Source organism: Schistocerca nitens, chromosome 8, assembly GCF_023898315.1.
Source record: "Schistocerca nitens isolate TAMUIC-IGC-003100 chromosome 8, iqSchNite1.1, whole genome shotgun sequence".
Taxonomy (NCBI): Eukaryota; Metazoa; Arthropoda; class Insecta; order Orthoptera; family Acrididae; genus Schistocerca; species Schistocerca nitens.
Window position 1 is genome coordinate 42,223,031 of NC_064621.1, and position 72,089 is coordinate 42,295,119.

Sequence of the window (72,089 nt, forward strand, 5' to 3'; positions counted from 1 at the left end):
CAGCTGGTTCATTCTCTAAATAGCCACACATAAATTCTAATCTGTGCTCTAATGACCAGTTGGGAGGAAAACAATGAGAGAATTGATGGAGCCACGCTTGTGGATGAATGTCGTTGCCAGAATTCTTAAATTTTTTAAATTTACGTGTAGTAATGAACAGCTTATAGTCAAAATCATCATGTCGGCGAGTCGCATATCGGTCATTGTTACGTCGTTTCGGCGGTTCCATTTCAAAATTCGGTGCACCTTGCCAATTTCTTTCATAATTTCCGAAATGCGCTGTGTTATTATTTTGTGGCTGTTCCGTATTTCTATGTCCCTCTTCCCGTATTGGGGCGCGAGTGTTCTCTGAAATACGTAATTCTTGTACTTCCTGTGTCAGCTGATCTTGTACTGCCCGGATTTCTCTTTGGTGTTGCGTATTATTTTGATTCTGATTTTGTTTGAATTTCTTAATTTGTTCATACTCTTCTGTGTCAGTGATGGCTACAGGTCTTGTGTCATTCAGATCATCATCTACCTTTGTAGATAAGTTAGTGAACTGATCTGAAAGTTCGGCTACTTTATCCGTTAGTGAAATTATTTCCTCTGTGTGTTTTTCTGAACCAAGTTTCAGAGTGTCCATTTGTGTTGAAATCGTATCTACTGTGTCCTTTAAGTTTTCCTGAGTTTTTGCAAGTTGCATAACCGAATCGGTAGATGCAACTGAGTCAATTTTAGCTTGCAGGGTGTCGTGATTTTCATGAACAATAGTTTGCAGTTCTTTTATGGCTGCTTCATGATTCTGTAATGCATTTTCATGACGCGAAAAAATAGGCTGGAAATGCTCACAAATTTGTGTTTTTACGTCATTACAGACTTTTTGACATTTCGATTCGATTTTATGTAACTCAGTAGTTAAATCTTCACGTGTTTGTTCAAGTGTGGTGTCTAACTTTTGAAGATTTTGTTCCATTGTGTCTAACTTTTGAAGCTTTTGCTGTGTTTGTCTCTGATTTTGTTCCATTGTGTCTAACTTTTGAAGATTTTGTTCCATTGTGTCTAACTTTTGAAGATTTTGTCCCATTTGTTTCTGATTTTGTTCAAGCGTTGTGTCTAACTTATGTAGCCTTTGTCCCATTTGTTGCATTAACTGTAATATCAGTGCACTGGTGTCTGAAACATGTTCCTCATTGCTTTTCGGCAGTGAAGTTGCACCGGCAACATTCACATTTTGACAAGCGGAAAATGTGTCTTGACTCATTTGAGAAAACGGTGAGGACCCAAAACCTGAATCTACAGTATTTGCGAGATTGTTTCCTGTCATTTCGGATTCCTGAGGCGAGCTGTTGCCGACCGATCGATCGATGATGCTTCCCTGTTCACTAATTGCTTCACTGTGTACACCATTATTTGCAACCCGCTCCATTTCACTATGCGCAGTTACCAAATTACTACTTTGAACATTAGTTAATTCATTACTCTGCGGCGCTAACACACTGCTTTCGTCTTCACTGTCATTTCTCAGTTTACTTTGGAGCCTAGTATTACGTTTTTCACACGCCATTATTGTCATAATATTGAACACGACAACACAGAAAAGCACAATTTGAAGAGCAAAAATAAGAGAACACATTAACATAGCACTGAAAATAATATCTAGTTAATTGCAGCTGCGAAGTACTTGGTGCAAATCTACATGCGTGCCACACCTGTTTTACTGTACAACAATGAAAGACTGCAACCACAAAGGAAATTCTCTCTATAATTACGCGCTAGCAATAAACAATAGCTACACTAATTACACAAACTACAAGAAAAAAATCAGAAGATTCCAGTGAGGTATCCCTGGCAGGGTCGCCATATGAAACGTCTCCTTTGAACAATTATACAAGACTGAGCTTAAACTGACACACAATATTTTTAGCGCAACGCAATCTGACTTTCAATAATCTCTACAAAAGAATGTCCATGACTGACATTAAGCTATGCGTTTCATAAATCGCTTACCTCACAAAAATCTTGGTTACTCGAACTACTGCAATACAACAAGCGCCACTGCTGCCAGCTAAATAAAAGATTCAAACTATGGAAGGCACTAACTACTGATAGGGATAGTTAGCAAATGAAAGATATTAATAGAGAACAAACAATGTATTTACCTCAATAGTCATAATATATATATAGCAGTTCATGACAAATTTCAAAACTCCGCCATCTCTCTCCCCACATCCACCACTGCTGGCGGCTCACCTCCAACTGCGCAACGCTACGCGCTGTTCACATCCAGCTGCCGCTGCCCAACACTACAATGGCAGACAACAATGCAAACTAGCCACAGACTGCACACAGCACAGCCAGTGATTTTCATACAGAGAGCGCTACGTGGCGGCGGCGTTACCAATATAAGAACCTAAACAGCCTACGTATAAGAACCTAAACAGCCTACTTACAGAAATACTGAGTCCTGAATTATATCATTAAGTAGTTGAACCTTACAGAAAGTGTGCTTTAGGTATGTGCAAATAGATATACTGCCTAAGATCACGTTCAAATGGCTCTGAGCACTATGGGACTCAACATCTGAGGTCATCAGTCCCCTAGACGTTGAAGTACTTAAACCTAAGGACATCACTCACATTCATGCCCGACGCAAGATTCGAACATGCTACCGTAGCAGGAGCGCGGTTGCGGACTGGAGCGCCTAGAACCGCTCGGCCACCGCGGCCGACTAAGATGAAGTTGCGTATGTCACTGAGAATAATGAAAATTCATTCCAATATTACACAGCAAAAAATATACAAAAATCATGTCCTTCGACGATGACAGCTTTCTTGTAATCGGAGTTCATTTCGTAATAGCTAACCGGTTATTTCCAGAAGAAACAATTACTGCATTCGGTGGAAGACTTATCAGATAGATGTTCTGACCAGATTTCCAATGAAAGGAGCGATAAGTGGTTATCGGACTTCTTTTCTGTAAACAGTGCCGTGGATTTTTATCTGACGCTAGCGCCGCGCTGTGTCACGCCAGTTGTCTGAGACTGGTGGAACACTAGTGCGTTCTAGTGTTATGGAATGGTCGAAACGTGCAGACTTTCACGGTTACCAAATATAATGTTATCCACTCGGCTACGTCGCATGTTTTGAAGCTGTCTTGTGTTCTAGCGTTTCATTCATACAGGAAGCTAGTACTGTTAAAGGCCATCGAGGAACCGCAGCTGTTAGTTCTCCTGGGGTGGCTACTATTTCTACCCGGATCGGTGGACCAATGTTTTGACGCTTCTGGAAACCAGAAGCCAGAGAGAGTGCCGAGCGCTTCTTGCAGCGGAATGTCAGGCGAGTCGGAAGAACTCAAGTCGGCCTAGCAGCATAAAAATTATCCTGTCGATGAAACAACGAAGTGCGTAAGTTACTGTATCTGTGTGGTTATATGATATACTGCTAGAAAGTACTGGAATGAGTTTCACCTTCCCAGAAAATGTACTAACATAGTCGCGCAGTTCTGGATCTCACCTCCTCCTTTGAGTCAAACAGCTATCAGCAATGAGTTACATAATGATAGGTACGACTCTTCTGGCTGAAATTGCTCTACGTGATGTGCAGGTTCACATCCACATCTAGATCATACTCCGCAAGCCACCTAATGGCGTGTGTCGGAGGGTACATTTGGTATCATTATCTGATCCCTCCAACCCTGTTCCAATCACGAATAGTGCGTGGAAGCAATGATTTTCGGTAAGCCTCTGTATTGGCTCTTATTTCTTGCATTTTCTCCTCGTCGTCAGTACACTAGATGTATGTGGGGGGAAGTAATATGTTGTCCGACTCTTCCTGAAAAGTGCTGTAATTTCAGTAGCAAATATCTCCCTGAAGCCCAACGCTTCTCTTGTAACGTCTGCCAGTGGAGTTTGTTTAGCACCTCCGTAACGCTCTCTCGCCAGCTAAACGATCCTGTGAGGAAACGCGCCGCTCTTCGTTGGATCTCCTCTATCTCCTCTCAGTCCTACCCGATAGGGAACCCAGACAGATGAATAAAACTCTGTTTTTTATGGTCATACCACTTAAGGTCACGCTGGATAGTTACGCCTAGATATTTGACGGCAGATGCTGTCCCCAGCAGTTTGTCATCAGTAGTGTAGCTGTAGAGTAGTGGATTTCTTTTCCTACGTATGCGCAGTATGTGACATTTATTTGCGTTCAGGATCATATCCCAGAGTCTGCACCATTGATCGATTCTCTGCAGGTCGTTCTGCAAATTCTTCTGGCGTTGGTACTTTGGTACACACAACTGCATCATTTGCGAATAGCCTTAAAGAGAATCCGACGCTTTCTACTAGATCATTTATATAAATTGTAAACAGCAACGGTCCTATCACACTTCCCTGTGCAACATCGGATATTATCTTTACATCTGTCGATTTAGTTCCGTTAAGAGCGACGTGCTGAGTTCTGTCTGTAAGAAAGTATGGAATCCAATAGCAGGTCTGCTCCGATACTCCGTAAGCGCGTATTTTTTTTTTCATTAAACGGCAATGCGGGACGGTGTCAAATGCCTTACTGTTGTGTACATAGTTCCGCTTAGTCAGCGCGTACACAACTTTCCCACTAGAGCGCGCCCCGCAAAGCACAACAACGCAGGCGCAGCGCTCGTCCGTCTCCGCACTACGAGATGGCGCTGCCTTAGAGACGGACCAAATTCTGCTTCCGCCGATCCGCGTATTAATATGTAACGCAGCCAATGAGATTGCTGCTAACGTAGAACCTTTTCTCCTCGCGGATCACACTCGCGCAGTGATACCTGAACGCGCGAGGTATTATAACGAGTGTACAGACCTCCGATTAGTCAGTCTGCATTAGTCTGCATTAGTCTGTACCTGTCGATAGTCAAGTTTCAGTCTGCGCCTAATAAGATTATCATATTCCTGTACATAGCCATGAAGATAAATGTATAGACACTTTGTCAAGTATCAGAGATATGTGAGAATATGATTAACGTACCAAAGACCAAAGGAACTTCAGATTGTCAATTGTAAATAGCATCCAGAATCAAGCTAAATAAGGTTTATGATTATTATTATTTTAATAAATGTGTGTGAAAATTAATCAAGTTCTGTTTAAAGTTGGTCACCGTCAACCTGCTACTCTAAGCGTGTAAGTGGCATTTCTATCGTCTGACCTAACGGCAGAAGATAAACACGCCACAATAAGACCACGAGACATATTGCTGACATTCGCCTACTTCGCTAGAGCGACAAGTCAGATAATCTGATGGTGTGTGTACCGAAGGTCTTACAGTACGCACACCACACTTACTGAAACCAAGGAACACGGCATCAACCTGAGCGCTTGATATTGACTTTGTAGCTGATAGTGACTAGTTTTGGCTGATAGTGACTTTGTAGCTTTGTGACAAATGTAAACAACGTGCCAGTATCTTGTTGGACATTTAAAAATTTGCGCGCTCATCCACAAGAATTAAAATACTAATTCAGTTATTAACATGATACATGTCCAGTACTACACACTGGTGCGCAAATCTCAAGGATGAAGGTAGCTTTCGTATGATGCGTCACTTTCAAATAACATACCTTGGTGCAACTTGGATCATACGTAGAAAGAAGTGCTACAGTATAATACACAAGGTAACTCAAAGAAATAATCACTGAGACGAATAGAAGTAGCATTCATCAGGTTACCCTCCATTCAGAAGCTGTTGCACGGAGCGACTGATATTGACTTGTAAATAATAGATTTCAGCTATCAGTCGTCCTTTTGAAATTTTATTGGCAGTAGCTGAAACCTAGATCTGCCAACTAAATTTCAAAAAGACGACTGATAGCTGAAATCTACGAAGGTCACTCCAAAAGAAATGCACACTATTTTTTGTAAAAATACAGTTTTCTTTCTGCATGTGTGAAAGTTTTACAGTGTGTAGATACACCCTTCCCGCTTGTTTTCAAACTTAGTTCAACCTGTTCCCGTCAGTGGCGCCGTCACAGCATGTCTTCAAGATGGCTACTACACTTGACGTTCGTCAGAAGCAACGTGCTGTCATAGAATTTCTGTGCTGTGAAAACGAGACAGTGAGAAACATACACAAGAGGTTGAAAAAGGTGGACGGAGATGCTGCTGTCGATCGCAGTATAGTTAGTCGGTGGGCAGCCTGGTTACGTGATGAAAGCGGGCACGGCAATATTGAGGATTGTCCTCGCAGCGGCAGGCCTCGTACTGCACACACTCCCGACAATGTGCAGAGAGTTAACGGATTGGTGACTGTTGACAGACGCATCACAGTGAACGAATTGTCACGCTACGTTGGGATAGGGGAAGGAACTGTTAGCAGAATACTGAAATTGTTGGCTTTAAAAAAAGTTTGAGCCAGGTGGGTTCCCAGGATGTTGACAGTGGCTCTCAAAGAAACAAGAAAAACGGTATGCAGCGAACTTTGGGAACAGTACGAGAATGGTGGAGATGAATTTCTTGGAAGAATTGTCACAGATGATGAAACATGGCTCCACCATTTTTCACCAGAGACGAAGAGGCAATCAATGGAGTGGCGTCATACAAATTCACCCAAGAAAAAAAATTTCAAAACCACACCTTCTGCTGGAAAAGTTACGGCTACGGTGTTTTTCCATTCCGAAGGACTCCTACTTGTGGAACCACCATAAATTCTGATGCATATGTGACGACACTGAAGAAACTTCAAGCTCGACTGAGTCGTGTTCGACCACATGGGCAAAAGCACGATGTTTTGGTATTGCACGACAATGCACGGCCACATGTCAGTCAAAAAACCATGTATGCGATGACAGAACTCGGGTGGACAACACTGAAACACCCACCTTACAGTCCTGACCTGGCTCCATGTGACTATCGTCTCTCTGAGAAACTGAAAGACTCTTCGTGGAACAAGATTTGAAGATGATGACTCCTTTGTGCACGTTGCCAAACAGTAGCTCCAACAGGTTTGTCCAGAATTTTACCGTGCAGGTATACAGGCGCTGGTTCTAAGATGGCGTAAGGCAGTTGAGCGGGATGGAAATTATGTGGAGAAATGAAAATATTGTTCGTAAAGGATGTATCTACACACTGTAAAACTTTCAAACATGTAGAATAAAAGTTGGATTTTAAAAAAAAATGGTGTGCATTTCTTTGGAGTGACCCTTGTATTATTTACAAGAAGTAGCACTTCCATTCAAAGACAATAATTACACTGAAGTGACCGCGTTTTATGATGGCCCCTCGGGCATTACAAAAGGCGGGACACGCCGCTCAGTAATGTGTGTGATCACCACGGACCCCCACGCATGCTCTGCAACGCGTTCCCCTGCTAACCAGAAAGTTGGTTACGAGTTCTTGTGGTGGAGCGTTCCATTCCTGCACCAATGTGGTTACCAGCTGCTGGGTGGTCTTTGGTGCACGTGGCCGTGCTGCAACACGCCTCCCCAATGTATCCTACACGTGCTCGGTGGGACTTACATCTTGAGAATGGGCAGGCCAGTCCATTCGCCGAATGTCTCGCTCCGAGAGTTCCTCCACATACGCTGTTCGATGTGGTCACGCATTATCATCCATAAGAATTAGGTCAAGGCGGAATGCACTACTGAAAAGATGCACATACGAAAGGAGTGTGGTCCCACAATGACGTTGACCGGCGACCGTCCCGCGTTCAGAGACGTGGGGCTCAGTACGCGCATGAAAATTTATGATTTTTCGTTCAATAAACCTGGACCGTCTAAACGATTATGTTCGAAAATGTTCCTGGGTGCACTAGGTGTTCCCATCTCTCGCTATGTGAGGGTCCATCCAGCATTTCCGAACCTGATAGTTTTGGTGGTCCAAGTTTTATGGTGTAGGGAGGCAAATGACCACCAAATTTTCGAACTCGCTACAGTCGCCGCTCACCAATAATGTGACACTTTACTCCTTCTCCACGTGCATCTTTTCAGGAGCATATTCGACCATGGTTTCATTTTTATGGATCTGGTATAACAGATTCTTAATGAATAAGAAGTTACGTCAGAGACTGTGTAACTGAACTATTCAGTAACAGGACTATTCTCATCAGAATGGACGTCAACAACAATAATCCAGATATACATCTAATGGGAGAGATGAAATCTAACAACAATGGGTGATTGGAACACTCTGATCTACATCTACATCCATACTCCGCAAGCTACCTGACGGTGTGTGGTGGAGGGTACTTTGAGTACCTCTATAGGTTCTCCCTTCTATTCGAGTCTCGTATTGTTCGTGGAAAGAATGATTGTCGGTATGCCTCTGTATCGGCTCTAATCTCTCTGATTTTATTCTCATGGTGTCTTCGCGAGATATATGTAGGAGGGAGCAATATACTGCTTGACTCCTCGGTGAGGGTATGTTCTCGAAACGTCAACAAAAGCCCGTACCGAGCTGATGGGGCACTGAATTCAAAACAGGGGTTTTGCAGAGTACGGACTTGGGGTTAAGAGACGACACAGTCTCCTTGAGGCCAGGTATAATTTTCAGCCAATAATAGGCAATCCACTGTTCAAGACTCTCAAGAGAAGGAGATGTTCTTGAAAAAGGTTTGCAGACACGCAATGATATCGAATCGAATTCTGTACCAGATACTGGATTGTAAGGCGTAGCCAGGAGCGGATACGAACTCAAATCACAGTTTCTCTTTGATGAAGAGTAGGTTAAAGTTTAAGAGAATCTATAGAATGACTTTCGAAAGAAGTGGGACACTGAATTACCACGGAATGATGATGTGCATTTGAAATTTTCCGTGGCTGTAGATATTAGGACAGTGAACAACACAGTAGTCAATTTAGTTGAAGAGAGATCGACATCTCTAAAGAGAGCTATCATAGAAGATGGATCGACAAATATGGAGAGAAAAAAGATAAATCGACGAAAGAAGGAAATAAAAACATATCAGGATAATTCATGTGTACTGCAGTCACTCGATGCACGCTGTGCAGTCTTCTCTTACGTATTTCTTTCAACGGATGAAATACAGAACAAACTGACCAGTCGCTACAAACTGCAAGACACTGGCGTGAAAGGAATGGGAAGGAATTTGGGTGAGAAATAGATAGGAATGAAATACTGACTTCCAACCTGGCGGGGCACTGCGGCTATGCAACGGAGGGAGTTGAAAATTCGTACCGGACAGCGACTCGACGCCGGACGCCCTGCTGCTCTGGAGCAGTTGCCTCAACTGCCTCGGCTATCCCGACACGCATTCCGTCACATCCAAATTCCTAGCTTCCTACTTCTTGTGCAGCAACAACCCCTGCCCATTAAACCCGTACTCGCAGATTTATAATTTCCGTACGAGTTCTGACGTTAGTTCTGCATGCGCAATGAAACATTTTCATAAAACAACTGCCGGGCCCATAAACGTCGGACACAAGTGGGGTCTGTTTTGTTCGACGGACCAGACACCAGTCATATAAAAACTTCCAAGAGTTTTGTGAATGCTTGGATATTTATGCGTTCATACGGTTACGTTATTTCACTCGACTGAGGAATATTCGCTACAAATTTCTTGCACAATGCTGCACAACAACTATACGTATACTGAAGCGCCACAGAAACTAGTATACGGATGCGTATTCAAATCCAGAGATATGTAAACAGACAGAATACGGCGCTGCGCTCGGAAACGCCTATATAAGACAAAAGGTGTCTGGCACAATTGTTAGATCGGTTACTTCTGCTACAATGGCAGGTTATCAAGATTTAAGTGAGTCTGAACGTGGTGCTATAGTCGGCGCAAGAGCGATGGAACACACCATTCCGAGGTAGTGATGAAGTGGGGATTTTCTCATATGACCATTTCAAGAGTGTACTATGATTATCAGGAATCCGGTAAAACATCAAATCTCCAACATCGCTGAGGCCAGAAAAAGATCCTGCAAGAACGGAACCAATGACGACTCAAGAGAATCGTTCCACGGGACAGAAGTGCAACAATTCCCCAAATTGCTGCAGATTTCAATGCTGGGCCATCGACAGGTGTTAACGTCAAAACATTCATCGAAACATCACCGATATGGGCTTCCGGAGGCGAAGGTCCACTTGTGACCCATGATGACTGCACGACACGGAGCTTTACGCGTCGCCTGGGCTCGTCAACAGCGACATCATACTGTTGATGACTGGAAACATGTAGCCTGGTGGGACGTCTCGTTTCAAATTGTATCGAGTGGATGGATGTGTACAGGTATGGAAACAACCTCATGAATCCATGGACCTTGCATGTCAGCAGGGGACTGTTCAAGCTGCAAGAGGCTATGTAATGGTGTGGGGCGTGTACAGTCGGAGTGATATGGGACCCCTGATACGACTAGATACGACTCTGATCGGAGACATGTACGTAATCATTCTGTCTGCCCAGTTGCATCCATTCATGTCCATTGTGCATTCCGACGGACTTGGGCAATTCCAACAGGACAATGCGACACCCCACTCGTCCAAAATTGCTACAGAGTGGCTCCAGGAACATTCTTCTGAGTTTAAACATTTCCTCTGGCCACCAAACTCCTCACACGTGAACATTATTGAGCATGTCTGGGATGCCTTGCGACGTGCTGTTAAGAAGAGATCTCCACACCCGCGTACTCTTACGGATTTATGGACAGCCTTGCGGGATTCATGGTTTCAGTTCCCTCCAGCACTACTTCAGATATTTGTCGAGTCCATGCCACTTCGTGTTGCGGCACTTCTGCGTGCTCGCGAGGGCCCTACACGATAGTAAGCAGTGTACCAGTTTCTATGGCTCTTCATTGTACATCTCGAGATCATCCATATCTTTCATTAATCACGAGATTTATACGTCATTTTCCAACGGACGCGACTGACGAGCAAGTTATTGTTTTAGGAAAGACTAGTTTACCGCCCGTTGCTTCGCTCGCGTAGGCTGCACCGCGTGCACAGACTTCTTTTGTTTTCCTTTCATCGAATTTTTACGTTGTTCATAAATTGCAACACCTTCTAAGTTTTTCACACTAATTAAGGCAGCAGAATTATGGTCTTTTCCGAATGTAGTTCTGAGCAAAAGCGATTCTAGTAACTGGAGTCTGCAGTTTTATTTAATCACTTGCCCGCGAAAGGCAAAGGTCCCGAGTTCGAGTCTCGGTCCGGCACACAGTTTTAATCTGCCTGGAGGTTTCATATCAGCGCACATTCCGCTGCAGAGTGAAAATTTCATTCTGAGTAAATCATGTTTTATGATAAGATTAGTAACAAATGTAGGAAACGCCAGCATCCTTACATCTTTCATTCGATACTCAGTTGGGGAGAGTGCACAATAAGCGAAGTTATTTCAAGTCCAAAAGAAAGCAGTCAGAACAGAGCGTTCCAAAAAGCAACGTGTTAACCATTTTTAATGAGACTGAGCGTATTACTCCTCCTACGCCAATACATGCGTATTACCCCTCCTATGCCAATACATACAGCTACTACGTTTTACAAAGAAAAGCGTCAATAAAGTGGACGGGAACTCAAATTGGCACCATCATGACACAAGATCAAAAATCTCCCTGAAGTTAGTTCCCCACCCACCAAAACTGCACAGGAAAGGTGTTAAACATATGGGAATGAAACTGTACAGTCGTCTCCCAACATTAATACAGAACGTCGCACTGAGCGAGGTGGCGCAGTGGTTAGACACTGGACTCGCATTCGGGAGGACGACGGTTCAATCCCGCTTCCGGCCATCCTGATTTAGGTTTTCCGTGATTTCCCTAAATCGCTCCAGGCGAATGCCGGGATGGTTCCTTTCAAAGGGCACGGCCGACTTCCTTCCCCGTCCTTCCCTAATCCGATGAGACCGATGACCTCGCTGTCTGGTCTCCTTCCCCGAAACAACCAACCAACCAACAGAACGTCGCAGTGCACAGCGGAATTCGTAGAAACTCAGCTGCCGGCCGATGTGGCTGAGCGGTTCTAGGCGCTTCAGTCTGGAACCGCGCGACCGCTACTGTCGCAGGTTCGAATCCTCCCTTGGGCATGGATGTGTGTGATGTCCTTAGGTTAGTTAGGTTTAAGTAGTTCTAGGGAACTGATGTTTAGTTCCATAGTGCTCCATTTTTTAGAGACTCAGCTGATAAACAATAAGGAGCCGCATATCTGAACGACATGGGACATACGTCTGAGTCAATTAATCCACTTATGTTATATATCTGCGTGCATGTGAATTGAAAAATGAGTATAAATTTTATGTTTGTAAATCTTAGAGTCCATAACCTACCTGAGTGACACTGTCTGCACAGTTAACCTTTTCCTTAGCTATTTCTGTGTGTGTATGTTCATTTTTAAGTAGCTATTACTTATTTCCCGAATTCTTTAGTATGAATTCCCCCTCAGATTAATGCCAATTAAGTGTTGCAATGTGCATTACCCCTCAAGGTAATCATGACAGCACTCCCCAGCATCTACCATCGAATCACCCACTCTGACTTGTCAGATATCGTGACGAGTATTGACAACTGTCGCATCTTCCAGAGATCGCGGTGCCACACCAGAGTCGACAACGTGTAACGACACGACAGACTATAGCGAGGTGTCTCTGGAATCCACATGGACATATGGGAAGCGCCGCTGAATACCACGTCTCCGCTCTCAGTACGGCACCCACGAAACTGAGATCAGCGTAGAGCTGACAAGGGAACCTCCCCATCGCACCCCCCTCAGATTTAGTTATAAATTGACACAGTGGATAGGCCTTGAAAAACTGAACACAGATCAATCGAGAAAACAGGAAGAAGTTGTGTGGAACTATGAAAAAATAAGCAAAATATAGAAACTGAGTAGTCCAAGTGTAAGATATGCAACATCAAGGACTATGTAAGCTGAGGAGCACCGTGGTCCCGTGGTTAGAGTGAGTAACTGTAGAACGAGAGGTCCCTGGTTCAAGTTCTCCCTCGAGTAAAAATTTTACTTACTTTATTTTCGCAAAGTTACGATCTGACCGTTCATTCATTGACGTCTCTGTTCACTGTAATAAGTTTAGTGTCTGTGTTTTGCGACCGCACCGCAAAACCGTGCGATTAGTAGACGAAAGGACGTGCCTCTCCAATAGTAACCGAAAACATTTGATCGCAAATTCATAGGTCAACCGATTCCTCCACAGAAAAACACGTCTGAAATATTCTATACGACACTGGTGACGGCATGTGCGTCACATTACAGGAATATGTTGTCGACCCACCTAACTTGCACACTTGGCGAATGGGTAAAAAGATTCTTCTACCTTTCCCGATTTAGGTTTTCTTGTGGATGTGATAATCACTCCCAAAAAAGTGATGCAAACATAAGAGTTTGTCACATAAACGGCAACAAATGAATGCAACAGTTTCACAGTCTTCCCTGTGCTCTGTCAAAACGTATGTTTTTAACGTTTTCAAGTTTTTCCGTGTGTAGACCGTCAAATCCTGCATGTGTCCAAGCAAATCTGAACATGTCCTGGAATTTTGCAGAGCGAAGTTGATCATGTCTGAGTGCATGAACTTTGATAATTGTCTGAAAATAAAAAATTAAAACTTTTCACTCGAGGTAGAATTGAACCAGGGACCTTCCGTTCCGTAGCAGCTCACGGTAACCACCGGACCACGGTGCTCCTCAGTGTACACGTACCTTGATGTGGCTTATCTAGCACACGGACTACTCAGTTTGTATATTTTGCTTATTTTCTTCATAGTTCCATACAACTTCTTCCTGTTTTCTCGATTGATCTGTGTTTAGTTTTTCATGGCCTATCCCTGTGCCAACTTACAACTAAATCTGAGGGGGGTGCGATGGGGAGGTTCCCTTGTGAGCATGAAAGCGCTCTACCTCAGTTCGAGACCTCGGCTGCAGCAGTAAACATCAAAGTGTAGGAGAGTGACGGATATTCTGATGAAATATACTTTCGTGTTTTGTACTGCAAGAGAACAGTTTGTTAATCTGTGCATCAAGTGATCCTTTCATAGTCAATGACAGTTGTAAATTATCCAACAATACGTTGCAAAGAAGTGTGTTAAAGTAAGTCAGTCTTTTATTTGTTTATGTAATAAAATGAACTACTGTTTCATGTTTTGTAGTTTGATGAGCCTTGTCTCAGAGCAATCAAAAAACCTACAGGTATGGCCAGACGAAAGTAGTTTCGTCTAGTCACAACAGGAGCATTGTTTCTGGTGATACAGCGTGGAGGATGTAGAAAAGTTCGTCCATCGTGGCTAGAGATAAAATATCACATTGCTTGGCAAACACAGTCTCGAGGGCGGCAATGGTCCACGGTTGCAGTCTGAGTTGTTAAAAAAAATGGTTCAAATGGCTCTGAGCACTATGGGACTCAACGTCTGAAGTCATCAGTCCCCTAGAACTTAGAACTACTTAAACATAACTAACCTAAGGACATCACACACATCCATGCCCGAGGCAGCATCCGAACCTGCGACCGTAGCGGTCGCGCGGTTCTTTGTTTGGACCCCAGGCCATGTTGGGATCCCCGGGAATGAGAAAGTTGACCGCCTGGCGAAAGAGGCCACCAGTCAACCACCTCTGGAGATTGGCCTCCCGGCGACTGATTTGCGGGCACTATTACGCCGCAAAATTTTCGCTTTATGGGACGCTGAATGGCGCAACCTGCCCGTACCGAACAAACTCCATTGTATCAAGGCGTCGACGATTGTGTGGCGGTCGTCCATTCGGGTCTCCCGCCAGGAGTCTGTTGTCCTCTGCCGGCTGCGCATTGGGCACACTCGGCTGACACACGGCCACTTATTGCGCCGTGAGGACCCACCTCTGTGTCGCTGCGGCTCCGTTTTATCTGTGGTGCACATTTTATTGGAGTGTCCGCTTTTAGCTGTGCTGAGGCAGACGTTCGCACTGCCTGACACGCTCCCTGCCCTTTTACTAGATGACTCTGCCATGGTGGACTTAGTTTTGCGTTTTATTCGGGCAGGGGGTTTTTATAGTTTAATCTGAGTGTTTTTTTTTTTTTTTTTAAGCGTTGATTCTGGCTTTTAGCCTCTGATTTTAAACTGAGTTTTTAATGTGTTCTTGGTGGTTGGCCTTTCCTCTTTTTTTTCTCTATGGTCGGCCAACCACCGTTACACGCTGTGTGTTTTACTTTGTTTTGTCTGATCTCTGTCGGAGTCTTTCTCGTCCTGTGTCGTCTGACGTCTTTCCTGCTGCTTTTTTTTTATTCTCTTTGTCGGTTTTAATTTTTTTTTGGAAAAAGGGACCGATGACCATCGCAGTCTGGTCCCTTTAATCCCACAAACCAACCAACCTAGAACCACTCGGCCACAGCGGCCGGCGTAGTCAGAGTTGTAATCTGTGGGAGAGTCTCATAAAAATTCTGCAATTTTTAAGTGCGGCTGAAGGGCTCGTCACTGTTGATGGATAATGTCTTCAACTGGTAGGTAATCGAACACCAAGACCTGTGTAGTCAGACACAATCAAGTGTAGCCCTGTAGATTTACAACGAAAGAAACGCTCGCGCTTAGCTGTAGCCCTATAGACTGCAACAAGTCTAACTCTTCAGACTCTTGCCTGCAGTGTCGAGAAAATTAGCGGCCCCTCATAGGTCCCTTTCCACAATACTGGGAGAGATGTATCGGGTTTCAAGGGCACCGGGAAACAGACGATGAGAATTACTCTTCAGTCTAAAACACGATTCATCCCTGAAATGGGTACCAGCCCAGTGGTTCGCAGTCCAGTCGCTATCGACAGCTCGTTACATTTGCAGAGCCTCATGGAACGCCTCTCTGACGGTATTGTGTATTCAGAGCCGCGGAGGAAAAGGGTAACCTATTGAGGTCAGCAGTACATGGTTTGACGAAAGAGTCGGGAGACGTGTGACCCAGCGCTGTCGTGAACCACCGCATTGTAACGAGCCTGTAAATGGGCCACAGTACGTGACTCAAGTTGCGCGCACGGAACAACCAGGGCTATTTTTGCTGTTATCGTACTTACTAGGTGTGGAAACGCGTACATTGAAAAATTCAACGTAATTTTGTATAATTCTGTTCGCTAACGCTGTGTAAGATGGTGTTTTAGGAAACTCTTCACATACACGAGTATCATTTTGTACAAGAAAGAACAGGTATGAGTGCCATTTGGCACATACATCTTCTATACTCGTATGCAAGTAACTGGAAGTATAACCATAGCCTCAGTTAGAGCATATTTCTTCTTTCGTAAAATAACATGTAAGCAACTCATCCGAGTTTGAGAACTGTAGTAATATTCACAAATATCTAAATAATTCAGCTTCAATTCCATTCAAAAGAGGCAAATATGAAAAAGCGGAGGTAGCGGGCCTGTAACCAACGCGCCTTTTAACCCCGGGAACGAACCTCAGCACTCATTCTGTAACAGGCTGAACGGGACTGAGGCAGACCTGGAGGGAGAGGAACGAATGGTACCCGCCCCTCCTGGCATCGAACCCAGCTCGTCCAGGCCCGCAGTCCAGTGCTCTGCCAGCTAGGCTCCCACGGTGGGGTATACACCGTACCTATGTAAGTATTACGTCTGCGATCAGCTGTAATCAGCTGAATAAAAAATTAAATTTGTGTCATCCTGATAATTTATTGCATAATGTATCTCTCGAATAAGAATAAGTAAATTGCGCGCTCTTACATGGCCTACAAACTGTGTGTGTGTGTGTGTGTGTCTAGTGAGTGTTTTGTACGAGTGACAAGTCACATTCCACAGTGTTTATAGTCAATATGGTTTGGAACGTGTACCTAAATACACTCCTGGAAATTGAAATAAGAACACCGTGAATTCATTGTCCCAGAAAGGGGAAACTTTATTGACACATTCCTGGGGTCAGATACATCACATGATCACACTGACAGAACCACAGGCACATAGACACAGGCAACAGAGCATGCACAATGTCGGCACTAGTACAGTGTATATCCACCTTTCGCAGCAATGCAGGCTGCTATTCTCCCATGGAGACGATCGTAGAGATGCTGGATGTAGTCCTGTGGAACGGCTTGCCATGCCATTTCCACCTGGCGCCTCAGTTGGACCAGCGTTCGTGCTGGACGTGCAGACCGCGTGAGACGACGCTTCATCCAGTCCCAAACATGCACAATCGGGGACAGATCCGGAGATCTTGCTGGCCAGGGTAGTTGACTTATACCTTCTAGAGCACGTTGGGTGGCACGGGATACATGCGGACTTGCATTGTCCTGTTGGAACAGCAAGTTCCCTTGCCGGTCTAGGAATGGTAGAACGATGGGTTCGATGACGGTTTGGATGTACCGTGCACTATTCAGTGTCCCCTCGACGATCACCAGTGGTGTACGGCCAGTGTAGGAGATCGCTCCCCACACCATGATGCCGGGTGTTGGCCCTGTGTGCCTCGGTCGTATGCAGTCCTGATTGTGGCGCTCACCTGCACGGCGCCAAACACGCATACGACCATCATTGGCACCAAGGCAGAAGCGACTCTCATCGCTGAAGACGACACGTCTCCATTCGTCCCTCCATTCACGCCTGTCGCGACACCACTGGAGGCGGGCTGCACGATGTTGGGGCGTGAGCGGAAGACGGCCTAACGGTGTGCGTGACCGTAGCCCAGCTTCATGGAGACGGTTGCGAATGGTCCTCGCCGATACCCCAGGAGCAACAGTGTCCCTAATTTGCTGGGAAGTGGCGGTGCGGTCCCCTACGGCACTGCGTAGGATCCTACGGTCTTGGCGTGCATCCGTGCGTCGCTGCGGTCCGGTCCCAGGTCGACGGGCACGTGCACCTTCCGCCGACCACTGGCGACAACATCGATGTACTGTGGAGACCTCACGCCCCACGTGTTGAGCAATTCGGCGGTACGTCCACCCGTCCTCCCGCATGCCCACTATACGCCCTCGCTCAAAGTCCGTCAACTGCACATACGGTTCACGTCCACGCTGTCGCGGCATGCTACCAGTGTTAAAGACTGCGATGGAGCTCCGTATGCCACGGCAAACTGGCTGACACTGACGGCGGCGGTGCACAAATGCTGCGCAGCTAGCGCCATTCGACGGCCAACACCGCGGTTCCTGGTGTGTCCGCTGTGCCGTGCGTGTGATCATTGCTTGTACAGCCCTCTCGCAGTGTCCGGAGCAAGTATGGTGGGTCTGACACACCGGTGTCAATGTGTTCTTTTTGCCATTTCCAGGAGTGTATATTCTTTGTTCAGTGTTATTTTATGTAAATAGCAGTCCATCAGTGTGACAAAATTTTACGAAACGTTTAGTAGACACACCGTTCATTGTGCCTGACGGAAGAGGGAAATACCCGCCAGTGTAGTAATACCATTTTGCGAACCTAACCACACTAAATTTGCGAGTATTGTGCTACTAATCGAGGCAGATATGCATTCATCTAGGGATGACTCAGATTTTAGTTTACTTATCGCCTTTTAAAACTATTTTCAGGTATTCGATAAGGCCCTTCAGATTTTATATCACTCTGTTAAACGCCAGTACTTACTCAGACTCACATAATAATAATGCTGATTTTTCTTTTAAGCAATCCTCAGGATCATGCGTGATTACGGTGCTAGTCATCCTACAAATTATAAGACAACCATTTGTGCCTCCATAACTGCAGTTTATTTCCATCCATGCAACAACTACGTGATCTGGATCAGTTTGCTAACGCAGCTTAGTATTGTTTTTGAACTTTCACAGTTGCAGCTTGACGAGGCCGGGAGTGAAAACAACAAAATTCACTCTTGCGAATGCTGCACAGTGTTATGTGTAAAACAAGCGTGCTGAATGGTTATTTTGCGACCGCCCGCTTAAATCACACATACTGGTTCCCCTCGCTGGTTGTCCTCTTGCTGTTCTGACTGCCAGCTACAGCTGAAACCCTGTAATGTTAATTAGATGATACCAGATTGGGGAAAACTCACACAATGATAGTAACGAGCAATTGGTAGATAATGTAGTATATCCTACCCGTAAATTCTGTTAATTGGGCTGCACTGTTCACAACAGGTTTTATTACATGATTTGCTTAATCATTAGCTGGAACTTAAGCCACGTAATCAGTTTGGAATACTTTGAAGGCTAAAGTCAAATTGTTAATAACTCAGTTCGATTTGAGTGGAACTACCACGTAAGAGTTACTCTTCGGCTAGGCTGTTATAAGTTTTGACCGGTGACTCAGTTCTCATATAGCAACATTAATCCGTGTTACAGGTGTTAACAGTAATTTTCAGCTGTGTGCATGTGACGGTTCGAGGCTAATGGACGAATTCGCGGCACGATATACGAAGAAAACGTTTCTCTGCTAGTGAAATTTAGTCTCACCGATTATATATCCCTCTTTCACGTAGAATACTGTCTCAGATTTTATCAAGCTCATGCGGTTGCTGTCTCTCAGCACTGCACACGAGTACGGAATCTTACTTCGCAAATAACTCTGTGATACTAGAGTAAAATACGTAACTTTCGTGTAATCGTTGAACAGACTTTTAAATATTATGCAAAACTTAAGAATTCATGTTCAAATGTATGTGAATTCCTCCTTGTAGACAGGTAGGGCTTATCAGAAGCTGCTCTCTGTAAGAAACTGCTGCAGTAATCGGTCCGTAGACTTACACATTGCTTAAACTAACTTAAACTAAATTATGCTAAGAACAACACACTCACCCATGCCCGAGGGATGACTCGAACCTCCGGCGAGAGGGGTTGCTCAAACTGTGACATGGCACCTTTAACCGCGCGGTCACTCGGCGCGGCTGCATTCGTGTCAGTTAAGAAAAATATGAGGCAAAGTAGACGCTTAATCCTGACGTTCACGCATCATCACGCTCATAAGATTAATTTTAATTTTAATAACCAACAGCCTAGAATTTACCTAGGTTTCAGTCGGATAACGCAACCTTCTTCAGAATAAAGTAACTACCGTTTGTCCATAGTGGACATCGTCAAGCTAAAACTACAAATCCATAAATTATCGTCAGACTGTGAGAACTTATCTGAAACTGCCTCGGCCCCACTTCGATTGTAGGCCTAGGGACCGATTACCTCAGCAGTTTTGACCCATAGGAACTCAGCACAAACCACAAAATACAAAACGCGTGTTTACTCATCTGACTGCTTTTTGTACGATATAGTGCAATGCGTGTATTTATGTGAGCAGTAGAGCCTGCGCTTCTTTATTCTCGATTTGTCTCCGTCATGCTTCAGCAAGGCCGGCTGATAAGTAAACGTTTGTCATTACAGAGATACTCCTTGTAGACAGGTAGGGCTTATCAGAAGCTGCTCTCTGTAAGAAAAGGACCAGTCATTCCTAGCGGCTAATATCTTTAGCTTATCTTCTAATAACAGCATACCCACTTGTAAGCTATAAAGCTATCCAAGATGATGTACAGAAGATTATAATTATACAGGATGTCCCACCTAACTCCGCCACCTCATATGTTTCCAAACTGAAACAAAATGAGAAAAATGCAATTTTCCAGGGATGCACCTATGTCAGGGGCTAACACAGTGGGCAGGAATGCAAAATCCATAAAAGCAAACAAACATCACTTTCAACACAAATTTAAGTTTATTTAAATGGTAGATGTACCTTTTCCACACAGAAGTGAAAACTAGATGAACCGTGTATCGACTCGTGCTACACCGTGTGTTTGGATTGCATTGGTTTTCCTTTTCTTCCCCTGACATGTTTGTTTGATATGTCGTCTGTCATTAAGTGACTGCTTGGTTGTCTTTTCCCTCTGCTATCGATATCTGCGTTTTTGCCTGCGGGAAACTGCTATGGAGGAAGTGAGATTTTTGACCGGTTGTAACCTCGTGTAGTGGCGCGGAAGTAGGGGGTTGCGCGCAGAGAGTGTGATGGACACAGGAGGGCGGTGTGGTTCTCCAGCGCGAAGCAGGCGTGGTCGGTTGTACCGAGTCGCCACGTGATGTGTGTCGGTTGTGTGTAATGAGCGGGTAGAGTTGACGGAAGAGGTCCCCGCGTGTTGGTTGTATACAGAATCGCCCGACGAGTAGCTGCTGTTCATTTCGCCTTGGTGGGACGTTAACAAGCTTCTTAAAATCCACCAACACTGGAGTTTAAAAAGGAGATACCACATGAAGGAGCGGTCACTAACCGTCAACGTTGCAGAGAAGACGTGAACTCCGGTGACAGAGCGTGTTGTCGCGTGACCGTGGCGTGTTGGGTATGCTGGTGACGCGTGCGCGGTCGGATGAGTGGATCCTTGCCATCGGAGGTCGTGTACTGCCTTTTCGAGCATAATTGCAAGTTAAGTTCGTGGAAGATTTAATCATTCAGTAATAATTTTGTGTAACCAACGTCTCTTGTGCCTTTTGGCCTCCGGCAACCGGGTTTCCTGTCCCTGGCACCGGTGTAATTGAAGACAGTTGTAACGCTCTACGCTCGGGCGTACGTTAACTCTTTAAAGCCTGTACTATGGTAAGTTGACGGGCTTCACCTTATAAGAAAGGATTTTAGTAAATATGTTGACCGCGTGTACCTGAATGGAGGCACAATCAGACTTACACCCACTCAGTAACAACAATGATACGTCAAGCAAGTCTAAAGTGCAACTACACGTTAGGACGGGCAAGAAACATACACAGCAGATGCTACCAATTGTTAATAATACGGTCGCCAGCCTAATTAGGCATTAAGTGAGTTTTTTCCTTGTACAAGTGGATGTACGTACAAGCATAACAACACGTAGTAATACTGCATTATATGGAAAATTTTAGAACCAGAAAAATCTACTGAACTAAGATTTTCCTTTTCTGTACTAATTTGGACAAGCTATAAATACACAACATTACACTATAATGATTACTACAAACTGCGTTTTGTCTGTTGATCCGACTGAAATCGGGCATAGGTTACCCTAGAAATAGCACTTTTGAAACACACATACAATGTCAATTTTAATAAGGGTAAAACACTGATAAATTTAGGTTTTATATTGACTTTAACTTTGCTGGTCAAATCAGTTCAGTACACTTCAGAATTTAAATGAATAGAAAAGAAAAGAGTGGCGGGGGGACCCTGAAACTGTTATGATCACTGTGTTGAAACTATTAACTATTGGAAACATTAAGCACTCAAGATTTACAATATATGAGTTACTACTCTTTTTGTCTTATTACTTCCTCATTTAACTACCATTATTTTTGTCTCAAATTAATTAAGCTTCATTACTAAACCAATTCCAAAATTATCTTCCAACTTTGTCAGACCTTTGTTCTTTGCTTATATTTTCAACAATAAAGCTCCTTAAACATCTTTCTAGCATAGATAGGTCTGCAGGTAATTCTTATTAACATAAACTTTAAATCTTCATTTCGGGACACTCGGATTGCACAACATGTGGAAAGGACCCTGTCTAGGTTAGTGATGAGGATAATTAATTGATAGGACAAATCTGGTAAAAGTTAAGTTGTTATTGAACAGTCAGGAACAAAATTAACACTGGTCCACACGAGTACAATTCTAAAGATTCAACCTGTTCGTGTCGATGCGGCGGTTGGCGGGCGGCGAGATGGCGAGGCGCACAGCACACATACAATCACAGCCATGGCTCTTGGTGTATCGGCACTTTCCGTTTAGTGCCTATAGAATATAGCCATGCTGTGTAGTCGTCGGAAACGGCACATCCGAGGCTCAATGAAATCACGTTTTCCAGGAGAGCCTCCTCGATCCAGAGCGTGTTTCTCTGACCGATGCCCAACTCCGACTGTTACTGCTGAGCCCGTTATGCCGTGCCGCGCCCGTGTGCATTTTCCCGCGCTCGCCTGCCATCCACCTTTTACCGCTCCCCTACAGACAGGGTATTCACCAAAGGTTTTACATTCCACATATCCTAATACATTGCCTACGTATGGACCAGGCGCACAATTACAATTTTAAACATGTTACAATAGATTCAACATGGTTTACACTTCAATTCTGTTATAGTATTGCTTGAAATTTGACATAAATATTAATATTCACATCGAAAGTTGCTTACAGCTTCTTTAACATAATGACACGAAAAGAAAAAGAAATGAAATCAAAACATTGCTTACACTAATTTATCGAAAATCAGAAGGAAAAAAATATTATATGTACAGTTGTTGTTACACATGCCCCTGTTTCCATTAAATTTTACTAAGTACAAATTTTATGGGAACACTAAATTTTACATTTATACAGTGGTTCTGAATCTTTATGTGAACGTCCAAAAAATTTTCATACCACATACTTCCGTTCACTCACATTATATGAGTCTATACCTTTTAACATATCAAGAACATTTACTTGTCATTTACTTAAGTGCCTTTTGCACAGTCCAACCTCCCATCACAACATTATTAAAATAGCAAATTACTCAGTTTCACTAAATTTCTCAAAGAAATAATTTCAAAATCTGGAACACAAACATTTAACTACAAAAGCAAATGCAAATATCTGTATACACTATAAGCCAATTTATTGCTGCTTGCCTTGAACGGCAGTCCATTTCCTTACTTACTAAAAAAAACACACACAATAATATTTAGAAAATTACTACACACATTTGCTGCCTATTATTCAGATTTGGGCAGTCCTTTTCACCTCATATTGTCACATCTCCTGTATCACACTTACAATTCTCCATTGACTATTTATCTGCCCTCATTGGTGTTTGGCAGTCCTTCATATTATGACTCATATACTGTCCACTTTGGTTTTCGGCATTTACCCTTTCCTTTTCAGTCCTTTTCTCCATACATTCTTACATTTATAGTGCATTTGGTAATCTGAAACTCACATAACTACATTAGCACACTGTCAGTGGTATACATACATTTACAAAGATTTGTTATATTTGGAATAAAATAGTTTCAGCATAGGATACAGCACATTTACTGCAAATTGCTTTCTGAGTGTACTTATGTCACTCACTCCTAGGAACATACAGTTTCAGGTCCACAACATTTCTTACACCTAAAGGTTTTTTGGATTTTGGGTAGATCAGGTAGTAAGCATTATCGTGTGGAATGTTCTGTATTATATACGGCCCATTATAAATATATTTAAATTTGGAAATTTCACGGTTCAGTTCACTAGACTTTTCGTGGGTTTTTAAAAGAACATAATCCCCAATTTTAAATTTTGAAACTTTCAGATTTTTATCGTGTCTTTTAGATCTAGATTCAGCTTTTTGCTTTGCCCTTTTTCTGACTAATTCTTTCTTCTGACTCAACCCCAAACTTGTACAAGGTGGAAACTCTAGTTTTTCTTCAATTAAACTTTTACTCCTGCCGCCTAACAAAATTTCTTCCGGTGGGAATCCAGATGTTTCATGATGTAAGGTGTTCATGACATTCTCAAAATCCGATATAAATCTACCCCAGGCTCTATGGTTATGACTGCAGTACGTTCTACACAACCTCCCGATTTCTCGCATGTACCTTTCAACCGGGTTGCTAGCAGGATGGTAGGCTGCGGTATATTTAACCTCCACACCATTTTTCTCCATTCCTTCTTTCCAAATTTTGGATATAAACTGGGGTCCATTGTCAGATAGTACTGCCTTGGGTTTCCCGATGGTTCTGAAGTATTCGACCATTCTACTAAATACAGCTTTTGCTGTTGCTTTTTTCAAGGGGTATAATTTCACAAATTTTGAGAATACTTCCAAAATTACTAAAATATATGCACAATTTCCCGAAGTCTTTGGGAGGGGACCATACAAATCTACAGATAATAAGTCTAGGGTGTCTTCAGGTAATGTACTTTGCATTGGACCTCTACTAGTTTTGTTCGGTACTTTGGCCTTTTGACAGACATCACACGACTTAACCCGTTCCTTTACCTTCTTACTGACACTACCAGCAATCACTACTACATTATTCAATTTATCCAAACATTTCTTCGGCCCACTATGCCCCAATGCTAAATGAAAATAATCTATGACATCAGTATCAAACTGGTGTGGCCAACATACTCTCCATTCCTCAGTGACTAAATCTTTCCTTCTATATAAAATGCCTTTAAAAATTTTGTAATATTTCTTAATTTGAGGATACTGCACACTGTCTAAATTTACCTTCACAGATTTCCATGTCGGATCCTCATTCTGATGGTATCTCATATTTTTACATATTTGCTCAATTTTCCTTTTTCCTGAAACCTCTTTCATATACCCTATCTGAAAAGTACCCTCTTCATCATTTTCATTGGGCACTTCACTCATACCATTAGGCAATCGAGATAAAGCATCTGCCATATAATTCTCAGTACCCTTAACATAGCAAATTTCGTAATCAAATTGTTGCAAGGACAAAGCCCAACGAGTTAGCCTGCCATTAAGTAAACGACAATCTTTAAGAAAAGTTAAAGCTTTGTGGTCAGTCTGTATGATGAGCTTATGGCCCCACAGATAATTTCTGAATTTCTTTAACCCCCATATAATGGCTAAAGCTTCATTTTCCGATATAGTGTAGTTTCTCTCGTATTTTGTTAGAGTTCTACTTGCAAACGCGATAGTCCTGTGTTCGATTTCTTTACCCTCACAGATTTCTTGGAAAACTTCTATACCAATTCCATAAGCACTGCTGTCAGTACTCATATGGAAAGGTTTTGACAGTATGGGGTGATGCAAAATATTGTCATTCAAAAGTTCACTTTTTAAATTTTCAAAATCTCTTATGCACCCTTCAGTCCAGACAAAAGCACTATTTTTCTTAAGTAGATTATTCAAATGAGGACTATTAAAAACTTGCCCCTTGACGAATTTTCTATAGAACCCACATAAACCTAAAAAGGCTTTCAACTGTTTTCTATTTCTAGGAGCTGGACATTCTGCTATTGCACTTAAGTTTTCCGGGTCCTTGCCAATACCGGTCGTAGTAATAATGTGCCCCAGAAACTTTATCTCCGATTTCACTAATTCACATTTCTTCCACTTAAGTGTCATGCCCCCTGCATGTAGAGCAATAAAAACTTTCTGCAGTAATTCACAATGCTCTTGCCATTCTTCTGTAGCAATCAGTAAATCATCTACATAAATGGTTAGCTGGGAACTCAATTCTCTCCCTAACACAAAGTCCAGTGCCCTAATAAATACTGCCACAGAAGTGCTAAGCCCAAATGTCACTACTTTATACTGATAGCATTTCCCGGCGAATAGAAAAGCGGTATATTTACGGGATTCTTTACTCAATGGGATTTGCCAGTATCCGGCGGTCATGTCCAGACTGGTTAAATACTTCAAGTTATAAAATTTTGTGAGCATTTCGTCCAGATTTTCAGGTCTGTCTATTTCCTTCTTTACAATTTTCTTCAAAGTCCTGGCGTCGATAACTACTCTCACTCCCCCATCTCTTTTGTTCACGATGATAAGGGGACTATTATATTCGCTGCTACTCCGTTCGATTACACCCCATTCTATCATCTTATCTATTTCCACTTGAACGGCCTGCCTCTTTGATATGGGTATCGAAAACGGTCTTACAAAGAAAGGTTTATGCTCTATTGTCGCAATCTGGTATTCAAAGTTCTTAACTAGGCCAGGTTTGTCCGAAAATACGGTGCTGTTACTATCTAAAATATCAAGCAATTCTGTTTTCTGATCAGGAGATATCTCCTTCAAATTTTCTACAATTTCTTTAAAAGTATGCCCCTGCTTGTCACTCTCATCTATTAACCTCTGGACATGATACACCTCATACATGTTTGTCAAACCATCATTCCCTTGGTCGATCTCCAACAATAAAGAATCAATTTCTGAATCGAACACCTTCCCATTTTCCTCAAATTTTAATTCCAAATTTCTAGATGCATTATTAATTTTGATCACTTCCTGGCTACAATCAATAATAACCTTTTCTTTATCTAACCAATCTATTCCCAGAATCATTTCATTACTCAAGTCTGGCACAACCAAAAAATCGTGTTCAAATGTTTGTCCTTTTATACTAAATTCAACCAAAATCTGGTTCTTTGCCGGCTTGCTAGTTTTGCCCATAGCACCAACAATTTTTACACCCGTCACTGACGTAATTACTAGTCCAGGCTTATCACAAATGTGTTCGAAAAACGACTGGGAGATTGCACTTATCTGAGATCCAGTATCAAGAAGTACTCGCAATTTCATATTATAAATTTCAACTGGTATTACAGTTTGTTTAACCGTCGAATGTTTTTCATTGTTGTGGTCTTCCCTAATCAAATCCGGGTCGACGATAACATCGTCCCAAGATATGCTTTTAACATTCACATCACCTATACGAGGTGCGGCTAGAAAAAAACCGGACTGATGCTGGAAAAAACATTTATTTACAATTATTTACAATTTCATGTTATCTCCTTCAATGTACTCTCCTCCTCGGTCTCTACACCGCTCCATACGAATTTTCCACTGTTCATAGCAATGCTGCAGATCATTTTCGGTAAGTCCATACATTACTTCCGTCGCTTTTTCTTTTACTGCTTCAACAGTCTCAAATCTAGTTCCTTTCAAAGCTGAATTGACTTTAGGGAAAAGAAAAAAGTCACAGGGGGCCAAATCAGGTGAGTAGGGTGGATGATCTAAGATGGGAATGTTGTGGTTTGCCAAAAACGTCTTCACTGACAACGCACTGTGATCTGGGGCATTGTCTTGGTGAAGGATCCATGACTTTTTTCTCCACAAATCGTTCCGTTTTCTCTGTACTCGCTCACGTAGGGTAGCCAGGACGCTAATGTAGTAATGCTGATTCACTGTATGTCCCTCTGGTACCCAATCAATGTGCACAATCCCTTTGATGTCAAAAAAACAATCATCATTGCCTTGAATTTCGATTTTGACATTCGTGCTTTTCTTTGTCGTGGAGAACCAGGAGTTTTCCAATGCATCAACTGACATTTAGTTTCGGGATCGTAAGTAAAAAACCACGATTCATCGCAAGTAATAACATTTTGTAAGAAGGTGGGATCACTTTCAATGTTTTCCAGGATGTCAGAACAAATCATTCTTCGGCGTTCCTTCTGTTCAATTGTGAGACACTTTGGAACCATTTTTGAACACACTTTTTTCATGTTGAAACTTTCATGAAGAATCTGCCTAACACTTTCCTTGTCAACTCCTGTTAACTCAGACACTGCTCTGATTGTTAAACGGCGATCTTGTCGAACAAGTTTACCGATTTTTTCAATGTTTGCATCAGTTTTTGCTGACAATGGTCTGCCAGTGCGAGTGTCATCACTGGTGTCTTCACGGCCATCTTTAAATCGTTTAAACCACTCAAACACTTGTGTTCACGATAAACAATCATCGCCGTACACTTGTTGTAACATTACAAACGTTTCACTTGCAGATTTTCCTAGTTTGAAACAAAATTTGATGTTAACACGCTGTTCTTTCTGTACACTCAACATTTTCCAACGCACAGACAAACGGGCAGACTGAGTGCAGGAGGCAGATGAAACTCGAGCAGTAGGCGGAGCGAGAGTCACGTGACAGGCCACGCGACTTTCAGCCTTATTGCATTCGTTTTATTGTTTCACCAGTACTAGTCCGGTTTTTTTCTAGCCAGACCTCGTATCTGGCGGTTTCTTTGGTTCAGGGAGTTCAAAGTCATTAATTACTTGAACTCTTTGTAAAATAGACCCTGAGTCGTCAGGTGGCTCTTTCTTTCTTTGTTCAGTCTCAACATCTGGGTTTTGTTTTGAAACTTCATCATCAATATATACAATATCGCAATTAACTGTATTTCCATTATTTCCACTATTACCGAAATATTCGTCGTCTGAACTATCGTCAGAATCCGACCATTCTAGATCGCTTTCAGGTTCTAACACAAAAGCTTTTCTGAGACAGACACTAAGTTCTTCCTTTGTATTTTGGTCAGGCTTTGATTTTAACTCAGTATCCTCTTTTGGCAAAACGGCCTCATCATCAGCTTTACTAACTACTGTTAATTCGTATTTCGTGTAATCCTCGTGGACTTCAATTACTTTTAGGTAATCACCTGTCCCTTCCCCATGGTGCCTTTCGGTAGCAGCTTGTACTGTTAGCGGATCATTAACAGAAGTTACTTCCTCGTCAATGCTGAGGATTTCATCCTCCAATTCCTTCCTATCTGTAACCTTCGTCCTATCGGCAGCACGCGTACTTTGCGCGGCGCTATTTACTCTCTCCTCTTTAAACTCGGGCCACGTCACCTTATAGACGTCCCTACTATCTCCTTTTTCACTAATTAATTTCCTTGCCTCATACTCCTTCTTAAAATCCTCCCACTCACATTGCTTTAGGCCCTTGTACAGATCGTCGATCTGCACACGCTACTTACTTACTTCTGCTAATTCATTCTCGCCATTTACTTCATTGCTAACACTGCTAACCGCACCTCTCTGTGTATCCACAGTTTCATCTATTATTTCCTTCGCCACGGAATTATCACTCGTAATATATTCATCAGCTCTTACGGCTATGTTCGTACCTAATGCTGCCGTATTGCTAGCGGCTTCTTTCTGAACAGTTGTTCTGCTAGGCTGGGCCGTTGCCCTCTGATGCTCCACTCGCCTGTTAACAAGTAGCGCTCTGCGCGGCGGAGATGACTCATTCTGGTTCGCACCTGACACTTGTTTCGCAACAACACGTTGCGTCGTTCCACGCCTGTCTCTAACCTGTCTCATAACTTCACTGTCAGTTCGGTAACCTTTCTTAAATCGGGGCCGGTATATATTGTCCGCTTCCGTTTGGCCCGCAACGTTCGCGGAAATCAGTTTCCCGCGTCGTTATTATTTTGCGCGGTGTACCCTCTACCACGACCTGAATAACTTCCTCTTCCTCTGCCTCTACCTTTACCTCACTGTATCATATTGACGCGAAACCCTTCGCCGTCATATCTCCCGTCATTATTACGGTTATTTCGGTTACCAAAATTTTGATAATTGGCACGACTTTCGCGCCAATGGTCTTCGTCTTCGACCCTTTCTAGAAATGCTTGGAAGCTGCGATGATTGCTTCCCACGTATCTCTTTGAATATTCTGGAAGCTTTTTATATAGCTCCCAGATAATTTCTGAATCTGATCTTCTACCTCTTAAATGTGTCAATTTTCGGTACCAATATTCGCAGAAATCTTTCAAAGAATTCCTGCCCCTGTTATCATGAAGCTTGGCCATGATAAACTCGCGCCATAAATGATCCTGTTTTTGTTCGGACCAATATTCTTCCGTAAACCTTTGCTTAAATTCTTCGAACGTCATTCGTTCGATATTCAAATTAATTCCCCAGCGCTTAGCGTCACCTGCTAAGGCGTTAATTACTACGTTTATCTTTTCCTGATCAGATAAGTGTTCAGGAAATATCCTCTCGCAATTTTTGATGAAATCTAACGGATGCCATCCGTTATGTTTCTTGGCGGGATCGAAGCGTTCCTCACCTTCTAACAGCTTCGTAATTGGTGTGCCATTACAGACAACACCAGGTCTATCTTTAATTTTACTCTCAAGATCGAAAATTTTGCCTTGAATTTTCGAAGTATTTTGTTCACATTTTTGTACACATCCGGTAACTTTCTCACCTAAATCTCTTTCAGTGTCTGAAACTGCCTTTTTCAATTGTGAGATTCCGTGTTGACATTCGTTTACGATCTCAGTTTTAAGACCGAAAACTTTTTCGTCTACTTTTGTTTCAATCAGAGGCTCTACTTTCTCTTGGATGTTCAGGATTTCAACATCAAACCTACTGTTAACGTTGTCAATTTCCCCCTGCATATTATCCATATTTTTGTTAATTGTGTCAATTTCAAATTTCATAGTATTTACCACAGAATTTAAATTACCCACTTTTTGTTGTACCTGTTCTATTTGTTTACTAATTTTAATTCCTTGTTCTTCGACCTGTGCTTTAAGCTGATCATTCTGTGTTTTGAGCTGATGGCTCTGTGTTTTAAGCTGCTCATCAACGTGTGTTTTAAGCTGACTAACCTGACTACCGACTTGTTTTTGAAGCTGATCATTCTGTCCTGCAATTTGTTTGGTTAATTGTTCAAATAAATGGTTCATGCTTAAAATTTTCACACAGTTTTGTTCTACGGAATCGGTGTGTTCCGATCCTACTTCAGAAGTTTCTTTCGGTTCTTTCTTTATCTGTGGTGAATCAAACATGTCAGTGGATTCATTCACATACCCACTATCATCTACAAAGTCACCCTCTACTTCCTGTTTTATCCCTTGCTGTGTTCGAGACGATCTCGACATTTCGATCTGTTCGTTAACGTGTCCATGATATTGTATGTACGCCAATTGTCTTCCACTAACGCCATCTATTATCTGGCCGCGTAAACTCCTGCTACTGCCAGCCGCGTTTTCCATTACGCTCGGCACATCTACTGTTTCTACATTCTTGTCCATACTGAACGCAAATTACACCACACTATCGTACTTGACGTTCACTGCTATTTACTTTACTATCTATTATTGCAATTCTTGCCACTGAACATCCACTGTTCGGTATTCACATTAATTTGTGACCGACAACAACTGGATGTCCTGTCACCGGGAAGCCACTTCTAACGCTCTACGCTCGGGCGTACGTTAACTCTTTAAAGCCTGTACTATGGTAAGTTGACGGGCTTCACCTTATAAGAAAGGATTTTAGTAAATATGTTGACCGCGTGTACCTGAATGGAGGCACAATCAGACTTACACCCACTCAGTAACAACAATGATACGTCAAGCAAGTCTAAAGTGCAACTACACGTTAGGACGGGCAAGAAACATACACAGCAGATGCTACCAATTGTTAATAATACGGTCGCCAGCCTAATTAGGCATTAAGTGAGTTTTTTCCTTGTACAAGTGGATGTACGTACAAGCATAACAACACGTAGTAATACTGCATTATATGGAAAATTTTAGAACCAGAAAAATCTACTGAACTAAGATTTTCCTTTTCTGTACTAATTTGGACAAGCTATAAATACACAACATTACACTATAATGATTACTACAAACTGCGTTTTGTCTGTTGATCCGACTGAAATCGGGCATAGGTTACCCTAGAAATAGCACTTTTGAAACACACATACAATGTCAATTTTAATAAGGGTAAAACACTGATAAATTTAGGTTTTATATTGACTTTAACTTTGCTGGTCAAATCAGTTCAGTACACTTCAGAATTTAAATGAATAGAAAAGAAAAGAGTGGCGGGGGGACCCTGAAACTGTTATGATCACTGTGTTGAAACTATTAACTATTGGAAACATTAAGCACTCAAGATTTACAATATATGAGTTACTACTCTTTTTGTCTTATTACTTCCTCATTTAACTACCATTATTTTTGTCTCAAATTAATTAAGCTTCATTACTAAACCAATTCCAAAATTATCTTCCAACTTTGTCAGACCTTTGTTCTTTGCTTATATTTTCAACAATAAAGCTCCTTAAACATCTTTCTAGCATAGATAGGTCTGCAGGTAATTCTTATTAACATAAACTTTAAATCTTCATTTCGGGACACTCGGATTGCACAACATGTGGAAAGGACCCTGTCTAGGTTAGTGATGAGGATAATTAATTGATAGGACAAATCTGGTAAAAGTTAAGTTGTTATTGAACAGTCAGGAACAAAATTAACACTGGTCCACACGAGTACAATTCTAAAGATTCAACCTGTTCGTGTCGATGCGGCGGTTGGCGGGCGGCGAGATGGCGAGGCGCACAGCACACATACAATCACAGCCATGGCTCTTGGTGTATCGGCACTTTCCGTTTAGTGCCTATAGAATATAGCCATGCTGTGTAGTCGTCGGAAACGGCACATCCGAGGCTCAATGAAATCACGTTTTCCAGGAGAGCCTCCTCGATCCAGAGCGTGTTTCTCTGACCGATGCCCAACTCCGACTGTTACTGCTGAGCCCGTTATGCCGTGCCGCGCCCGTGTGCATTTTCCCGCGCTCGCCTGCCATCCACCTTTTACCGCTCCCCTACAGACAGGGTATTCACCAAAGGTTTTACATTCCACATATCCTAATACATTGCCTACGTATGGACCAGGCGCACAATTACAATTTTAAACATGTTACAATAGATTCAACATGGTTTACACTTCAATTCTGTTATAGCATTGCTTGAAATTTGACATAAATATTAATATTCACATCGAAAGTTGCTTACAGCTTCTTTAACATAATGACACGAAAAGAAAAAGAAATGAAATCAAAACATTGCTTACACTAATTTATCGAAAATCAGAAGGAAAAAATTATTATATGTGCAGTTGTTGTTACACAGTGATCTTTCCTCCTCCTCTCGTTACTGTCCGATGGGAGGTGTAGTTTTGGCAGTTTAATTGTTTCGCTATTCTGTAGTAGGTTATGAGTAAGTGCATGCTTCTTGTTGGTTGATCATGTGGTCGCTCATTCAGGACTGTGTGGTGTAATGTTTCCTTGCACTAGGTTAGTTCTAATTCTGTCAGCATGTTAAGCCATCTCATAACAAGTTTTGGCTGGCTAAAAGTCGTTGCAGTAACCAGCCTGAGAATGGCAATTGTGTTTACGGGCGTATTTAAATTGGTCAGTATTCTGTCTAGCCTGAGCATCTCTGAGTGGGTGATTTTCGGCCGTCTTACACTGGTCCGTCATATCTGCTATGTTGTAATGATATTCCAGGATACTTTTGTTTAAAATTTTTTTTAATTTCTCCAAGTTTGTAAATTCCTTTTATTGCCATTAATCGTGTGTTAGCTGAGACCTGTTTAATTTCTTTAATGGCGGTGTTGGTAGCTTCACTACCTCACCGTACTTTATCAACAAAGTTCTGTATTTACTTTAGTAGCGTGTTTACTAATGTTCTTTAAATTTTTTAGAATTGTTGTATTGGTATGAATTACTTTGATTGGCGTTAGCGGCTTTTTTTGAAAGGTAGTTTACTGCCGTACTGCTAGCTTCTGTGTTTCTTTAATTTTTTAAATTGTTGTATTGCTATAAATTACATGATTGCCGTTAGCAGCGTGTTTTAAAAGGCTGTTTATTGCCGTACTGCTAGTTTCTGTAAGGTACGAATGAAACTTTTGTGAAAATCTCAACTCGACAGTAAACTACTAGAAATTTGGCTCCGTTTCCCAACTTGTGGTGCGGCTTGTAGTAACCGTAACCACTGTGTGTGTCACATTAAGTGATGAGACGTGGTTCTACCATCCGAACCACAATTATTAGTAGTATACAGCCCAGGGGTTGGTTCATAGCATCAAGCAAGGAAAATGCACTCGCAAATAACCAGTAACGTCACGTCCGATGAAGCTGCGTCACCTCAACAAATGTTCGGAATGCCCAACGTTTGCGTCCTTGTACTTGTGAAGACGGTGAACAAGTGACCGTTGCACATGTTGCAGTGTTTCCTCAGATACCATCGCACATGCAGCGTTTACAAGTTTTTGCATATCCTCTGGTGTCGTGGTACACGCACGCTTTCACTGTGTCCCAGGGAAACAAGTCACAAGGCGGCATGTCCGAGGACCGCGCCGGCCATCTCAGCTGCTGCCCGCCCTACCCACCTGTCTGGAATCAGTGGTCCCTGGAACACGTGCGCATTGTGCGGGGCATGCTGGAAGTACATTGAGAGACGCGTTTCCAACACCACGTCCTTCACAGTAAAGGGTAGAGTGTCTTTCAGAAATTATGCATATCGCCTTCCGGTTAATGTTCCCTGCTGTACCTACAGTATGGGTACCAATAATGCTGCACCAATTATTGACACCCCACTGCCATTGAAGAGCAACAGCTAGAAGACAGTGGGGATTTTGGACAGATCAGTAGTGCATGCTGCTTAGGTTCACATGGCCATGATTTGTGATTGAAGCTTCATCCGTAAATAAAGTATTAAAAAAAATTGCTCTAAGCACTACGTGACTTAACATCTGAGGTCATCAGTCCCCTAGACTTAGAACTACTTAGACTTAACTAACCTAAGGACATCACACACATCCATCCCCGAGGCAGGATTCGAACCTGCGACCGTAACAGCAGCGCGTTTCCGGACTGAAGCGCGTAGAACCGCTCGGCCACAGCGGCCGGCTAAATAAAGTATCACGTAGGAAGTCTGAATGACGCCGCATCCGCTAAAGTGCAAAACGACAGAAGCCAACGAGAGATTCGAAGTAATTTATGTAAACATTCTTGATGGAGTGAGATGTGACAGGGATGAAACGGATGCCTGTGCAAATTTCTCCACACATTACTACGCTCCTTCCAGGAACGCGTGCAGTGTCTCGCACACTCACCTCAGGATTGTGCGCTACAGCAGCCTGGACAGCGATTTCGCTGTCACTGTTAGTTGCTGTCTTTGTACGTTGACGATTTCTCTGTGCCCAGCTGCCTGTTTCCAGAAGATTCGTGTGGATGTTGGAAATTGTACGACGTGAAGGACGCCGTCGGTCTAGGCGGCGTTCAGCGTACACTGTTGCAGATGTGCTTCCATTTCTGTGACATTCGCCGTAGACTAGTTGTTGTGCGTTACTGAAGACCGACATATCGACAAGGCGACGGCAAATGTCACAAGTCACACCAGAACGGGAAAAGCACTGTCTGGCACGTACGTGAAATGCGTCACAGTGCATTTTCCTGTTTGACACGACAGCAGTAGAGCGTCACAGCAGGAGAAGGCACTAGCAGACTGAACAGCGTGCGTTGAACGTGCGTGCCGATAGTGCGCAGTTTGCAGCACGCTGCGGGACAGGGCTGCCAACCCTTGCCCTGCACATCGCGGCACAAACTGCGGCGCGGTTGTCACCCATTGAAGTCTGACATTTCAGAATATATGTGGTTTAGGACAGTGAAACCAAGTCTGCCATCACTAATTGTACCTCTAATTTTCATTTCTGTAGAAAAATATACAAGTGGCATTTACAAAAACCTAACTTCGTGTTGCAATTGGCATTTGTTGACTTATGGATTACTTACTGCCTTTTGTGTGAGCCCCTGACATAGCTGCATCCCCGGCCAGTTATGTTTTTCACATTCCGTCTCTTTTGTGAAGTACATAAGGTGGTAGTGTTACGTGAGAGACCCTGTTAACAGTGAATTGATGATAGTAATGATGAAAGGTACACATAAATATGTGTATATAGAGAGAGACTACGGTGTACAACTAATCACCAGAAAAACTGAAATACCTGAATGGGCCTATGGACGTTCGAGTGGCCGTGGTCTACTTTCAGTTGGTTACTTACCTGTATGTCGTCACAGTATGCATCATTACCACACGTGAACTGTTTCTAACGTGAATTTTGCTCCATGCATCATGCAGAATAATGCCAACTTTCGTATTGGAAGATGATATCAGGAATTTGTCATACAGTGAATCAGATCACCTGCAATATTGACATAATCCTTTGTCCCGTCTCTCGTCCATGTAAATGCTTTAACACGAATAGTGCAGTACCGCAAGTAATAGTGCGTGGCAACATGGAACGCTTCCTTACCCGTCCGAAACTCCATCTGTAGTGAAAGATGACACATCTGGTCATATTATAATTCGTGATAAAATGCTAGCTAGTTAGGCACGAGAGTTTTCTGATGGTGTTGGACACGGCAACATAGAGCGTCAACAAAATGTCAAGCAAAACGAGCCACACATGTACTGATTTGACACATTTCACTGCTAAAGCTTCATATAAATTGGTCTTACTGTCAGGAAGACGAGAACAAATAAGTTCACGGACTTCTTAAAAACCAAAGGGGTCTGGAACCATAATCCCAGGATTTTTAAATTTCTGCGGCTGATATTTCGAAATACCAAAAATTGTGTGGAAAACCGGAACTTTGAATAGGAAAGGATTTCATGCAAACTGTTCAGCAAATTTCAAGAAACAGTGTGACGTGACCGTCATATATCGCCGAGAGATATTTCATTATTTTTCTCCTCATTTCTTGGCTATTTTTGCAGAGAGTACAAGGCTTGTTGACTGAGGAGAAAGTCTTCTTTCTCTCTCACTCTTTTTTCTTCTTGAGGGACAAGAAGGCACGGATGTTCGCCCTGTGTCTGTGGTCTGCCTTGATGACTGTAGGACAGGAGCAGGGTGACGGGAAGCTCTTGCCCGGGACACTGCAGTTCGCGGAGGCGACTGCGGTAAGCTCCTGCGCCTCGCTTTGGTAGCCAATGCGGTTTCCTGCTGCTGGTGATCCACTGCAAGTCTCTAGCTTACGACTCTCACCTCCCTGTAAACATCCAGTATGTCATCAAAAGTATCCAGACACCCCCAAAAATATACGTTTTTCATATTAAGTGCATTGTGTTGCCACCAACTGCCCGGTACTCCATATCAGCGACCTCAGTAGTCCTTAGACATTGTGAGAGAGCAGAACGAGGCGCTCCGCAGAAGTCACAGACTTCGAACGTGCTCATGTGATTGGGCGTCACTTGTGTCATACGTCTATACGCGAGATTTCCACAGTCCTAAACATCCCTATGTCTATTGTTTCCAATGCGATAGTGAAGAAGAAACCTGAAGGGACACATACAGCACAAAAGCGTACAGGCTGAGCCGCGCTCGGCTCGTGTTCATGCCATTTACTGTTTGTCATCTTCTGTTACGGTACTGCCGCCTCGTTTTCTTATTCCACTTACTGGCGTCACTAACTTCCTGCCTTACTTGCCCGTGAGCGGCAGCAGCAGCACGTATCGTTAAGTGCACTGTCGTACCATCTCTGGAGCGACCGATAGTTTTTCTGGGTCGTCGTGTCTTGCAGTCCGTTAGAGATGGGCCAGCAGTGCAGCCGGGATGCAGCAGCGGTGAAGTCGAGACGGAGCGCCGGTGAGGCGCAGACAGCCAGTGCTCGCCGACTGCTGGCGACACACATGAACTGTCCGACGCAGGGAGACTGGAGTGGGACGACCATTGGTTGGTCGTTCGGTTGGTCGTGTCATTGGCCGACGTATATTTGGTCTTTTCACCGTTTCTGGGCGTGAGAGTTCGTCGGTTGACGTGGAGCAGTGAGGAAATCTGCACGGATTATAGTTTGGTCGGGCCCGTTGGCGGCCTCTATGTGGTGTCGGTGTGTGGTGCTGTTCCCTTTGCTACGAGGTTCGTGCCTCACCGATCCTGGACATGAAAGTTGAGTTTCGATTTAATCTACCAGCAGGTCATGACTGTTCACACGTGTCGTTTGGAGTTCGTTGTCGGCTGTTGGCATATTCCTGCGAACAACAACGTGTGTTTTCAAGTTGGCTAATTTTAGCCATCCTGCCGGCCGCGGTGGTCTAGCGGTTCTAGGCGTTCAGTCCGGAACCGCGTGACCGCTACGGTCGCAGGTTCGAATCCTGCTTCGGGCATGGATGTGTGTGATGTCCTTAGGTTAGTTAGGTTTAAGTAGTTCTAAGTTTTTGTTATATCCTAGCCAGTAATGCCACCCGAGCCCGCTGCCAAAAGGTTGGCAGCATCAAAGTCCGGACGCCGTCCGCATAAGCAGCGCCAGCGAGACAGGAAATCGCCGCAAGTCTGCGCGCGCCACCGCTGGCTTCTGGGTTCTTAAGCGCTGGAGTCGCGAGCGCTAGGACAGTTCTGTACTCGCCGCTCAGTTGTATACTCGCCACCGAATTGTGTACTTGCTAGTCAGTTGTGTGTTCATCGCAGCAGAGTTGTTGTTTGTCGTCAGCCGACGCTGACCTAGCCGCTCCGACTCGAACTAGACAGATCTCTGCAGACACGGAGTTCACTACTGTGTTTCTGTATCTTCGTTAATAAAGATAAGTACCGACTTTTATTTAATCAGAGTGTTTGGGTTTTCATCTTTCTGTTCACTGTTCCAGCGGACCGGTCGGACCGCTATTAAAAGTGTGGCGGTGACTTCGTAAGCCGTTTCTACAGCGAATTGTTTGTCGCTACGAACGCCGCCACAAAACTGGCGACGAGGGCTTCCGATCTCGTGTGCAGGGCTGGTTCAACTTGTTTCTGGTTATACTAATTATAGCGATAAAATTTTGGGGGCTGGTTTAATTTGTGTTCACTATGTCTTGTTACAGAGTCAGCAAATACAAAGTCTGGTGGAAGCAATCGCCAAACAAGCGGCTAATCCTCCAACACAACAGGAACAAGCACAGGCAGCACCACCTTTCCGTGCTTTTGATGCATCAAGAGAAGAATGGCGAGAATATTTCGCGCAGTTGCAGGCGCACATGACAGTCTACAAAATCACGGGTACTGAGCGGCAGCTTTATTTAATTTCCACTGCAGGCGTGGAAGTCTATCGACTACTTTGTAAGTTGTTCCCGGAATCCAAGCCAGAAGCTTTAGACTATGACGTTGTTGTTAACAAGCTTGCTGAGTATTTCGAGTCGCGAGTTCATGTGGCAGCAGCCAGATTCAAGTTCTTCAGATTAAAGAAACTGCCACATCAATCTAATAAACAGTGGTTAACAGATTTACGGGGCCTCACCCGTCAGTGCCGATTTAATTGTGTGTGTGGAGCTTCCTACAGTGATGTCATGTTACGAGACGCTATTACTCAAAACATTGCAGATTCTCGTATTCGTGCTGCTATCTTAAAGTTGCCTGACCCGTCGTTAGAGACTGTGATGAACATTATTGAAGCCCAAGATACTTTTGACTATGCTGAGTGTGAGTTAGATCAGCCATGTATTTCTCAAATTGCCTGTGCTAAGCAAGTTATGTCACGCCCGCGGCCCCACCGGCAGAGTCAGACTGTAAACACTAGCCGGCCGCGTCATGTTAAACACATTCGTCAGCCGCGTGTGCAAAATGATAGAGTTAAGTCTTGCCCTAAGTGTGTTCTTGCTCATCCTCGTGAACGTTGCCCGTTAAGAAACGCGGTTTGTCACTTTTCTCAAAGGAAAGGACACATCCAGACTGTTTGTTTGCGTAAACGCAAGAACTATTCTAGTGCTGCCCAGCCCATGGATATTCATGTTCTTCAAAGCCAGCCCGCCCAGAAGGTCGCGTTTAAAGACTCTTCCACGGTTCGTGCGGGTAATAAACTTGTTCGCAATAAGCCACCCACCCAGCCCTCTGCTATGCGACCCAAGCGTAATTCAAACGCTGTAAAAAGTAATGTACAGACTGCAAGTGAAGCGGGAGTTGTTGTTCCACCCGCCCAACCCACGAGTTGTCGTAAGCAGCGAACACGCGCTATACGCGCTGATTTTGTGTCTTCCGCCTCCGCTGCACCGATCCAGAGACAGTGTAATAAACTATTTGTGAAGCTACGCATCCAGGATAAGACCTTCAATTTTCAATTAGACACTGGTGCGTCTGTGACTCTCATAAATAGTGCTACGTATGCGGCTATCGGCCGCCCTAAACTTTCAGCGGCAAAACATTCTTTGGCTACTTATAGTGGAGAACAAATTCCTGTGTTAGGTGTATGTAGCGTGCCAGCCACATTCCGTGCCAATACAAAAACAGTTTCATTCACAGTGCTCCGCGCTACAGACAGTGTAAACATTTTCGGATTAGACTGTTTTGACTTGTTTGGCCTGTCTATCCAAGACAATGTGTTGCAAATTAATTCTGTTGTTGTTCCTCAAGACAGCATAATCGATTTGTGTAAACAATGCAGTGACATATTTAAAGACGAACTAGGTTGTGCTGCGAACTTTGCCGCTCATATTACGTTAAAAGATAATGCTCAGCCTCGATTTTTTCGTGCTCGTCCAGTGCCTCACGCCCTCCGGGCACCTGTACCAGATGAACTTCGTCGTTGGCAAAACAACGGTGTTATTCAACCCGTTTCAGCGAGCCAGTGGGCTTCTCCCTTAGTTATTATAAAGAAACCGTCTGGCAAGTTACGTTTGTGTGCTGATTTTAAGTCGACAGTTAATCCTCAGACAGTCATTGATTCTTTTCCTTTGCCTAGACCGGACGAGCTGATGGATAAGTTAGGGGAAGCTCGTTTCTTTTCCAAAATTGATCTCCGTGAAGCATATTTGCAATTGCCCCTCGACGAGCAATCACAACAGTATTTTGTCATAAACACGTCGTTGGGGTTGTTCCGTTTTCTGCGTTTGCCTTTTGGTTGTGCGTCAGCTCCAGCTGTTTTTCAGCGTTTTTTGTCACAACTTCTGGCTAATGTGCCATCGTGTTGCAACTATTTAGACGATATTGTTGTGTCCGGTCGGACGCCTGCTGAACATTTCCGTAATTTGGAGTGTTTGTTTACAGTGTTGTCTCAGGCAGGCCTACGTTGCAACATCGATAAATGTTCATTTTTCCTTACGGAGATGGAGTATCTGGGACATGTTATTAATGCTCAAGGCATTCATCCCTCCCAGTCACATTTAGCAGCTATTCGTGATTTGCCCGCCCCTCGCAATCTGCATGAATTGCAAGCAGTTCTTGGCAAATTGACATATTATATTAGGTTTATACCTAATGCATCACAGATTGCTGCACCGTTGCATCGTCTCCGCCGTAAGAATGTTCCGTTTGTGTGGTCAGCTGATTGCCAATCAGCCTTTCAGCAGCTTAAAGAGGCTTTATTGAATGATCGTTGTCTGGTCCATTACGACCCTAACAGGCCTCTGGTGATAGCTTGTGATGCCTCTTCTTTCGGCCTCGGTGCTGTGTTGTCTCACCGAGTCGGTAACACCGAACGTCCTATTGCGTTCGCATCTAAATTGCTAAACAAAGCTCAGTGTAATTATAGCCAATTGGACAAGGAAGCGTTGGCTATTGTGTTCGGTGTCACAAAATTCCATCACTACCTCTATGGTAGACCATTCTATTTAGTAACAGATCACAAGCCCCTGACGTCACTGTTTCATCCGTCTAAACCAGTTCCTCAGCGGACAGCTCAGAGACTACAACGTTGGGCTCTTTTGTTATCACCAGTATGAGATACCGTATCGCCCTACAGCTCAGCATGCAAACGCTGACGCGCTTTCTAGATTGCCGATTGCTGCGGATGATGTCTTCGATTCCTCTGACGACTCTTGCCATCAGATTGACGCCGATGAGCATCAATCCCTCCGGGATTTTCCGATTGATTATCGTCAGGTGGCACGTGAGACAGCTACGGATCCTCATCTGAGTTTACTATTACGTTTTGTTCAACGTGGTTGGCCGTCCAAGGCAAAGGACATATCGGATCCTGTGGTTCGTCGCTATTATCCGCAACGTCATCTGTTGTCTGTTTCGCACGGAGTTTTGCTGTTACGCACCGAGAATGACCAGCTTCGTGTAGTGGTTCCCCAAGTGCTCCAATCCAAGGTCCTCGACTTGTTGCATCAAGGTCATTGGGGAGTGGTCCGCACCAAGCAGCTTGCCCGCCGTCATTGTACATGGATCGGTATTGATCAGCAGATTCCGCAGATGTCTACAGATTGTTCGACGTGTGCCGAACACCAAGCTGCTCCGCCTCAACGCTATTTTGAGTGGGCACGCCCTGCCGGTCCCTGGCAGCGAGTACATATTGATTTCGCTGGTCCATATTGGAATTCTCGTTGGCTCATCGTGATAGATGCATTTAGTAATTTTCCGTTTGTTGTGCCCATGCAGTCTACAACGTCTGCACAAACTATACAGGCGTTGACTTCAATTTTTTGTATTGAGGGTCTTCCAGAAGTTTTAGTGTCTGACAATGGTCCACAATTTACCTCTGCTGAATTTGAAAGTTTTTGTTCTGCCAATGGCATTCGCCATGTTCTTACTCCGCCGTTCCACCCTCAATCGAATGGTGCAGCGGAACGTTTTGTACGCACATTCAAGGATCATATGGACCGCCTTCGTGCTACGCACTCTCGTCAGCAGGCCCTCATCACGTTCCTATCGTCGTACCGGACCACGCCACGCGACGGCCCTTCGCCTGCGGAGCTTCTCCACGGCCGTCGTCATCGCACCCTACTACGGTTGTTGCACCCCCCGGATCGACCCGCCGCTTCTGAGCATCGCACGCGTTTTCAGCGCAACGACGCCGTTTTTTTCAGAGTTTATCACGGTCGCCGTCGTTGGGAACGTGGTACCGTGATAAGTGTCCAGGGTCGCGGTTTTTATACTGTTCACTGTGCTACTGGGGTGCACAGGAGGCATCAGAACCAGTTGCGCCGCGCTGGCCTCCCGGATTCTGCCGCTCGTTCTTTGTCCACAGATTTGGTCCGCGGCGGGTTCCAGCCGCGCCTTCCGACTTCGCTGCCGCCCCCAGGGCAGCAGCAGCGGCCGTCGCCGCTACCACGCCGACAGCCCGTCCCGTTGATGCCTCCCGCGCAGCTTCATCCGGGAGCGCCCCAGGTGGTTGCTCCGGCGCCTGCGGTCCCTCTTCAGTCGCCACCGCCTTCGGAGCTGATGGACGTCGACCCCTCAGCCGGGCCGCCTTCCCAAGCGGTGGCTCTGCAGCCTGTCCTGCAGCCGCTTTCCTTGGGCACCCCCAAGGAGTCTGACACCGCAGCGCCTTGTCCGGCGCCCACTCGGCAGCCGTCGACGCAGCGTCAGGAGACGATGCCTCTGTTCGTGGGTCCCGACGCCCCGTCGCGTCCAGTACCAGAAGCTGCGCCCGTGGTCACAGGCGTGCACCCTGACCTCGGTTTTCAGTCGGTGTTTCCCGAGGCCCCGCGCAGCCAATGCTGGGGTGCGGACCGGGGACTGCCACCGACAACAGTCTCCGCCCTGGTCTCTTCTGCTACGCCTGCGGCCAGACCCCTCCCCCGCCGTCGACGCTCGCCACGTCATTATTCAACGACGGTGCGGCGATTTGGGGGGGAGGAGTGTTATATCCTAGCCAGTAATGCCACCCGAGCCCGCTGCCAAAAGGTTGGCAGCATCAAAGTCCGGACGCCGTCCGCATAAGCAGCGCCAGCGAGACAGGAAATCGCCGCAAGTCTGCGCGCGCCATCGCTGGCTTCTGGGTTCTTAAGCGCTGGAGTCGCGAGCGCTAGGACAGTTCTGTACTCGCCGCTCGGTTGTATACTCGCCACCGAATTGTGTACTTGCTAGTCAGTTGTGTGTTCATCGCAGCAGAGTTGTTGTTTGTCGTCAGCCGACGCTGACCTAGCCGCTCCGACTCGAACTAGACAGATCTCTGCAGACACGGAGTTCACTACTGTGTTTCTGTATCTTCGTTAATAAAGATGAGTACCGACTTTTATTTAATCAGAGTGTTTGGGTTTTCATCTTTCTGTTCACTATTCCAGCGGACCGGTCGGCCCGCTATTAAAACTGTGGCAGTGACTTCGTAAGCCGTTTCTACAGCGAATTGTTTGTCGCTACGAACGCCGCCACAAAAGTTTTTAAGTAGTTCTAAGTTCTAGGGGACTGATGACCACAGATGTTAAGTCCCATAGTGCTCAGAGCCATTTGAACCATTTTTTTTTTTTTGACTGAACATTTTTTTCCCTTACGCTGAGTGATACGCCTGGAGCTGCTCCAGTTTGCCTCATATACAACAAAACTGTCGTTTGTATTAAATGTGCCATCAACAGTTACATAAACATTTTCCTCTGTGCAGTGAAAAGCTTTTGAGCCGTGCATGGTTCGTGTTCGTGCCACATCCCATTTGACATCCTGTTTTCACTATACTACCACCTCGTTATGTTAGTTTCAACTACTGGTGTCACCGAGTTGCCGCCTTGCCTGCCTGTGAGAGGCAGCAGCGGCGCTTACCGATATAAGCCCTGGCTTATTATCGTTGCTAACTGCTATTACTTCCCGGCTGTCGTGAGTTGGGTGTTAGTTCGGATCTGCCAGTGAGTTGGGAGGCGCTAGCAGTGCAGTTCAGACTTAGGACGCGGCAGAATTTCAGTCGGGGAGCGGCTGCAGTGAGGTCCGGACAGCCATGACTCGCCCGACGGTTGCCGATAGTTATCACTTGAGTGCGGACCACCTTGGTTGGTCGTCGGTTGGACGTATTGTCGGACGACGTGTATGTTGGCCGGCGATCGCTTATGAGTTGCCTGTGTGTGCCGACTCGTGATTCGTCCTTGTTATTGCACAGTCGCTGCCGTTAGTATGGTCTAGTCCTTCGTACAAGTGTTCTTCAAACTGTGTGTAGCTTGTGATGTCGATTGCTCAATTACTTTAGTCTCCGAGCTGATATGTGGATCGGTCGGTTGGCGTGGAGCAATGAGGAATTCTCGGCGGGGCGTTGTTTGGCCGGGGCCCGCTGGTGGTCTCTACGGGGTGTCGGAGTGTGTGGCGCTAAAACATATTGATCCCTACCGCGGTATGGTACATTTCATCACAGGACATGGCCCTTATCCCACGCACCTGTACCGCGTGAGTCAGCAGCAGACTAATAGATGCACATGCGGGGAAGAAGGTTCCCCTGAACATAGTGTCTTCTTCTGCAGACATCGCACGAACATAAGACACACAGTACACATAAATCGCCTGAACACACAGAACGAACTACATGTCATAATACGCGACCCGGAAAGGTGGACTGAACTCAACAAACTAACGGACGAAATCTCGAAGATCCAACAAATAGAATACTTGTGCAACAGACCCTACCGAAGGCAAGTCGGTCCAAACAGACGTCACGATGCCCAGGGGGACACAGATATGATTAGCACCACGAGTGATGAAGAAGAAACAGATACAGACCAGGGCACCAACACAGATATTGAAGCGTCCAGCGCGGATGATCCATAGTGTCAACCAAGTCAGATTCAAAGAACAGAGTGGAACAACCGACAAGAGGTGCACAAGTCACACACAATCCTAAAAACAGATTGCACCTTATATGTAAATAGTTAACAGCACCTCCATGTCCAATAAGAGCTTCAAGCTAGGTATCTCGTCAAGGGACCTACACCTTCCGTTAAGAGGCAGCGCACAGTCTGGATGGAAGGATCTTAATTGTGGTCCCTCTCTTTTGAGCCCAACCCGACGGATACCTATGGTAGATCGCGGAAAACCACCGCTCGGGCTGTGTTGCTGGCGGGGCCGGAAGGTGCTAACTGCCACACCACGTATCACTGTAAGTCTCATTGGCTCAGTGTGAACTGTTTGTACAACCAACCTACACAGCCTATACCTCAACCTCCACTATACTAAGAACTTCTCATCTGAAGCTTAAAGTTCGGCACCTCTTCAAGGGACCTACGCCCCCCTGGTAAGAGGCGGCGCACGTCCTGGATGGAAGGATCTTAATTGTGGTTCCTCTCTTTTGAGCCCAACACGGCGGATACCTATGGTAGATCGCGGAAAACCACCGTTCAGGTCGTGTTGTCGGCGGGGCCTGGAGGCGCTTGCGCTTGATGTACTCTACTAGCAGCCTTGTAGGCTCAACAAAAACCGTTAGCGTCATTACCTTATTACTTTTACCACGAGTACCCTTTCATAAGCAACTTTGAGCCAAGCACAAAATCAGTTACCTCTCTATTGTATATCGTAAATAGTTTAGCAGGCTGGACATGGAGGTCTTAGTCTTAGTTTCTAGCTTTAACGTACCCTAATCTCTTCTAGTTAAGGTAGTTTTTAGGATGCTAGATGTTAAAGGCATGGTGAGCAACGGCCAGCGTCTTGAAGGTCATTCCAAGACCCGGGCCGCCGCCCACAACCAGGTGACGGGCAATATTATACCTATAACTTCTCTATTCAGTTCTCTTCCTTCCTTCTTTCTAAATATTCAATTTCGTTTTGTTTATTAATATCTTACTTGATTTTGTATTAGTTATAAGTTTTTCTAATGCTGCACAAAAAAAAAAAGATATCAAATGGATCTAAACAGAGCCCGCCTCCACGTGGCGGGACACGGGCAACGGTGTGAGTGGGGACGGGAGCCGGTGTGGTGTTACTTTCAGTCACTGCGGACCCCGGACCCAGTCACAGCGGCTAAGTGGCAATATACGACCCACCACAAGAAATTAGACGGTGGGTCATAAAATATAAGCAGCTAGTGAAAAAAAAAAGTGTTCCCATTGCTACGAGGTCCGTGGCTCACCGACCCTGGACACAAAAGTTGAGTTTCGATTTAATTTACCAGCAAGTCAAGACTGTTCACATTGTGTCGTTTGGAGTTAGTTGTCAGCTGTTGGGATATTACTGCGAGCAACAACTTGGTTTTCAAGTTGGAAAATTCTAGCCGCCCTCCGGTGCAGTTTCACTGTATTTGGTTACTTGAATTGAAGTGCACCAGCGGGATCTTCTGCCTTGTGGCCGTTAATGTTCCGGTTACCCGCCCTGGCCGTTGACGTAAATTTGAGTGTAGTTTCCTCATAGTGTTGTTGCTGTCCAGCACGGTGTGTAGTTTGACAGCTCCGTGTATGATTGGTTGTGGGCGCCAATATCTTCTACGTTGTTCCGTTGAACTCCCTGTTGTGCCCTGGTCGGGTGGGGTGGAAGTTATCCTGTCGGTGGGTCCGCTGACTGTCGGTCGGTTGGGTTATCTTCGGATCGTGAATAGTTGGCCCGACTGCCTGTCTCACTGTCTCACTTAAGCGAGCGTTAGTGTTTGATTTGCAGGCCTACCCTCGAACATCTAATTGTTTCTGTTGTTGGTACTTGTATGGCTTCCAGCCAGTTTTGTGTTTTAAATGAGAGTTGTTTCACTCTTAAGGCCTTCAGCCTAGTTTAAAGTGCTGTTTCACTTAAGTCTTTGGCATTAAAAAAAAATTGAATTTTTAAGTCTTCGGCCTTCAGCCGATTTGAATTTAACTTGTTTACTTCAGCCTAACTAAAGAACTGTTTTAAGATAAGGCTTGCTTTTTAAAATTTCTGAGCCGCGCGGAATTATCCGAGCGGTCTTGGGCGCTGCAGTCATGGACTGTGCGGCTGGTCCCGACGGAGGTTCGAGTTCTCTGTCGGGCGTGGTTGGGTGTGTTTGTCCTTAGAATAATTTAGGTTAAGTAGTGTGTAAGCTTAGGGACTGATGACCTTAGCAGTTAAGTTCCATAAGATTTCACACACATTTGAACATTTAAAACTTCTGATTATGCTGGCGTTTTAAGTTATTGGCTTCAGCCGTCTTAAATTAAGGTAGGCTTTAGCCAGTAATTAAGTCCCAAAGATTAAAGCTGTGTGCTTAAAAATATTTTTTGGCGCTTGTAATTTTTGATTATATAATAAAGCTGTATGCTCGAATGTAACTGACAGCCCTTATTTTGGCCCCTTTCCTCAATTTATTCTATCTGTCCTGTCCTGCGGGATTAGCAGTGCGTTTCACCTTCTTTCAGAAAAGCAGGGCCTTCCAAAACGGCTCTATGAGTGGGCAAACAAAATCTGCTAAAACAGTGTCACGTGTGTGTTGGTCGCTTGATAAATAGTAGAAGCCATTTCCAGAGAGAGAGAAAAATATGTGGGAGGTGCCAATGGCACTTTTTGAAGAAGAACCGAAATTTTGGCTGCTAACAGTAAAAGTTGAAAAAGTAGTTTGCTCTAACTTCTTCAGAAGATGCCTTGCCACGCTGTAGCACTTGATGAATAATGTGACAGTTTAAATGAAGAACGAATGTCCACTTTCGTGCGATTTTTGGATACTGAAAGTAGATCATGTAGCAAAGAATTGCTAGCAATATTCCAGTTTAAAGGCAAGACTCGCGGAGAAGATTTATTCAAGACTTGCGACGACTATATGAAAAAAAATCAACCGTAAGTTATGACAAAATGTCTTTTTCAAACGACTGGGTCCCAGCAATGATCGGCAAAGAAAAGGGGCTAAAGTCATGGACTGTGCGGCTGGTCCCGGCGGAGGTTCGAGTCCTCCCTCGGGCATGGGTGGGTGTGGGTTTGTCCTTAGGATAATTTAGGTTAAGTAGTGTGTAAGCTTAGGGACTGATGACCTTAGCAGTTAAGTCCCATAAGATTAAAAAAAAGGGGCAAAGAGAATCGCGCATAAGAATGCTGGACTACCATCTTATCAGCGCATAACTGAATAGGAAGTCATTTATGGAAAGCTTAGTACCATTCTAATATAAACAACGGATAGCTTGATCAAGCTGATTAATTTTGTGATGTCTCGTTGTGCTCTTCAGCGTAGACAGTACAAAGAGTTTCTCTCTGAGAGTGATTTGTCGCATTCTGACTCAATGCAGCACAACAACGATGTTCGTTGGCTAAAAAGGTCAAGTGATGAACGTTTCTGACAGAGGAAAGAAGAAGTAACCTCATTCGTAGACAAGAAGCTGGTTCCTAAAAAACGGACGCAGCATTGTATCTGTTGCTTACCTGAAAGACGTTCTGAAACGTTCAACTGCGATCCTACGATCTGATGCAAATCATGGCTGCTTCCCGCCACAAGCTGGTTATCTTTGAAAAGGAAGTGCAATTCGAGAAAATATTAACTTTCCAACAATTCTTGAATATAAAAATAATTCTGAAACAGTCACTGCAGTATTTTCACAGATAACGTCTGATCTTAGGAAGGAATTTACTGCAGACTGCAACGCTTCGCAGAGATAGAGAAGTTGTCGCGATTCTTAAAATCGCGATTTGAAGTTTCTCCAGCGGCAAAATGAACTGATATGACTGCGAAGTTGTTCCGCAATTCAGAGCCTTTCCTCGAAATGGAGATGATGGACTTGAAGGAAGACATTTCCTTGAAAACGTATAAAACTGCATCCAGCAGAGAATTTTGTTTCGTTTCCCGCCTGGAAGGCGGCGCGTGGGTCTGCTCCTGTAAACGGAATGGGTAGGCCGAATGTGGGAAGTGAGTAGGAGCAGGTGAGAGAAGATTCTCGGTACAGTTTTTTACGTGAAAGTACATTTAATTATAAGTCAATGAGGTACGTAACTTTACACTGAAGAGCCCGTAGGTACGAAACTGTATTTCCGTCGTAAGTAGATACATAGTCTCAATAGCAAGCTGAGGTTGAAGCGATGTTTCCAGGCCGTCTGCTCTTGATGAAATGGGCTGAATCTGTAGCGTAGCTCGTAGACCTGGACAGCGCCTGCTAGAGGGAGCCGTCGTCCGTGTCGGTGTCGTTAGTGCCAACCTACGCCGTGGCATCGTAGCTACCGATACCACATTTTGGAGTAAACATTTCCCAAAAAACTGAGGAAATTGCAAATAATTAGCCATTTACCACTTGGCTATTACGTTTGTGAAACTTATGTTCTCCAGTGTCTGTCTTTTGTTTACTGTTGAACCGCCCATAGTACTGCTTTGATCGTCGCTCCAGGGGCAATTTGTACAAAGACTTTCGCTTGTATTGACACGATTACGATACGGAGAGTTTGAAAATGGATATAGGTGTCCGAAACTAATCACCATCAAGAAATAAGATAGATACTTCCTAATGCGACATGTGACGGAGCTACAAACGGAGCTATAACCATTTATTAAATCCATTTTTAAAAATGTATTTTTTTGAAGAATCATTATTCTCAAGATATAACGATCGCCCACCTTGAAGACGCTCTTCTATTAACCTGCTCCCCGCGTGAACGTAACATAGAGAAACTGGCTGAAGACTGCAGATGTGATTTCTTCCACTGCTTTTTGAATACACTTATGCCTATCTATTGTTATTCATATTATTGTCCGGATGAAGATTAAAATAATATTAGTAAGGAATATGAGCTGCTTTCTTTAAGATATCTATACAAATTTTCAAAATTATCCGGAACCCACCTAAAATTACTAGTAACAAAATGTGTAAAATTAGTAAGGAATATGAGCTGCTTTCTTTAAGATATCTATACAAAATTTCAAAATTATCCTGAACCCACCTAAAATTACTTGCCGATTCCTGATCTAGAGTTTTTCGAAAAGTCGGGAATAGGTTCAGAAGGAGATAATACTTTGGGCACTCGTCGCTGGGAAGCCGCCTGGGGCAGACGCGTTCCAGAGGACATCGATAGCGGCCTCTCTGGGCCGCCATCTCGGCTGTCCTTATCCGGTACTGACTGGCGCTCTCTGCTTGCATTTGCTGACTTTTGAATAAGCGTTGAATTTCGCATTAGCGCTATTCACTTTCCGAGCAGCTTACAATTTGCGGGATCTGCTACGCAACTTGAGTTACTTGATTAATTTTGTTATTTTGTGAGTCTTGGACTCGTTTACTTTGCATTTGCAAGCTGCGTAGATTACGAAAGCTTGTACAGTTTCTCAAGCAGTATTCCCCGTGTATGAGGTATCTCGTCACAGTGTTAGCTGGGCGTACAAGATTAAAGTAAGCTTTTAGAGTGTACACACAGATCAGCCAGAACATTATGACCACCTGCCTAACAGCCGGCATGTCCACCTTTGGAACAGAAAGCAGCGGTGACACGTCGTTGCATGGAAGCAGTGAGGCCTCGGTAGAATGCTGGAGGGACTTGCCAGCACATCTGCACCCTAATTCCAGTAAATTCCGGAAAGGTGGGCGGTGGACTCTGAAGGGACGTGCAGTGACATCCAATATGCGTTCGAGTTGGCTCAGATTTGCCGACTTGGGGGGCCAACACATCAACTGACCTCCAACTACTCAATCATACGCCTCTCCTTGTGACATGGCGCATTTTTTTGTTGAAAAATGCCACTGCCGTTGGGAAACATGGTCGTCATGAAGGGGTGCACGTGGTCTGAAACCAGTGGCCATCATGGTGCCTTGCACGAGCTCCACTGGACGCACCTATGCCCACGTGAATGTGCCCCAGAGCACAATGGAGCCGCCGCCGCCAGCTTGTCTCTGTCCCGCAGTACAGGTGTCATCGGCACGATGAATAAGATATCGGAAAGCATCAGACCATGCAACGCTCTGTCACTGTGCTAACGTGCAGTGCCGATGGTCTCGTGGCCATATCAGTAGTAGCTGTCGACGTCGTTGTGTTAACAATGTCACATGCATGGGTCATCGGCTTCGGAGGTCAGTCTTTAGGAGTGTTCAGGCACGCTTGTACTCTGCCCAGTATCAAAGTCTGATGTTCGTCCCGGCACAGTTCGCCGCCTGTACCGTTTTGCCTATCTGCTCAGCCTACGTGGTTTCACCTTGGTTTCGCCACGTTTTGAAGACACTCACCACAGCAATCCTCGAACAGCCGACAAGTCGTGTATTTTCCGAAATGCTCGCGCCGAGCCTCCGGACCATCAGAGTCTGCCCTCGGTCACACTCAGATAAATCGCCCGCCTTCCCCACTCATACTGTATGCACCGAAGGAGTGTAGCAGTCATTCCTCGGCAAGTGACGGTGCTATCGCTTGGACGGGCTTATATCGATAGGAGGTAACAATGTTCCGGCTGTTCAGTGTAAGTGACTTTGTGCTCGTTGCCTTGGAGCAGTTCCTCAGTCGACATTAAGAGACTATATTCACTTGGCGGGAATTTTTTTCTCTTCTCATGTTCATGGGATACTTGCATACGTCGAGATTTTGAGTACATTAGCGACTTATTAAATTCAGACTTTATTTGAATCTCAGAACCAAACTGTTGCCCTACTGATCCTGGTTAGGCGACCCTCTAAAACCCCCAGCGATCCTAATATATTTTCGTGACAGTGACGGTTGTGACGTCGGTGGCATTAGATACGTTATATATAAAAAAAATTATATATATGCTTTAATTTTAATTTGTCAGCATGAATTTTTCTTTTGTTTCAGCATGACTCTTTCTCTCAGGGATATTGTCTTTTCTTATCACTTTTACTTACGTGCATAAGTAAATATGAAACTGGTTCTTGAAGGGCCGCTGTTATTCATGTAACAACTTTAGATTTTGAACGTGATTACTAAAATATAGTTGCCGTTAGCTGAATTGAATGTAATTTTGTTAATTTCTATTTATTGATTGCAAAGCAAGGCTCGAGAGAATTCCGATTGTTGCCGTGGAGCGGCCAAGATAAAACTTACTGAACTCATGGAATCCGTATAATTTAAAAAATGAACTTTAACGTAAATTATCTGTTGCAATTTAAAAAAGTTCTTACAACGAAATCTCTCGCATTTACGTTTATTGTTAACACTTTGAAAAATAAATTAATACTTCGGCTCGTAATGGCCGACCAGAGGCTGCATCGGAAGATGAGCTTCTCGCAAAGCAAATTACTGAAAAAATGGTTATTAGAAATAGTTATCCACTGCGAGAATTTACAAAGAAATTCATTTTGTGATAATAATAATTTTTTTAGCAGAAATACGAATAACTTACATAAAATATGTGTAGCCGCTCAATGGCTGCCTTCCGTATAGCGAAACAAAACTGTGTGTGTCCCATAAAATACGTCCGTCCTCCTCGGCCGTACAATCGCGTCTCTTTCGAGACTTTCTTATTTTCATAGACATTAAATAAAGATGCTACTCTTAAATTATAGCTGCATATCAGTTGTTTCAAGAACATTAACTATATCTTTTACACTAATTATATTCATAAAATACTTTAACTGCTGTTTACAACCAATAAAAATGTCAATATTTATGTGACGTGCCGTAACACGGTGTTCCATTCCAAAGCAGGTGTCAACACGTTTGTTTTCATCTGCGGCTACGATTTTTGATTAATTCGAGCACTGCAATAGGCTCGTCTTAGATCTGCTAAAGTCAAATCCTAGAGAGACAAAGAAAGACATGCAGTACAGGGCCAGTTCCACAGTTATTCCATCCGCTTACCTCATTTCGACTGCCGCGCGTAGTAGCCGTGAGGTCTAAGGCGCCTTGCCAAGTTTCGCGCGGCTCCCCCCGTCGGAGGTTCGAGTCCTCCCTCGGGCATGGGTGTGTGTGTTGTCCTTACGATGTAAGTTAGTTTAAGTCAGATTAAGTAGTGTACAAGCCTAGGGACTAAGGACCTTAGCAGTTTGGTCCCGTACGAACTTACTACAAATTTCCAAATTCATTTTGTCTCTTGCCTGTGACATCTGGTAAACACAGTTGGTGGTTACATCCGGCGACATCAGCGACAGGGCAGGGTCAAGTTTCAGTCCCTAACACACATATATTGTTGCATACCAGCTGAAGAAATATTTTAAAGGTAATGTTACTATATACATGGTGAGTCACGTGATACGAACACCCCTTTTATTTCTTGAACGGCTACACTTATCGAAACGCAGTTTTCGGAAAACTTTGGAGGGTAAAAGGGCACGTATTTTCTTTGTTTGGTTAATGTTTTTAGCATTTATATCATAGGAGATATTGAAGCAAGTACTTTTTTAAATGCAACCGTATACTTTTTATAACTGCATTCGATAGCTCTTGAGAAGAAAATTGCAGTAATGTTTGTTAACGTTGTCGTTCAAATCTGTTGTAAGAAATTAGAAAAATGTCCTATAATTTAAGAGCACGGTGGCCGGAATCGGTATTAGCGTTGCAAACACCGCCAAGCGGAGCTCTCGTGACACTCTGTGTCAGAATCTCAACACATTTGCCTGTTTACTTCTCAGCGCTGCACGCCGCTCATTTCTGCTTCAAAATTCGTTGCACGCAGGAACGTACCCCAATGAGAACTACTTTTATGCTGTGAATGTAAAAGAAGTGCCGCAAGAACAGTACAGCGGTGTATGGCAATATGGATCGCCAATGTTCGACGGGCTAGGCACTTCCTCGAATTATTAAGAAGCTAGTGCGGACAGGCTGTTGAAAGTGAAAAAGAGGACAAGAGAGCAGACTGCAACTGTCAGAGAACACGAGGAGGCTGTTCTGGCTACGACGCTAATGAAGCCAACAAGTTATACGAGACATATTCCCAAGGGATGTGGAATCAGCCAAGCGACTGTCATTCGCATTCTGCATCGTCGAAACACTGGCTTCGTCAGGTACAGCATCAACGTCCGCGAAGCGTAAACGTAAGGTGCGGCAAGATAGGAAACTACATTGTGTGAGCTTACTTCATCTTACGCGTTCTAAATGGTCATTCGCGCGCACATCTCCTGACGAACATTCCGCTGGTTCTTCTAGAAGAGGTACCACAGTGTATTCGACAGCGTATGTGGCTGCAACACGGCGGTTGTCCAGCTCACGTCCCGTGTTGCAACGCAAATAGCGAATGAGGACTGGACGTTGGATAGGACGAAATACTGTTGCCAAACGCCGGCCGCGGTGGTCTCGCGCTTCTAGGCGCGCAGTCCGGAACCGTGCGACTGCTACGGTCGCAGGTTCGAATCCTGCCTCGGGCATGGATGTGTGTGATGTCCTTAGGTTGGTTAGGTTTAAGTAGTTCTAAGTTCTAGGGGACTAATGACCACAGCAGTTGAGTCCCATAGTGCTCAGAGCCATTTGAACCATTTTTTTTTGTTGCCAAACGGCCTGTGAGGTCCCCCGATTTGATTCTTGATTTATTTCTTTTGAATGGAAGCAAAGATGCAGTCTATGACAAAGCTCCAACTACGCTACACGACATGTGTCGTCGAATCACCAGTGCATGCACTACCATATCGTCCACTGTAATTACGTCGTTCACCGTTCTTTTGAACGGCGACTGCAAATATGCCTTTCATACCATGCTCAACAGTTTCAACACATGCTTAAATAAAGGATGGAGTTATATTTTTGGAAGATAAAATTTGTGATATGTAATTTGGGTGGTTACGACATCATTGACAGTAAATTGTTCATTTCATTTACGTGTCTATGAAGTTGCGCCGCAATGTCAAATAACTCGACAGCGTTTGTTGCACATAGCTGGTAACACTGTCATTACATGCTTACCTTCAGCATGAAACGACGTTTCATTAAGGATATTTATTTTGCGGTGTACAGGTGGTCACCAAAGAATTTTTCACAAAATGTCTAGCTCTGCGAATGTAGCAAATATGATATAACTTTGAACAGTGTAGTTAGAGACGGTTGTCCGACTGCTTGCATACAGCCACGTATACAGAGGAAGATAGGTCAAATCTTCCCCCTAACATTTAGATATTTCATACAGTAGTTGCTTTTTCACCGTACTTGACGTCTTTGTTTTTGAAGAATGAATGGTTAATTATTTTGCTTCAGCTCACGTAAATCTGGGAGGATACGTAAATGTGAAATAGTTTTCCTAAGCTCTTCGCAATACGCTAGTCTAGTCCATGTCGTATTTCCATATACAGCATTCGTAGCTGAACTTGCACCTCGGTCGTATGTTAGTTCATGGGGAAATAAAGCTTTAGTCTCGTAGCGTAGGCCTACCTTACGGTGTAAAACTACGCAGCCTGGTTCGAGGCGTCTGCTCTGCAGTGTTTGCTTCGCAAATGCCGTTTCCGGCCACTGCGCTCCCAAATTCTAGGGCATTTCACGAATTTTTTACGACAGGTTTCACCGTCAACATTAACAAACGTATATCACTGTGTCTTCTCAAGAGGTGAACGTACTGGTCGAAGAGAGTAAACACTTCATACTTAGTGATAAAGTGAGCACTATATATTGGGGATGGGAGCCGGTATGAGCAAATCTATATGACGACTTCCCACCAATTTATACAGTGTAAATAGCGACACATATGAAGAATTTAAGAGTACATTCATTTGGTGCATACATTGAGCTATGAGAGCAATATGGTGGCTATCAGGTACACAGACCGCACTATAAAAAGATGGTGGCTCTGGGGTGTATAGAACGAACTGATGTAACATTTTGGGGAACACATACCTAATTAGCAGACCAAGATAACAATCTGGAGCACAGAGATCGAACTACAAGAAAACGACAGAAGCTCTGGAGTACAAACTACAGGAACAAGATAGAAGCTCTGGAGAACAGAGATCGAAATAGAAGATCGCGGGTCTGTGGTACATGCTGATTTGGTGTTTCATACCGGGCTGTGATTGAGAGCGCAAAATGCGTTTGTGTGTGTGTGTGTGTGTGTGTGTGTGTGTGTGTGTGTGCATCTTAACGATGGTACAGCACTAATCTTATAAAATGTGAGCCAAAGTTGTCGACAAAAATGCACTTTCCTATCCGTAAGGATATTAAGTAGGGCAACTGCGATTTCTATCCTTTTCCTATACTTCAGTGTCATATTTTCTTCCTTTCTTTCCCATAGTAACTTTGCCTACTTGACTGTTGGGTTGACATTGTTACCAGTTTTCTCAAAAATGTTAACTCGCTGTTTTAGGCTTGACCAAGCGATAATTTCCTTTTTCTTCGCCTTTGCGTCAGTTAACTTTATTCTATTTTAAAAATACACATTTTTCCACTTGGAACAATTTATTTATTTATTCATCCGTGGAACAATATATATTGTATGGATGTTGTCTGTTTATAATACATGAGCACACATTTACATTTACAATGAAACAGATTTCTCATATTTTGTGTAGTTTTTATAACTAGTCATACACACATTTATAATTACATCATATTTTGGTGATAATGTCATATGTTGCTAATAATCTACATCTATGTTAAATATTCTTTTACAGTATAACAACTTTTGCTTACTAAGAAGGTTTTAAGCTTTTGTCTGAAAGTGAGGGGCTCATTTATTTCTTTAATATCCTGTGGTAATTTGTTATACAGTTTTATCCCATTATAAAATATACTTTTTTGCGTCTTTGCCTTGTTCTATCTATCTAGATGGAGGTCGTGTCAAGATCTTGTTTCATGGTCATGTATTACGCTGTTTGTGTTATACATGTTGAGATTTTTCTTAATGAACATTATGTTCTGAAAGATATACTCACAAGAAACAGTTAGAATGCCTAGATTTCTAGATAATTCTAGACCGTGGGCCCTGTTGTTGCTGTTTATTATCCTTATGGCTCTTTTTTGTACTTTGAACACAGTTTGTATGTTACTGGCACGTGTTCCCCAAAACATGATCCCATAGCTGAGGACTGAGTGTGGATATAGTTTTCATGAGCGTTGATTAGCAAAGTCTGCTGTCGGAAGGTGGCGCTGAATGTCTTGTATCTCATTTCATGACAAGCGCTGCTGTAGTAATGAACAGATATAGTTGAACCAGAGAGCAAGAAATATTGAGTACTCGTGACGCCAGGGGAAACAAGCTCACATCTTCGGTGAAAGTGAGAGCCCGTAAAGCCTGGTGTCAAGAACACAGTGCATGGTCATTGGAACAGTGGTCCCAGGTTATGCTCACGGACGAGTCCTGGTATAGTCTGAACAGTGATTCTCGCCGGATTTTCATCTGGCGTGAACCAGGAACCAGATACCAACCTCTTAATGTCCTTGAAAGGGAGCTGTATGGAGGTCGTGGCTTGAGGGTGTGGGGTGGGATTATGATTGGTGCACGTACACCGTTGCATGTCGTTGACAGAGGAACTGTAACAAGTCAGGTGTATCGGGACGTCATTTTGCACCAGTATATCCGCCTTTTCAGGGGTGCAGTCTGTCCCACCTTCCTCCTGATGGATGATAACGCACAGCCCCACCGAGCTGCCATCGTGGAGGAGTACCTTGAAACAGAAGATATCAGACAAATTGAGCGGCCTGCCTGTTCTCCAGACCTAAACCACATCGAGCACGTCTGGGATGCTCTCGGCTGACGTATCTCTGCACGTCTTCAAACCTCTATGACACTTCAGGAGCTCCGACAGGCACTGGTGCAAGAATGGGAGGCCATACCCCAGCAGCTGCTGGACCAACTGATCCAGAATATGCCAACCCGTTGTGCGGCCTGTGTACGTGTGCATGGTGATCATATCCCATACTGATGTTGGGGTACATGCACAGGAGACAGTGGTGTTTTGTAGCACATGTGTTTCGGGACGGTTTTCTCAAATTATCACCAATACCGTGGACTCACAGATCTGTATCGTGTGTGTTCCCTATGTGCCTATGCTATTAGCGCCAGTTTAATATAGTGCCACGTTGTGTAGCACTACATTCTGCAATTATCCTTAATTTACGAGCATGAGTGTAGCATTGGAATAAGATGGCTCATATTAATTTTTTATGCCAGGGGAGAGAGTTTGAATTTAATTTTTTATAGTTTCCCGATTAATTGGTTATTTTTGGGGACCGACTTTATGCATTCCAACCAGGCGGTGACTGACTTAGGTGGAAGAAACGTGTCCCCGAGAGTGGAAGGAGGCAACTTTAACTTAATATTAAATGAGTGTATTTTGAGGGTCGAGTCCACAGTGAGCTGCCTGAATTTTCGTACCCTAACTGCAGTAGTGGATTGAGATCTCCGTATGATGAGCGCACGAGAGACGTTACATCATCTCAGCGACAACCAGAAAAATATGTTACCGATTGTGCGTTAGGAATATTTAAACAGTGAAATTATGTATTTAGAAACATACTTTCTCCAAAGTGTCGTGGACATTGTCTTAGTTATTCGCCTTTGAGAAATTTTGTAAGTAAATGTTGAGATTCCAGGATGTCGAACATTAAAGCCCGTTAACGTATGTGAAAATGTAATAACACCTCTCTGAGGAACGCGGCTCTCGTAATGCAGTACTCGTAATCTTTTTGGCCGAGCAGTGTGGCGATGTCTGCTCACAAGGTGCGGGGCCCGGACGCGTGTCTGCCGCTCCCGGACCTCCCCGCACAGTGGCGGCGGCGGCGGAGCTGGGCGCCTGCAGCAGCCCAGATGTGGCTGCCGCCGAGAGCGCCGCCGTTTGTTTTCCATTATTTCGGGTAACAGGCGCAGCGGTTCGCACGCGGCGCGACATGACGCAGCGCCACCACCAATCAGTCACGCTAAATCCACTCCGCAGAACCAATATTTATTTTTAATTTGGGCCGCGTCGCAGTTGTCAAAACGACTGTCACACCGTGGAAGCCCGGCCGTGTAGCTCTTACAGCGACGCCGGTTTTACCGGAAGGAGAAACTGTAAAAGATAACTACATTTCCAAGAAAATACAGTCTCCTTCTCGTGAAGTTCGTACAGCTCCGTTTTATTCGCCTATAGAGTTCGCTTGCAGTCCTATTAATTAATGTCTTGTTCAGGAAATTTGTATTTTGCGTGTTTTCTTCCGTAATTCCCAATTGAGCTGGCCCAATGGTTAAGGCAGTATTTCTCGCATTTATGGTTAACGAGGGTCCAGGCCCCATCTGCCTCTTCTGATTTACGTTTTCAGAGGCATTCCCATTTAACTGAGGTGGAACTAGAATTATGTCAACACCGACTCAAAGGAAGGCCTCGGCGCTTGTTCGTGACGTCACGTCAGCTAGGCACGGCCAACGCCAGGTCTGTTGCAGGCATACTCATAATGGTGGTGTCTCCCTCTCTGACACAGGAAAATGTGAAACTATTGGCGATAGTTGACCAACACACTTCGTTCTGAGAGATTTCTGCAATCAAGCAATTGTGCAATTCATTACACTTCTTAACAAATAGTGTACTCCTGAACTTAAATTTCCACCTGTTTTAAGGATTGACATACAAAGACAACTTCATGGTCCAGCAGCAACACAATTCGTGCTTCTTTACCTTATTTGTAAATCTGAGGAAGTTACGTTTGTACTGGGTTGCTTTACAAGGAACTATGAACATATTAGTGCTCTTCTTTAGGTATCTTGGTTGACTATGAGGTGAGGAGCACTGAATGTTAATGAAATATCTTGCGATTGTACACGTTGGGGGAGGGGTTGGGGGACAGAAGAAGAGGCAAAAGAGAGACACTTGTTTTATCAAATAAAATTTTTTATCTTATAAAGTTTCTCCTTTCAGTTGCAAGAGGGGAATATTTATCTTATCTAATGTGCATGTTTAAAAAAGTTTAAGCTCAGCAGTATTTTCGATGTATGAAGCTATTTTGCTTCCTGTTTAGAATTCCTTTCGTTGAAAACGACTGTAATCTAATGACTGGCAACAGTTGGACATTTACACATGTAAATTAGTTCACATTTCCAGTGACGATGTCAAACGAAAATGAAAAAAATAAATAAAAGAAACGAGTTCATTGTAAGGGGGTTGGGGAAAGTTTCGATAACAAAATGGATCAATTAAATATAGTTACTTGAATGGAAAATTTCCGAAGCTTGCAATGGGCCAAGCATCTTCTCATATTGATCTACGTTTGTTTCGACAGGATTCAGTAATACAGAATTATGATCTTCATTTGTAGCTTTGCGATAGTAAGAAAATCTTTCATCTAAATAAAACTGCAGAATCCAAAACAATACCAAACATTTTGTCCAAAAATAAGAGATTTATAGTGATAAGCACGCCCAGGCGTTTCTGCCGGCAACAGACCTGGCGTTCGCCGTGCCTAGCTGACGTGACGTCACCAACAAGCGCCGAGGCCTTCCTTTAAGTCGGTGTTGATTATGTGCGCGAAGATGGCCACTGCCAATTATCTTTCATTATCTCAACCCAATACACGGATTCTAACGTTTGTTGGTTGCGCAGACCCATCGTCTAGGGTACAGTCATTAACCGCTCTTTTAATTAAGAACAATGTTATTAGGCTTATTGCTATATAGGGGGGAAGTGATCGATACTTTTGTTTCTAAATTATATTATATAAACCATTCGCGGGTATTGTTAGCTCTCTCTTGTTTTCTGCAGTCTGAATAAGTCTACGTAGATGCGGCGTGCGATATAGCGGGCATTTCGGTGTGATATGGTGCGGAAGATTCAAATGGCTCAAATGGCTCTGAGCACTATGGGACTTAACTTCTGACGTCATCAGTCCCCTAGAACTTAGAACTACTTAAACCTAACCAACCTAAGGATATCACACACATCCATGCCCGAGGCAGGATTCGAACCTGTGACGGAGCGGTTTCTCGGCTCCAGACTGTAGAGCCTAGAACCGCACGGCCACTTCGGCCGGCAACGACCTTGTCAAAGAGGGCAGAGGAGCAGACTTGGATTTAGGGCACTCCCTTACCCTTCAGGTCTGAAACTAAAAGGCGAAAGTATCAGCAACGATCGACGGTATGAGAATGCAGAAGGTAACGCATTAAAGGCGCGCAATGTGTATTCAGAGGATATGAGCCCTCTAACTGAAAATGTGTCGCCGGCCGGAGTGGCCGTTCGGTTCTACGCGCTACAGTCTGGAGCCGAGCGACCGCTACGGTCGCAGGTTCGAATCCTGCCTCGGGCATGGATGTGTGTGTTGTCCTTAGGTTAGTTAGGTTTAATTAGTTCTAAGTTCTAGGCGACTGATGACCTCAGAAGTTGAGTCGCATAGTGCTCAGAGCCATTTGAACCATTTTTTTGAAAATGTGTCATGATGATCTGTCCGCCGACCGGTGGGGCCGAGCGGTTCTAGGCGCTTCAGTCTGGACCGCAAGATCGCTACCGTCGCAGGTTCGAATCCTGCCTGAGGCATGGATGTGTATGATGTCCTTAGGTTAGTTAGGTTTAAGTAGTTCTAAGTTCTAGGGGACTGATGACGTCAGATGTTAAGTCCCATAGTCCTCAGAGCCATTTGAACCATTTTGAACATGTGACTGACTCAGGAACCCGGCAACACACGTCCATGCTCGAGACAGGACTCGGACCTGCGACCGTAGCAGCAGCGCCAGTCACATGTATTTCGGCTCGGTTGTTGCTCGAAGTACTCCGAAGTGAGTTTCATTTTGTCGCCACTGTCACCAGTTACCGTACACTGCATCGTTACAGTGGCGTCGTAACTCATGGGTGTCGGAGCATCACCGTTTTCTCACAGCATCTACCTCCGCAAGGTGCAATAGATTCTGGGACTCTCACAGATCGTATGGAACAACACCAGACCATTTGTCCATCATGTCTTGTGGCGCTCGACGTCTACTTGCCCCGGGGGCCGTGTTTTGGAGAACTTTATGACGCCTCACGAGCTGTGCGTCCTCGTCTTTCTCAGCCTTGAAGAAAAGCCACCAAAATAGATGATCAGCAGAGTTAACTGGACGCTATTCAACAAGTTGGCTGTATATGAACACAGCAACAGCGTCCAGGAGTGATGGACCCAATTACACAAGTGATCCACCACGCCACTGATGTACCCATCCCAAAGTCCTCAGGTCGTCTTAGGAGGCAACATCCCCTTGGTGGGCCGGTGTCACCCAGAAAACTGGGCCAGATGAGCGGCTCTACGAGTGTTCAGATACCACCTAACAGCAGAAAGCCTCACAGTATTTAAAGACGCAAGAGCCAAGGCTCAAAAACGTTACTAAGGAAATGAATAGAAGGTCATGGTAAGCTTTCTTGGACTCCATTAACGTTTCCACTTGTTCTACAAAAGTATGGGAAGCCATCAAGGGAATTTCTGGTAAACGCAGTCGTTTACCAATAGCAGCAGTGCTGAAACAGTGGTGTCTCCAAACAACACCTGGAGACATTGCTCGGACACTGGCACAGAATTTTGCTAAGATCTGGACTTTCGCCGTTACTGTGTAGAGAGGGGCAAGTTGGACTTCAGATCCCACAATTCTAACAACTATCCTTTCTCGCTGTGGTATCTGGAATCTGCACCGTCTGAGAGTCGTCATATCCACCTGGTCACGACCAAATCCGGTACTCCATGCTTTGACATTTTTTACAGCGTCAGAGGAAGTACTTCTCGAATTTTTTAATTTGATATAGCAAAGTAGTCACTTCCCCAGGTCAGGGAAAATTTTGATACCTCTCCTCAAATCAGGAAAAGACGGCGCTTGTTCTAGAAGTTACCGGAGTATCACCGTAACGAGCTGTGTAGGAAAGACGCTGGAGCGAAAGGTTAACCGTCGTCTGGTCTGGTTGGTAGAGACCAGGCAATTACTTATCCGCTCTCAATGTGAATTCTGGAGTTTTCGGTCCACTGTCGACAACCTAACCCTGCTAGAGGCTGCTATTCAGCAGGCTTTCCTGCGTAAACATCACTGTATTCGGATATTCTCTGAGAGCAGTAAGGTGTACAATACTACTTGGAGACACATTATTCTGACGTAACTGCATCATTACGGCTTTCGTGGCCACCTCATCTTCACATGGTCTCCCAGTCTAAGCGGTTTTCTAGGCCTCGAATTGGTGATAAACTGTCAGTCTTTTAAGTGTTACCCTCTTTGCCATAGCCATAAACAGTATCACGTCTACCATACAGAGACCAATACAGTGCTCGTTATTTGTGGCCGATGTTGCTGTTTTCTGTTCCTCACTCAGTGTTGCGACAGCGATTCATCGGTTTAAACTTACAGTGGCAGTGGTTAGAGAAGTGGGCTGCAGAGATGGGTTTTCAGTTTTCTGCAGATAACTGTGGGTGTGTGTGTGTGTGTGTGTGTGTGTGTGTGTGTGTGTGTGTGTGTGTGTGTGTGTCTTCATATGAGGGACCGTTCAACATTTCAAGAACTTAGTGAGATTTTTGGGCCTCACAGATTGTCGTGGTTGCCACCCTGGGAGACCTGAAAATTTGAACCATGAAGGCACTGAACATCGAAAGATGCGTCAGCCACAGTTCTTGGGGAACGAATAGGGCGCGTCTGGGCTTTTGTACATTCGTGGCTAAAATATGGATGCGCAGTGTATGGATCAGCGAGACATTCCTGCAGATTACAGACGGTATCCAACAGACGGGATTAAGCTGGCCATAGGTGCTTACAGGACCAGCCTCATATCCAGTCTCTGTGCTGAGATTGGTGAACTGCCGCTTACAGTCAGATGGCAGCTCCTCAAGATGCGTCAGGCATGTAAGTTCCTCGCAGCTCCGACTTCCCCTGCATGCCACGCTGTTACTCGTCCGCCTCTGGGACGCCTTTTTTACAATCGTCAACAAGCAATAAGGCCATATGAAATCCACGTGTAGCATATGCTGACGAGCACGTACAATCACAACTCCAGAGTTTTAACCACTTGTCGCATGGTTACTGCAGAGGCCCTGGATAATTTTACATTTGATGCAGTACACGAGAGATTTCACTCCTGCACATGTTTTCAATACATTATTTTATGACAATTTAAATGAGCCCCACGACGCCATTGCTGCTTCTACGGATGAGTCGAAACGGGGGGACTGTGTTGTTTCCCCAGAACGTGTCAACAAGATTCAGTTGCCTCCAAAGTTCTCTGCTTAATGGCGAACTATCCGCGATCCTGAGGGCTCTCGAGCAGATGAGATGTGCCCCGCCTGATAAATTCTTCGTCTGTTCCGACTCCCTGAGTGCCCCTCAGTCTCTGCAATGCTTGTATCCAGTTGATAAAGCAGTTCACGATATCTAGGATGCCCTTTTCTAGTTACAACGGCTGGGGAAGGAGATGTCCTTCTGCTGTGTGCCAGGCCTTAAGGGTATTGTGTGGAATAAAAGGGCAGATGTAAGAGCCAAGGAGGCGTGTCTTGAAGCTCGGTTAGTTCAATGTGCGATCCCTCTGCATGTGCTCGTGTGGCTGCGGAGGTACAGAGTCATGTGTCGGTGGGATGACGAGTGGTGGAAGTGAGTGACAATAAGCTGCGTCTAGTAAAGCCCATCACGCGGCCACGGCGAACCCCCTTTCGCCCATGGGGAACGGATGAAGTCCGGCTTACTCGTCTTCACATAGACCGCAGTCCTGTGACGCATTTCTCCTTGCTCCGGTGAGAGGATCCTTCAATGTGTGGCGCTTGTGGCATACACATAACTACATGCCACATTTTAGTAGACCGTACATTATTTTCGGACCAGAAGGGCATCGGCGGATTTGCCGACAGATGTGCACTCTCTTTTAAGTGACACTAAAATGAATGTGATTAGCGTTTTACGATTTTGTGATGCGTTCAACTTGTCTCCAAAAAACTGAAATGCTGTTGATGCGTCTACAGGGTGCCTGGCTCAACCGTGGTTTTTGTAAGTGATCAGCCAGTAACATTTCCCTATGCTTTTGTTTTAGCTCGTATGTGGTTTTAGTTCCAGGCGTAGCACCTTCCACCCTTCTGCGTTGTATTAAGGGTTGTGAGATAGAGTGATTGTGTGGGTGAAAATGGGTCGACTAGGGATGAGTGAATGACGGTTACAGGTTTCCTTCTCACTGTGCGACAGAAAATTCAAACATTTTATCAAATGGTTCAAATGGCTCTGAGCACTATGGGACTCAACTGCTGTGGTTATCAGTCCCCTAGAACTTAGAACTACTTAAACCTAACTAACCTAAGGACATCACACACATCCATGCCCGAGGCAGGATTCGAACCTGCGACCGTAGCAGTCCCACGGTTCCGGACTGCGCGCCTAGAACCGCGAGACCACCGCGGCCGGCAACATTTTATCCACATTCATTTCTTTTAATACACGTAAAGGTGCTTGTAACCTCGGTGTTGGACACCCATAAACTCCAACACAGTGATCGCACGCGCACGTGCACGCACGCACGCGCACGCACGCACACACGCGCGCAATTACTTTCATCTGGCGAAAACCGTGGGTTCTGTGATTGCTCTACCAGAGGGCTCATCAGACTAAAACACATGAAACATTAGTCCTCTCCATTACATAAATGAGTAAATTATTAACTCAACTTTGACAAACTTTTGTCACAGGTGTACTGAGTAATTGCCGACTGTCATGGACTAGCAAAGCATTACTTGATACACGGAGTTCTCTTGAGGTACAATGACAACAGCACCAAGTTCATCTGAAACTTTAACTACTCATTGATCCTACACTATGATGGTGACTACTGTGCAAAGGTCTGTAGCTGGGGCAGAGTGCTTCCGTGCTTGGCTCTACGGTTCTAGGCGCTACGGTCTGGAATCGCGCGACCGCTACGGTCGCAGGTTCGAATCCTACCTCGGGCATGGATGTGTGTGATGTACTTAGGTTAGTTAGGTTTAAGTAGTTCTAAGTTCTCGGGGACTGATGAGCTCAGAAGTTCCCATAGTGCTCAGAGCCAGAGAGCTTGGCTCTATATTGACGTTCGGTGTGAGGGCGCTGCTGCCTTAAAAGGCAAGCATGACCTTCAGAAGCGCCTCCCATACTTGGTTGCGGACTGGAGCGAGACGTCGCTAACGCCTGTGATATCGGATTACGTTGCAGGCTTCGGTGTGGCACCCTGATCTCTGGATGATACCACAGAAAGTGTTGTAACGGCGACCGGAACAGTCGCGGGGTTGTAGTGACGGAAACGGGGCGGCGGCGGGACCCGCGGAGCGGCCTGCGAACAACAACACAACGGGAGAGGACGGTCACGACCAACGAAGTACCTTACGACACAACAAGAACGGACAAGAGTGACGAAAACCAAACAAGACAACCACGTCCACTCATGAAGAAAACACGAAAATAAATACGCTGTCTAATGCGAGGTGATATGTCCTGAGACGTGCGCAAGGTTAGACTGACTGGCTGAGCCTTTTTTTTTTTTTTTTTTTTCCTTTATTGAAATTTTTATCACCTTACATAAGGCGGGCTGGCAGCAGCTGAGTACGCCGCTCTTCAGCCTTGAGATTTACAATAAGTAAGAAATAGAGGGGACACAGAGAATACAATCAAAAATGGCGGGCAAAACAATGTAGACACCAAAAAACAAAAAACACAGAGCCGTTCACGCCTGATGAGAAAACAGCACTGACACTAATGGACACGGCGCACAAAACAGGGACGATGGCGATGGTACACGTGAACAGTGGCGGCGTTCCGGCGAACAAACACTAAACACAAACGAAGACACACACACGAGACACTAATGGCGATGACCTCCGGCGCGCGAATGTTCACTATGCGTGTGCGAGTCCGGGGACCTGCCAAGAGAGGAGGAGGAGGAAGGGGAGTGGGAGAGCGAGAGGGGAGAGCAGAGATGCCACGGGCAGGGGAGAAAGGGGGGAGGGAGGAAGGGGGAGGGGAAGCCTGGGGGAAGAGCGGTGGAGGGAGGTGACGGGGGAAAAAAGGAAAGAGAAGGGAAGGGAAGGGAAGGGAAGGGAAGGGAAGAGAAGGGAGGGAGGGTGCCTAAAGGAAAGGACACAGGAAGTGGGGGGGGGGGACAGGCTGAGCGACAGGCAGGGGCTTAAGTACTCGATCGGGGACGCCGCTATTGGCCGCTGCAGCCACCTGTTCCACTGTGGCGGCCTCACTATAAATGCGGGCCAGGAGGCGTTCGCCGCCACAGCTTAAGGCGCGATGGTACAGAGACCTCTATGAGCACGCATTCCGAGTTGCGATGTCGAGGCGAAAGGACGTGTTTGACGATCGAGCGAAGGGTGTGGCGGATCGCTGTCCGGCGGGGTCAGCTCAGGCGACTGAGTTGCTCCCGTCGGCGGCCCCATCCGGCCCCCCACTTATGTCGAACCGGCGCCGACTACCTGTCAATGACTTGGATGTCTCTTCTGGTGACGTTTCTCGCTCCCAGGAGCGCATGCTTGTACGCATGCACAAGCTTGCGCATGGGGGTGACTACCCCGGTCGTGAGGACGACGTAGCTGCCGTGCTTGCATACTGCAGGATCCGGAAGGCTGCTGCACTGTCGGGCACGGGGCGACAAGAGGCAGGTGAGCCGGTGGGGGCCTCGCCAGGCGCAAAGTCTGCGTCCCTGGCGACGGCGGTCTCACTGGGGGCGCCACAGGGGCCGGCCAGGCAAGAGGTCGGTTCGCTCGTGGCTGCTCCTACGGCCCTGCAACAACAACAACCCGTAGCCACGCCAGTTTCTGCCCCGCCCTGCGCGAAGGGCACTACCGCGGTCTGGGCGGGTGCAAAGCCAGCTCAAGAGGCCGCCGTGATTGCCGACGACGAATTGCCAGACGCAAATGTTGCGGAGGCCATTGCTGACGCAGACAGACGTGACGCTGACGATGCTCGTGCGCTCCGGAAGCGCCGTGCAGACACGGCTGACGATTTTGACGTCCGCTCCCAAACCTCCGACACTGCTCGGCCGCGGAAGAAGGCCCCTAAGGCCTCCCGGGCCGCCGCTGCCACCGCGGCCCAGACGGTCGCGAAGAAGATGTGCGCGAGGGAGCAGCGGTTCTCCACGGGGCCTGCTGCTGTGCGCCACCCTGGTGAGGACGGTTTCGTCACCCAAGCGGCACACGGCAAGGGCGGCTGTCCTACAGCCTGCGCTGCCGCTGCCGACCGCCAACGCCTTCCAGGACGCGTCTGATGACGTCCCGGACGACGCCGGGGTTCCGCCCCGTACAGCAGCGCCGCGCCCCCCACCGATTGTGGTCCAATGGGACGGCCCTTATAAGCCGTTCGAGCAGAAGATCACTCGGGTGGCGCCCACTGCCAGCGTCAGGACTGCCGGCAATGATCTTTACCGGCTCTCCATGACATCTGTCGAGGACTACCGTGCAGTCATGGATGTCATCTGCACAGATGGACTCCATTGCTACACGCACCCGTCGGAACCGCCTCCAGTTTGGGGCGGATTACGTACGTGAAGAACTGGAGGACATGGGCTTCGGCATCCGCCACACGGGGCTCATGAACTCCCGATGCACCCACCGCCCCATGCCGCTGTACCAGGTCGTTCTTTTCGACAACCTGGAAAATCGCAAGATCTTTCAGGTGCGGCGGGTTGGGCGGGTTGGGCGGGTCGACGTCGAAGTGGAGCCACTGCGGGCCAAAGGCAGGAGGGCCCAGTGCTTCTCATGCCAACGGCTCGACCATGTGTCTCGCTACTGTTCGATGCCGCCCCGCTGCATCAACTGCGGGGCCCAGCATCAGAGCAAGGAATGCACGCTCCCACGAGAGGATAAACCGACGTGCGGCAACTGCAGTGGCGCGCACGTCGCGAGCTACCGCGGATGTCCGGCCTTCCAGCGTGGCCGACATCAGCACCGTGCCCGGGCTGCCCCTTCCCGCAAGGTACAGCCTGGCACCAGCTTCGCTGATGCCGCCAAGGGGGGGGGGGCGCCCACCCCCTCCACGCAGCGGCCTGCTGCCTCAGATGGCGCTGCACCGCAGGAGCCTGCCTCGTCCGATGCGGCTGCTGCCCCTGCACCGACGCCTCCCGCACCAGCTGCCGCCCCTCGCCGGCGCCGCCGACGGCCGCGGCGCACCGCCCCCGCGGCGGAACGTCCGGCCACTGCTGCCCCGCGACAGCGGTCTGCCCCTCGGGCTGTGCCCCCGCAAACGCCGCCTCCTGCGGTCCCACCGCAGCCTGCTGTTCCTGCCTTCGAGGCCGCCCCAGGGGCCCCCACGGCTCCAGATGCGGCTGACCTCCGTACGCTCCTGCGTTCGTTGAGCCAGCTGCTCGAGCACCTCCCGGTGCTCGTCACCGCCGTCACGTCCGCCCTCCAGGCCGGCGTTGTTCCTGCTGACCGCCATGGATAATGAGCATGTCCATGGGCTCACCGTGTGCGGTTTTAACGCCCGCGTCTTGGTTCCCCAACAAGGGGAATTCCGCCAATTCCTCCGGGATGAGGCGATAGACATTTGTCTCGTCTGCGAGACGTTTCTGAAACCTGGTGTGGCCGTCGGGGTGGCGAACTATCGCTGCTACCGTACCGACCGGCCCACCCATGGCGGAGGCACCGCCATCTGTGAAGAATTCGCCGAAGCACCATGCAGTCCTGATGCCGCCTCTAGCTGCAGTGGAGGCCACTGGGGTGGCTGTCACCACCACGGCGGGGGTCATTACCTTCGTCGCCGTCTACAGGCCCCCAAGGGGCCACCTCCTGGAGGCCGACCTCGATGCCCTGCTGACGCTGCGTGGGAAACTGTTCATTGCAGGTGACTTGAACGCCAAGAGCCCGCAATGGAACTCTCGCGTCACCAACGTTAGCGGGCGGCGCCTACTTCGCATCACTCACCGTCACGGCGCTGTCGTCCTGGGTCCATTTGACCACACCTTCTTCCCCACCAGAGGCCAGTCCGACGTGCTCGACGTCGCAGTCCTGAAAGGCGTCGGGCACTTTTCGTCGGCTACCGTCCGCTGCGCCCTGTCCTCCGACCACCTTCCGGTGGTCTACGACATGGACGTCGTCGGCGCCTCCCTGCCGCCTGACCGTCGCAACTTCCGCGGCATTGACGAGGCCCGATTTCGAGCTGAACTGCTCGGTCGCTTCACCGGGGCTCCAGATCCTGCCCTGGAGGGGGCCGATGCTGCGCTGGCCTTCTTTAGGCGGCACACTCTCAGCGCTGCTGCCGCTGCGTCTCCTCGACAGCCGCGGCGGCCTCACGAGATGTCCCGGCAGTTTCCGCCGCACATCTTGGAGGCTATAACGGCCAAAAACCGTCTCTTCCGTGATTGGCAGCTCACTCGCCAGCCTGCGACCGAGCGCCGCCTCAATCGGGCACGGTGCGAAATCTGGGCCGCTATCGACCGACACCGGAACCGTGACTGGGCTGGCCTTGTGGCCACCTGAACACGACTGATGGGAGTGCCTGGCGGACCGCCAAGCGCTACCTCCGCTGCCATCAGCCTGTTCCTCCGCTCTACGTCGGCGGCGAGGTTGTCTGTGCCCCGGACGCCAAGGCCAACGCCCTCGCCGACGTGTTCGCCGACAACTTCCGCCCGATCGCGGAAGTCTTCGATGCCGACCACGTCCGTCTCGTGGAAGACCGCCTGCCGGTATTCCTCGCCGCCAGGGCCGCTGACGATGTGATCGCACCCATCACCGCCGATGAGGTTGGACTCCAGCTCCGCCGCCTCAACCCCAGTAAGGCGGGTGGCTCCGATGGTGTCACGAACCACCTCCTGTGGTTATTGCCGCCGGCACTCCATCAATCACTGGCGGACACTTTCAACTGCGTTCTCCGCTCCGGGATCTTCCCTTCCGCGTGGAAACACGCGGAAGTGGTGGCTATCCCCGAGGCCGGCAAGGATCCGCGTCGGGTGGAGCACTACCGGCCGATCAGCCTGCTCCCGTCTCTCTCCAAGGTCTTTGAGAGACTGTACGTGGAGCGGCTGTGGCGCCACGTCACCGCCGAAGGGCTCCTTCCAGCGGAGCAATTCGGATTCCGGCGGGGCCACTCGACCACGCACCAGCTCTTACGCCTGGTGGAACAGGCGATGCGGGCGCTGGAGTCGCGGGAGTACCTTGGGGCGGTACTCCTCGACGTCTCCGAGGCGTTCGACTGCGTGTGGCACGAGGGCCTCATGTACAAGCTCCTTGTACATGGGGTCCCGACGTCCCACGCCCTTCTGCTGCGGTCCTACCTCGCGGGCCGCACCTTCGACGTCCGGGCCGCCGGCGGCACCTCCACCGACCGGCCGATTCGTGCGGAGGTACCGCAGGGGTCGGTTCTCGGCCCCCTGCTGTACACCTTGTACACTGCTGACGCACCGCGGGTGGCACGCGTGGAGTTGGCTCTTTATGCCGACGACACTGCGCTGTTCACCCGCAGAATGAACGTGGTCGCGATGTGCCGCCGACTCCAACTAGCGTGCGACGTCCTGGGAGCGTGGTCCACCAAGTGGCGCCTCAAATTTCACGCCGCCATGAGCCAGGCGGTCGTCTTCACTCGGCTACCTCCTGCCCTGCCGCCTGTCTCGATCTCGGGAGGCCCCATCCCGTGGTCACCAACAGGCAAATACCTCGGTGTGACGCTGGACAGGCATCTCACCTGGCTGCCGCACATCCGAGACATCAGGGGGCGGGCGACTGGGCGTCTCCGGGCGCTCTACCCGCTGCT

General features: G+C 45.9%; 1 protein-coding gene across 1 annotated transcript; it reads right to left on the minus strand.

Annotated features, from left to right (window-relative positions):
• Positions 1-42,923: 42,923 nt before the first annotated feature.
• On the minus strand, positions 42,924-59,319 carry LOC126199139 (testis-specific gene A8 protein-like). The gene is made up of 2 exons (XM_049935896.1): positions 59,197-59,319; positions 42,924-43,400 (listed from the first exon to the last, which is right to left on the minus strand). The coding sequence occupies exons 1-2, from the start codon at positions 59,317-59,319 to the stop codon at positions 42,924-42,926; spliced, it is 600 nt and encodes a 199-aa protein (XP_049791853.1).
• Positions 59,320-72,089: the final 12,770 nt, after the last annotated feature.

Coding starts and splice junctions, on each gene's coding strand:
- LOC126199139 (XM_049935896.1), bottom strand. CDS start 59,319: ATGTCGCGCCGCGTGCGAACCGCTGCGCCTGTTACCCGAAATAATGGA. Junction 43,401..59,196: donor GCTCCGCCGCCGCCGCCACT/GTGCGGGGAGGT, acceptor CCACGGGCGCAG/CTTCTGGTACTGGACGCGAC.